The sequence below is a fragment of the Echiichthys vipera genome, assembly GCF_963691815.1.
Source record: "Echiichthys vipera genome assembly, chromosome: 6".
Taxonomy (NCBI): Eukaryota; Metazoa; Chordata; class Actinopteri; order Perciformes; family Trachinidae; genus Echiichthys; species Echiichthys vipera.
Window position 1 is genome coordinate 8,868,095 of NC_139831.1, and position 71,631 is coordinate 8,939,725.

Here is a 71,631-nt window from a genome sequence, read left to right on the forward strand (position 1 = left end):
ACTTGTTAGATGAATTCAAATTTCACATGTCAATTAAATGAGTGTTGCCCTGGTGATTAGCAGATCCCACTAATTGTTGCTCCCTCATTCCCTCCTCCTCTTTCCTCCACTTTTTTAGCCTCCTTCCCCTCCTCCTCTTGCTCTCCTGCCATTTTCCACATGGAGGAACAGAGAATGAGGCTTTGTGCCGTCGGGCCCCATGCCCCATGTCAAAGATGGCTCCTCAGCCTCTTCCCCCAGCCACGCTCCTCCTCTGAGACTTCCAGATCCCCTCTTTCAACTCTAGGGTATAAGGAGAAGATGGACATAGAGGAAAGGATGTATGTGTGTCTGAGTGTGTTAAGGGGCACTTATAGAATACACAGGCGTGAAGAATTAAGTATATAGGGTTGAGTGGATATGCATTTCATCCTGTTTGGGGCCACAGAATCAGGACGCAGGAGAAGATGCTCGGAAACATCCAGCCCTACAATCCCAATGCGCACCTCACAGACATAAGCACAGAGACAAGGCGACTCTGACACACACTCCCACACGTGCACCATGGCAGATAATTACCCCAACAGCCTCTGGAGAGCAGAACACCCATGTGGGCCCCATAACCGCTTTAGACAAGGGCCATGGCACACCCAAGAACCTCCTTCTTTGTCTATCTCCCAAGCCATGTGTTTGTTTTGCTTGACTCAATGAACTTGATCTGTGGATCTCCCCAGCATTGTGGTCCCTGTGCATCCCAGTGGTGTTGAAAAATGTCAAAGCAAACCATGAAACGCCTCTGAAAATGCAATATTCAAAGGCTGCCCTCCTTAAATGTTTTTTTTTCTCAGGTGCAGCCATCTTGTGGTATGATGTACCTTCACTTTTTTCATTGTAGAAGAGCACAAATTCACACTGAACCAAAGTAGATGTAAACATATCAAAAAAGAAGCAGAAGTATGCATTGAAGTGTAATCTGATGCACAACATTTTTCTTAAAATGTACACAATATTGAATAATATTTTCATACTTTACTGCTTTGAAACGTTTCACTCCTTGATCAAATAAACTCTTAAGGTCACGTTCAAGTAGTTGTTTGCTGCCAGCTTGGCTTGCTCACAATCTAGGAGTACAAAATCTTCATAAATGATTGCATATTAGTGAGTCACCCTTTTCATTTCCAATGTAAGTAGTTACCGCAGGTGTTGGATGAATGCATTGAAGTAAAAACCGGGCTATTTCCTGCATGTACATCAATACACCCACACACATATGCCCTGCTCTGATCACTTTGACAAGTGTGTCATGTTGGCGCTGTCTGAGAACTCTACAATATTAGGATTTTAAAACCTTTGAAAGCAAGCCAGACAGAAAACTCTCCTCCAGTCTTAAGCAGAGCTCTAATCATCCCTCATCACAATTAAACACAGCGGACAGCAGCTCCAAACACTGGGTGACATCTTAAAACTGTGTGAATGGTCGCTACCCCCAGCAGCCCCCCCATCACCTAATGTTCAACACTAACCAAGCATCACACAGACCTACATTCACAGCTACAATGGAAAACACTGCAGCAGGCCAGTGCAGCCCAGACGGTTTCGTTTGCACTTTATCAGACCATACAAAACAGCAACGCCTCATTGAGCCACAATTTGCTGCTAGTTTCCTACAAGAAGCAAAACAAAGAATGGGGCGGCCTGGCCTTCCTTTTTGTGCCAAAGCAGCGGACCAGAGGACACACACACACACGCACACGCACACGCACACACACACACACACACACACACACACACACACACACACACACACACACACACACACACACACACACACACACACACACACACACACACACACAGACACAGACACAGACACAGACACAAACACACACACACACACACACACACACACACACACACACAGTAGAGGAAGTACAGACAGAGAGAGAAAAAAGTGAGAGCACCAGAACAACACACTCTTAAACACGTCTGTCACATCCTTCAAAGCACCACGAGTAAGCTGTACAGCCTTTAACCAGCCACTCAAAGTAAAAAGCAGTGACATCAACAAACCTCTAATTGTATTCATATTAGTGCCAAAAGTATGTGTATAACAGACTTTGCATACAAAAATGCACGTTTTCACTTAAAAATGAGCAACTACTGCAATTTTGATTTCTTACATGGGCCTTGCTACAGCAGGCGCAGGAGGGAACAATGGCTTGTCCTCATGACTGGGTCACAGACATGGCAGCGTTTAAAAAACGCTTGGGGATAAAATACTTCTGTTGGGGCGATCACTCTCCTTTTCCCAACCTCTGCTTCCCCCGTCTCAGTCCCTCTTCCTCTCTTGTTGTCTCTCTCACTCTTCCTCTGCAGTTTTACAATCACGATAATTCCTGAGTGAGTAAGCGAGTGTGTTTTGTGTGCGTGAGCCAGTCAAGGCTGAAGTCCTGTTTGTGCATTTGTGTAGTCATGCGAAAGCGCGTGTGAATGAGTGTGTTGCTCGTGGATGAGTGCTGCGGCAGCGAGTGTGCTGAGGGAGACAGAAGTCTGCACAACCAGAGGGGCTTACTTCCAGTCAGGCTATCAAACAGACAAAAACCCACAGTTAGGAGTTTGGCTGTGTCTGCCCATGCACACACAGAACACAGGCAAATTAAAAGAAACCCCACAACCACTGTAATTATCCAAGGAATGAGGGAAATGCAAATAACACAATAATGTCTGAAGGATAAAGACTCCACATATCTAAATAAACAAAGGCAAAGAGTTGCTTTACAATGCATTCATAAGACCATATTCATTAGCATACAAACCGAGATCAAAAGGCTTTCTCAAGTTCAGTACATCATAGCTTTCTCCTCAAAGAATTCCTTATCAGACTACAGTCAAGTGCACCCCCCTTTACTTCCAACCACCACCAGCATTACAGGGCAATTTGAAACAGAGAAGAACAGCCCCTCTGGAGGAGAAAAACACATCGCCATGACAACACTGGAGAAGTTCAACTACTGACAGAAGGTGTGGATGATATGCCGATTGTGCCTTGTGTGTGACAGTGTGTGTTGGCCTCCCCTGTTCGTACAGGATGAGCGCGTGTTGTTTTGTCTGCCTGCGTGTGGATAAATAAATGATGGGAGTGTTGATCTTTGGGACAGGGCTAGGCCGCTGGTCTGCCCCGCTGCGGCTCTTCTGTCCTGTCAACAAGGTGAAAAAAAGGGTCTGAGATGACCACTAATTGGAAGTGGCGAGGTGATCTGATGACACTGCAGGGATACTTTGGTTTGTCACAACGTGTAAAGGCCCTCACATTTCAAGGGTGGCTGCATTCAAGGAGGAGTTAATCAATGCACAGCTTAACGCAGACGACTCAGGACAGAGCACAGGTTGCTGTCCCGGGGTAACTGAGGTTAAAATCAGCAAGACATTTTAGGAAGACATTTACTTCTCTCACTTACTTTGAAGCTATTACAACTTAGAAACTGTACCTTTAGCAATAAATCATACAAGAAACTGTACTAATAAATGATGTCAACAATGTCATCTAAAGCAGACAAGCTTGTGATTCTGATATCTTCCCTCAGCCATGACTGCTGATAGCAGACAGCCATGATAGAGAGCCTGTAAAAGAGAAGATAAAAATGCATAAGCTCGGAGCATCAATCATGGTCAGAAAAAAGTGATTCCATACGCAATCGATTTCCATGGTACCTTCACCCCCAACAGCACATATGATACTATTTCCCAACGACTTTCTTCACACTCACGAAGACATTTGATATGGAGCACAGGAAGGAGGAAAAAAGATGTGTCTGGGTACATGCCTGCATTCAAGCATGTCATATGTTGACATCTAATTCCTTTCTAAAGTAAACCGTGTCAGACATAATCTCTCTCTCTCTCTCTCTCTCTCTCTCTCTCTCTCTCTCTCTCTCTCTCTCTCTCTCTCTCTCTCTCTCTCTCGTCTCTCTCTCTCTCTCTCTCTCTCTCTCTCTCTCTCTCTCTCTCTCTCTCTCTCTCTCTCTCCTCTCTCTCTCTCTCTCTCTCTCTCTCTCTCTCTCTCTCTCTCTCTCTCTCTCTCCTCTCTCTCTCTCTCTCTCTCTCTCTCTCTCTCTCTCTCTCTCTCTCTCTCTCTCTCTCTCTCTCTCTCTCTCATCTCTCTCTCTCTCTCTCTCTCTCTCTCTCTCTCTCGCACATGCACATTAACCGCCACCCTTTATGGTGCGCTACGCTGAGTTGTAAAGTTGTGATTTACACTTGTGTACTAAAAACAGCTTGAGACAAACAAACACATTAAAATGCACAAATGCTGAGGTTTTCAAAGTGTGCCAGGATTTGGGCTAATTTATTGAGGCACCCTAAATGTAATAGTGAGTCAAAAAGTAGTTGTTTAAAGCTGCACCAAACAACTGCTTTTTTCCCTCCACATAAACTAAAAGGGGAATTCGGAGCATTAACTAGGATTCTACACATCCTTTTCTCGAACCCTCTATCATACATGAAACCTCGGGCCTCATGTATATGCTTCCAGACCACCTTTGGTGCATCCCTAAGTGAAATTAAGACCTTTAGAAACAAATTTACATTGTAAACACACCATGCAAATCTTGTTTACCATGTTGGGGGACTGCAGGCATGGTGGTTGGGTTGCAGGTCTCAGGATGGAGATCTAGGGAATCCCCCTGGACCACCACACAGTCATGGACACACACTACTCACCTGCACCCACTAACTGCATGCCCCCCTGGGAGAGAGGCCACCTCCTGACCTCCTCCAAAAGGGAGGTCAAAGGGAATTTAACACAAGGGTCCCACATTCCACCAAGGTGATAATTGATGTAGCTGCTGGCAGGGGGTCACCAGGCGCAGGGTAAACAAGCAATGACTTTCTATGTACCCCCCCTTCCCCATTCTGCTAACAGTATGCATGGCTGTGACCCGGGTAGATTATGCCATCAAGCCTGATGTGACAGCGTGTCACCCATTACAGTGAGCTGGGTCTGCTTGGTGTCTGCACCCAGGTGCTTCAGTTGACTGTGAGCCAGACAAGCCGCTTCACACTTATCTGTCAATTACAATTTAAAGACTAAAGGTTAGCTGCATTTAATAGACTGTTAGCTTAGCGGAAGGTGCACTCAGCCACAAAAGCTACGTTAAAAAAAAAAGAATAATCTGTGCTGCCTAATCACACCTTTCCAACTTCTCTAAATATCTGCAAACCTGGGAGCAGGTAAGGGCAGGGTGATGCATGGAAGTCCACGGGGTCTTGACGTCATCATGTTAATGTTATCTCAGTAAAGGCTGACTTCTTTATTCATAGTAGGTATTCAGTATCTGCCGTTCAATTCAAACTAAAATCACACGGCTTCAGCACAAAATAAAAAACACATCAATGAACCAGATCAGACCAACTGAATTCCATTTTGTATGGTATTAACCCATGACTTAAAATAGCCACCAACAAATGTTTCCTCCTGTTTGAGTAATGTTCGCTGAAAATTACCCTGGCTGCTCTAGGGAATTTCTTAGCCTTTTTTAAAGTGGACTATATATTTATGATTTACGTCTATAGTAGGAAGGTATGGGCTTGAGACTAAAGAGCCAGAGAGATGGGCTGACTGTTGTAGGTTTGGGTCTTTTCAGGGTGTTTCTTGACAATAATGAAAATACCCTTTGTTAAAAGGGTTTATCAAAAACATTAATTTCCATATTAATATGGTTCAAAGAACGTCCATGAAATTGGTATTCAACTTTATAGAATATACTGTATGTGTTGATGTCCTGTGTGTTGTTAAAGGAGGTTAGCTTAGATAAGGGGAGTGCCTGGCAGTGCGGTTATTTCCTGGTCTCTGCCCACATGTGGTCCCCCCCAGCCACACACTAAGGCTTGGGGAGGTTATAAAAGCCGAGGGGGTGATTAAGAAGCAGGAATAATGGCCTCAACAAAACTAGGAATGTGTTTAACGGCTACAACTGCTCCGGAATCGTTCTGAATCTGACTGCCGCCGTTAATATCAGGAATTATTCTGCTGCTCTTGAGCAGGGAATGTTGCATGGGTTTTAACATGATTTTCAAAGGAACTGGCCCTGGGAAAATATGAGAAGCATAGGCAGGATGTACTGTAGGTTTATGATTTATGTCTGAGGGTGACCCAGGAGGATTTAGGTTGTGTATATCTTAAGCTATGTTGACCTACCCTCGAGTTTTGTATTGTTGGAGTTGGGTGGATACCTCTAAATCCAGGATTAGAAAAGTCAAATATACAAACACATTCACCTCTCCTCTCTTTCCCACATACAGCCAAACTAGGAAGAGAGAGGGGTAAAGAGTTCCCGTTGGCTGCTACCTGCCTGCTAAGCATACCCAAACCCCAAACCCCATCACTTTCCTCATTACTGGAGCTTCATGGCTTTTTAAGGCTCTGTGCTTTATCTGGGATTTCACATTTCCCAGCCTGCCACTTGACATGGCTCACCCAGCTGCCAGCAATCAAGTAGCAGAGGGCAGCAGTGGGGCTGGCTGAGTCTTCAGGCTGCACCTTGATTTGAGAATTGCACATCATAGCCACTGGCCCCGCTAAGCTTCGGTAATTACAGGCCACACATCCCATCATGCCCCCAACCCTATTTCTACCCCACATCATACACTGACCTGGCATAATGGGTGGATGGGAAGGGGGGGCATACAGGGAGATAGAAATGGTCACGGGTCAGGGGTGGATTCTAAGAATGTGGATCTGTGCCTCAAAAGGCATAAAGCGTGTGACAGTGTAGGAAAAAGGAGTCAGAATATGCTCCATTAAGCATCCCTACTGTCAATCTTAGATTGTGGCGTGTATGAATCATCCTTCTATGTGTTTTTATATGCATTTCTGCCTGCAAGTATGTGTGCACTTGCATCTACAGTACACACATTGTATGTGTGTGTGCCTAATTGAGAGGTAAGCAAAAAAGTTGCCTTTAAAGTTGCCAATAAATATCCTGCCAGTAATGTTAAACACCTGCCCGTAAAGCCCAGAGGAATGCTAAATGAAACCAAGTTGCAGAGCCTGTCTCCTGTCTGGGGTCTCAAGTCAAGACAGCAGGATTTGTAATGGCTGTATCCAGGATTATTGAGTTCAAGCAGAACAGCCAGGAAGTAAGAAAAAAAAACATGACATGGTCAGCAACACTGCTTCTCCTCCCTCTGTGTGTGCAATGACTCATGTGTATTCCCTTTACAGTACAGAACAGTCCAGATTATCCTCCAATGCAATTGCACGTAAGAATCAATGGTACAACTTTTGGCATCAAAAACATGTCAAAACACCTCATGGCAGGATTTTTTTTTCCACCACTCTTACAGCTGAGTGATCAAAGCTCCTCATGGAGTGTTGTATAATACTAGTGGACATATGGGTGTTTCAACAAAAAGTGTTCTTTGTGCAAGGGTGAGCTAGATAAAGTAAGACAGATGATTACCACAACTCAAAACATGCACCCCTGATCTTCTCGCCCCTGTGTCACAGACCCATAAAACATTCCATACACACACACACACACACACATGACCGTGTACACCCGCACTAGTGCACGTACATTCACAACAATAAAGTGTCAGGGCAGGAAGAGGCTCTCACTGTGCTTTGGAGCCTCCAGGGGTGAAAGAGAGCATCTGACCCCAGAAGCCAAAGACGCTGCCGTTTGGCCTCATCTCTGGTTTCGATTCCCTAAACTCCTGACGCCTTCCTCCCACTGCACCTGTCGAGCACCAATAGACCCCCTGCCCAGACCCTTTCACCACAGAGAATATATGGCCCTGCTCCCTGGTCCAGTCTGGCTAATTGCTACTGGCCTCAAACTGGCCCCAAACGCGGGCGTTTAGCTGCTGTTGCCACCCTGAGGCCCAGCTCAGCAGTCCGCCCACTCTCTGATGCCCCTCCATTCCTCAACAAGGACCAGATAAGGCTGACCGAGCACAAGCATTTACTTCCAGAGTCACAGACTGCCCCATTCAACTCAGAGATTAAGCACTGCTGTCTACACGCAACCATGAATAATGAAGCTATCACTCCAGACAGGCAGGCAACAGCAGCGTGAGTTATATACACCAGTAATCCCATAGGCTGCTGCACACACGTGCCAAACGTATACAGTAGCAGCACCACTGTATAGCTCATGCATTATTTCACATTGCAGAAGACTCACTTAGAGCCAATTAAAGATCTTCAATGGCCTCAAGTTTGAGTATAAGATCGTCAACTTAGCTTTGCTATCATGTTACAATAGGACAATTCATTGATGTAAAAAGCCGAGGGGCCAAGGGGCCCAGGTGCAAAGAAGAGTTCCGGGCCCCACTACACGCTATTTACACGTCAGTTTACAGAAGTGCCTTTGGAAACTACTTCAAGTAACAATATCCTGCATACTCACAGCCTGCACAAACAGAGATGTATTGTCCTTGCATTCAGTCAACACAATATATGTGTGGAAACATATTAATATACCTAAGATGTGTTAAGGTTTCAGTTCAACTGTTATATCTAAGATGGCTATTGGCAATGTTGACTATGAGGAGAATGGTAACATGTGTCTGTGCCGGTATACTATCATGAATAATTATTATAATGTGTGTTAGGCAAACTGACGTCTCTACCTAATGTCAGTCTATAAGTCCTGGAAATCATGACAACAGGTGGTGAAGTGACCTTTGTTTCCTTTTTTGAGATAAGACATCTAAACTTAAATTATTTAACTGCAGACTCGACTTGAACTTGGAATTTAAAGTGCTGTGACCAACATTAACTTCTTTGTCCACGGGCAAAATGGATAGTGAATGTTACAACTTTACCAGCCACTCAATAGATCACTGTTTTGTTTTGTTTTTTGGGCTGATGAGTGAAGAATAATCTACCACCCATGTGCATATTTTACCAGCATTTGGTTACTGGATGGTGCTCATTTTGTACCCTAATTGTGACTTATGATGACTCGGATATGGTGTGGCCATTGTATGTTTTCAGATTTTTTAAAAACTGGCTGACCAAGCCAGGAAAAGATTGATCAGGGAAGCTACCAAGAGGCCCATGGTGACCTTGAAGGAGTTACTGGTCTTAATGGCAGAGGTTGGTCAATCTGTGAATGTGACAACAATTTCACAAGTTCTACATTTGTGTCAGGGTGGCAAGAAAGAAGCCTCTTCCAAAAAAATGTCACACTGAGTCTTGTTACCAAAGTATACCAAAAAACATTTTGAAGATTCTGTTGCCATGTGACAAAAGGTTATATGCTCAGATGAGACCAAAATTTAGCTTTTTGGGCTATGTTTGGTGGAAACCAAACACAGCAAACCAACCAAAACACAACATACCCACAGTGAAGCATGGTGATGGCAGCATTATGTTGTGGGCTTGTTTCCCTTCAGCAGGGACTAGGCAATTGGTCAGGATTGAAGGGAAAAGGGATGATGCCAAGAACACCCAAATTATTGAGGAAAACCTGCGGCCCTCTGCTAGAAACTTGAAAATGGGCCGGTGGTTCAACTTCCAGCATGACAACGAACCAAAAACAACACAGTGGCTAAAGGAGAAGAAGGCGAATGTCCTAGAATGGCCTAGTCAGAGCCCTGACATAAATCCTGTAGAATATCTGTGGATGGGCTTGAAGAGTGCAGTCCATCATTGCTCACTACAGAATTTGACTGAACTCGAAGGGTTCTGCAGGACAAAATTGGGAAATATTTCCCAATGTAGGTTCACAAAGCCGGTAAAGACGTCAAAACAGACTGATGGCTGTAATTAAAGCAAAAGGTGCCTCCACAATGTATTAATCTGGGGACCGATCACTTTTCCAACCCTGCTATTCTAGATTTTAATATTTTATAAATTTTCAGAAATTTTGAAAAAAAATAAAATTCACCTGAATGTTGTAAGGTTAACTGTGTAAATCACGCTGGAAAAATACATGTTTTTTTATTCATCATCATTTCAAGCTGTAAAACAAAAAAAGTGATTATTTCAAAAGGAAATCATGACTTTCTATAGGCAATGTATGACATATTTTCAAAAAATGTTCAAAGATGTGTTGACATTACAAGTGTGTGTAGCGTTACCTGATGGCTGAGAGGGCTTATGTTAGCCAACATTTGCCTGACACAATTTGCTCCCTCACAACTCCATAGCTAGCTAGCGTTAGCCTTATAATGACTTTATTAACAGAATAAAACATTGGCATTTTGATTGAGAATAAATTAATAAATAAATAAGCTTTTATAAGTTTTTTTGTTTGATTACGTTGAAGTCTGGCTGTTAGTATTTCACTGTAATGGAGATGGTACCCTATATTTTTTGACTGAGAAGAAATTAATAATTACATCATCTTTGTTTAATTACATATATTCCCCTGCATATGAATAATTCTAATACAAATTCAATTAATTATCACACTTTTTGAACGGGTTAGATAAATTGTATACTATAATATCATTATTAGACAGGATCTAATGTCTTTTCTCTTTATAAAGACTAAATACTGCAGGTGAGACTGCCTATTTTGGAAGTAAAAAGTGCTGAAAGTGGACTAAAATGAAGTGGCCCTAAATAAGGACTTCACTTGTGTCATATGTCTGTTTAATGGAGAGTTTAAATGTAACATTAGTGTAAGTTCAGTGTTGTATATGTATCACTATGAAGTGCAGTTGGATTATCAGTGTGGATGTACTGTATAGGCTTTACCTACTTTATAATATTATAGCATGTCTTTGTTTTATGGTTACACTATTATAGGCTAAACTCTTAATACTGTTGAACTATTATATTGGAGTTACACGCAATCTTCTAATATTTAATTGTGGAACAAAACCCTCCCACATGCTGCTTCTTCACAGCAGTAGGCTGTACCTGACGTGAGGGTGGATAATAGCAGACACCACGTGACTGCAGCACTTTCTGTCTGGACGCACGGCAGGGTCTGTCAGAGCCTCCCTGGTGAGGACGACACTCACGCACTGGACGGATAAAAATAGACGCCATTCATGTTTTGAGAGAAAAGCTACACGATACACATTCAACTTGGTAAAGTTGAAAAGCGCTGCTCGTTTTTATTAGTGTAATCATTACACATCAGTCTTAAGACAATCTGCTTATTGTATCAAAATGCGCAAAAGCGCACAGACCAGCCCCGCGCGGATTTCACTCCTCCCTCCTGCACTTGCCATTAAAGTCAAAACAAGTCTGTTCCATCACAGCACACACCTCACACCCGTCTCATAAGAGCGACGCCGACACGATTCGTTCATTCACAAGTCCTATCGCCTCTGCTATGAACTGCGTCACCGGCTTCAGAGAGGGGCAAAGTATGGCACCACATCTCAACTTGCATGAATGAAAGTGACGGAATTAAAGCACTCAGTCAGCAGGCGACTCACTCAGCCTCCAGTGCGTATGTCTGTCTCGCCTGTGTGGCGCTCTCCTGCATCCTTCAATAAGCATCACTTTGTGGAGCCGGTGCGAGGCATCCTCCTTTACAAACACCGGTCCTGGACATCCTGGACTGTCCGTCCTGCGACATATTTTTAGTTTGGACCGTTGATGTCACTTCCTGCGTGGGCAAAAGCCTGTACAAATGAGCACAAGCATGTGGAGGGGTGTTCGGGGAGCCGCTAGAGGGAATTTGCGAGGTCATAAGGCAGGCAAGTTCACAAGGTCATGCAGAAGCGAAATTTCCGGACGCAGATAAGAAGCGTTTTAGTCTTTAAAATGACACCCATCATCCCATCTGGCTCACTCCAACTGTGCCCTGTACATTTATAAAACCAGTGTCATCCACATCACCCTACCCCCCTGTGAGGCGCCGGCGAGTTTCATTTCCTGGTACGCTGTGCGCATTTACGGCCACGGTTATGCAATGATGAAGGCGGCATCATCACTTTGTCTGTTCTGACTGCATCACAACCGGTGATGATACAATCAAGCACACAAGGCTCTCCTAAAAGCTATATCACAAAGTCCTGACACCTGTTGAAGTCAAATTAGATAAAAGGTTGTTTTTTTTAATAACAAAAGAGTTGTGTAGTTTAATTCGGGTTTCTTGTTCAGTTTACAAGGAGCTCACTGCGTATTTGGATTTTTATAACTCACTGCTGTGTTAAAGCTTCAAGCTATTCATTTCTTTAAGATGTCTGTGTGTCCTATGAGAAGCATTCAAGATAACCTGAAAGAGTCATAATGAGGACATATTTCTGAATGCTTGAGGAAGACTGGTTGCTCTTGTCTGATGAGAGGCAGACACACTGAGGAGATCTGCAGGATGGGTGATGGAAGTCGGTCTGGGAGTTGACTCCTGCTAAGAGCGCTATCCTCTTTCCTCGCCTAGGTCTCTCCTCTTTACCTTTGAACCCAGGCCCAGCAGCCCATCTCTGATCTACAGAGGGTCTCCTCTTACCCCCATTCCCTTGCCGGCCCCCATGATAGATGACCATCAGCATGCCAATACTGCACAATATTTCAATTTCCTGCTCAGGAAGAGGAATTTAAAGGGTTGTGTTAAGTTCAGAGGCACAGTGTGGTGCCTCCATCTCACAACCAGCCCCCAGCCTCGTACCCAAGACCCGAGATCCAAACATTCAGCTGAGAACATTCCTGAAACCAGGTCCTCTCTGTGTCAACAAAACAACCCCTGCTGCCACCATCGTGCCTGACAGACAGCAGTGCAGAGGACACTGACAGGAGACCTAACAGCCTCTGTGTGTGCAACATTACAAAGAAAAGAGATTGTTTTATTCAGAAGGATTATCCTATCTGCACGGTTTAGCCTGTTGTGCTCATCAGTGTTGATATGACAGGCTTCAAAGGCTCGTCGATAAGGATACAACTCTGAGTTAAAAGTTTTTAAATTGGGAAACTCAAGCCACTAAATATTAAAAAAAAAAAAAAAAAATTAACATTGAAATACCGGACAATAATTTGTATTTGTTGAGTATGAAAGTTTATTCTTAGTCTTGAAACCAACCGTTTGTAGGTCACACAAGTCCTCTTACTAACTTTTGCCAAGATTTTCCATCACATGTCATGAATGCTTTTTGTTTTTGTTTTTATCTCAAATTTCTCAAAAAGCTCTGACGTACACCACTAATAAAACCTCTAATAAGTTAGAGAAGAAAATGTGTTTTTTTCTGGAATGACATGCGCTTTTTATGTTATCCTTTTTTCTTATACTGTAACACTATTCTGAAAGAAAAATGCACTGTACTGTATTGACTTTGTTATGTGGATTAGTTATATGTATACACCACGGTGATTCAAACAGGATTATGTACATTGTATCAATTGTGAGTAAGGCGGGCAGATATCATGTATGTGTAGGACTGTGTCGGTACACGCAGCCTGTATACAAGTATACATGCATATGTGTAGTGTTGTATTTTTTGATAGGAAGACGATCTCATGTGGCTCTCTTCAAAAGGTCGACGATTGGTTGGATTAGTCAGAGTGCTGTGGTAAGCTGGCGGAGAGGCTGCGAGGCAGGCAGTGCAACCTAGTGGTGGAAGAGGGGTGTGTGGTGCAGAGAGGAGTGCACTTCGGATCACACAGATACACTCAGAAATACACACTTCCTATCTTGCTCATAGACACACACCAACATGCAAACAACTACTACTAATACTTACAATCAAACCCATATGCTTTGTTAATTTGCTGCCATAGTAATTTATCTCCTTGAAACACATGCTCTTAACCTCTAACCGATGTATTTGATCCCTTGTCCTCAATACCCAATATAGTGTTCCAGGTTTAAAAATAACAGATAATTCCCTACAACCCACCCACCTACACGACTTAACGCTCTTTAGGTTTGTGTGCATTTGTTGTCAGCCCACCCTCCACCTTACACCCCCACTCCTGCTTCTGTCCTCCCACAGCCAAGCCCTGCTCTTGAACCAAATGGCACTGATGGCAACTTCAAAGTCAGAGGCTTTGTGACTACCCAACCTTCAAAAAAGGCACATCTCTTTGCCTCTCCTATGGAATATTAGGGACAACCAGACAAGCTGAGTGAGTAGTGGGGTCTACCTTTTTCCAATCACTCATCTGACCTGACACATAGCCAGGCTGTATTTGGAGTTGTTCGGCCTAGGATCGCACTTTGCCCCCCTACCCCCGCAAAAAATGACAGATTACTACAACCTTCCAGATGTGTTTTTGCAGAGATTGAGGGGGCAAAGGGAGGAGCTTTGATAAAGAGGGGGCAGGGTATTTGGGTGGGTGGAGCTGATCACCAATTTTGGAAGAAAGAGGAGTACAGTGTGAACAAGTAAAGTCCCAAAAGCAGGGTTTAGTAGGGGCCCAGCTCTAACAGATCCACGGCCCATTTTTCCTTGAGGGGGATTAATAATGAATTAAGGCACTCCCACCCCCCCTTCTAAAAAGATATTCATGCATGCTAATGCATCCATTATTTATAGTGTGCATAGAGGCTGGCTAGTGGTGGCCACATGCAAGTGGGAGGGATGTGAGGATGAAGTGAGGAGGTGGGGGTCTCTTCCCCCCGAATGAAGCTTCGAGGCTCTGGAAGCAACATCCGCCCATTGTGGCTGGGCTGGAGCTGGGTGGGGAAGGGATGGGGAGTGGATATGGACAAGCACAAGGAGGTGGGGTATGAGGGGGCCTCGCTGCCAGACAGGCAGCTCGTGCATAGGGAGAGGGCCGCCAAGTGTTGTGGGGGGAGGGGTGGATTAAACAAATAAATACATGATAAGAAATAATCATGCCAGGGAGGGAGGGCGCGATGGAGACAAAGAGGCTAAGAGTGACGAGGCGGGGAGGTTATTTAATTCAGACAGGATTTACTGTCTGGACGGACCCAGGCTTGACCAAAAGCGATGTGGAAGAGATGACAACTTTTTAGGATGTTCTTTTATATTTGACTGTTTGGTTTGTTAGTTCGTACAGATAATACTGTCAGAGAGAAGCTAGCTAAAGCTTTTCCACTTTGTCAGGATATCAGGAAATGTAATGAACTAGATGAATCTCATTGAGCTCTTCTTGTGATTTGAATCACAGGTCTAGCACATACAGTAATAAAGTAAGGTAGCAGTGGGCGATAATTGAATAAAGCATTACAGAAGTTGATGCAGTGAAAGCAAAAGTTGAAATGTAGAAATGTGAAATAGAGGGACAGTGTGAAGGTGAGAGATAGAGGAAGAGTGAGAAGAGGCTGTGCTCTTTTCAAGTGCGCAGCATGCCAGGTATGTGGTGATGCAGTAAAAAAAAGGAGTGGGGTGAGTAGAGTGATAAGATAAAGCAAAAGCACGAGCCAGATGAGCTTTCTACCCTACTGATCCCCATATTAGCATAGATACAGTCATCAGCATAGCAGGGGTCTGGTTTTGGAGGTGACACGAGGGCGACACCACCCCAACTCATCTCCATAGATATGACTGGGGCCATGCAGGTAAATCATACATCAGGCTTATCTAAGATATGTCTGCAGTGTCATTCTGCCAACAAGCTGCCACCTTAAATTTCAGTAATCCTTGTAAAGATGCATTCCTAATACTACTTTGGTTGTCCCCAAAACGCAGAAATTAAACACAACTTTCAAATCCTGGTGAGGCTCCTTTGAGCTCAGTGTTTTTGTCTTGCATGAATACGCATCTGCTGGAGATGTGGATATCTGGGGTAAGAGGTTATCACTGTGGCTTTGCAAGACCTGTTTCAATAGGATTGCCCTCTCATTTCAAAGTGTTGGTCTTGAATTGTACCCATGACATGCTAGTGAAGCAAATCCCCTGGTATGATGCCGTTATGAATGGTCGTGCCATAAATGCAGCAAATATTGTTACATGAACTGTATGAATCAGGAACAACGCAGGTAACAGCCAGACATCCATTAATGGCACACATGCAACATGTTTCTTAACAAGTAGCAGGGGAGGCAAGACCTCCCAGAAGTGACAATCTGCATTGTGCAAACATTGCAACCTTTGTTCCCACAAAAAACACAAGGTGAGGCACTTAAGTGTTTTTTAATACCGAAACCTCAACCACACACAGGAAAATCCATAAACATTGGAATGATGTCAAAACAACATTGTGGGGTTTGACGGTTTTAATTTTCCACTGCTCAAAGTAAAAATGGCTCCTGCAACATTTCCTGCACCCCGTGATTTTTATGACAAATACAACAGCAGCTTAATTATACATGCGACCACCGCCATAAAAGCAAAACCATTAACTACCATCTTGTTAACACAGAGGACCTGCTTTGAAAGTGCTAGAGTCGCATTTCAAAATCTTTTCACTCAGCGCCTGTCTGTTGTGGCAGATTGGCACCATTTACAGGAAATGTAAAAATGAACGTGGCAGTGCTTACGCGCCTCATGCACCTTATGCGCCGCATGCATGGGTATCTGGTTTGAGTGAACAGGGTAGTGACCAGTGATGGTAATTTGAATACCATCTGGACACAGAAATATCAAAAGAGAAAAAACTAGGACACAGATACTTTGACTGACTGAGTTCATTCTACAGCTGCATGGATGCAGGAAGAAAGGTGGCTCCTGGTGTCCCTGACCTACCCCAGTGTGTCCGAGGAGAAAGCTTTGGAGTTTCCAAATAAGAGTGAACTTCCAACCTCTTCCTTTGGTTAAGTTTCAAAGGCTTCCTGGTTTTCCGTTACTGACCAAACACGCCCCAGCTGTACACAAAGTGGCCACTCTCAATGAGACCCTATGGAGGCAGAGGGAGATCAGACACCCTGTGACGTAACCAAACATCCCAGTTAGAAGCAAAGTGAACAGAGGGGATTCCATTGATGTTATTGCTTACTTAAACAGGTCAACGTTCACTCATGGCAAGTGTGATATTACAGAAAGTAATATCATACTTGTGAGCATTGGTTCAAACACAGAGGCCTCTACAAAGAGAATGCAGAGTTTGTCACTGTCATCAAGTGGATCGGTCATCTGAATATTTCATACTCAGTCCTTTAATCTACCTTATCCTTTAAACAGCCATATGGACTTCATAGAATGTGTCAATCTCCTGAGTGATAGAATGTAAAAACCCACAGAGCACCATCCTAAAGGCAATCCCATCAAGCAGCATTCACTAAGAGAGCTATAGCCCTATGTTAAGCAAATGGGCAGAGAAACGGTGACCCACTAAATCCATTATTTCTCCTCCTATATCCATTGTCTTAAATCCTGCCTTATGTGCCTGAAGTGCCTTTAAAGACATGTTAAGAGAAAAGAGCTCCCTGCCTTGGAATGAGCTAACTTAATTATCATAGCAACTGGCAGTGCTCTTTAACATGTCAATGGTACTTGGCCTGCATGCATAATTTTGCTGTGTTATTGTGGTGGCCTCTGCGTTTTTCACTGACAAAAACCCAAACCACAGGCACGGGGGCCTATTGTCATGGGCACATCCATCTGGATCAAGGCCATTAGAGGATATTTGCACTTCCTCTGTGGCTCCTGGCTCTTTTTGACATGCGGCAGAAGGAGCCGGCATCACCCACCAGTGCAGGGCCAATTGAGGTGCAGATTGACCAGAGGGACAGTGAAGAAGGGCAGCCAGCAGGGCAGCGTTCCTGTCAAATCCAGTGATGGACACCCACGTGGGGGCTGGTAGTTGGCCTGCGGTTTCTGAGGTCCTATAGCAATTGATGGGACATGACGAGGCAGGCGCCCTGGTTCCGTTCTTTTGTCCCTACGGATGGTGTAGGGTGTATCAGAGTGTCAGAGGCTCTTGGCTACAGCACACTTCTGGTGTCAACTGCCTGCCATATACAACTGCCCCTTTGCCTGCCTCCACATATACAGATAAGAAAAAAGATGTCAAGTGGCTGTGACGTACAGGTATACTGTGCCTTAGAAAAGAGGGAAAAAAGGTAATTTTCTCTCTTTTATGTTCAACCTCAATACATGAATAAAACATGAACGCATAGAAACTATATGCTGTGAACAGAGCACAAACAATCTGAACACAAATGGATAAGTGAGGCCCTTTGAAGCGATGGAAAACATGCTGATATGGCACACAGATAGGCCTGATGCGGTTAACACCACAGCATTTACAGGGACCTTGACTGTTCCTTCATATATGTGCGTGTGTGTGTGGCATGTACTGTATGTGTATACAGGTGAGGCGATTTACAGTAGAAGCATAGATCTCTATACATATATGGGGAAACAGCTCTCAGAGACATATCAAATAGAACCAATTCAGATCCAACAAATAAACACCTTAGCTGTCAATCTATATATCCCCTCATGTAACCTATATGCTTGTCTGCATATGGAGCTCCTCTGAGCTGTGTTGGAATGCTGACAGCACTGAGATATGAATCTTGATTTGATTACGAGTCAGAGTTGAGGTTCGAAACCCTGGAGTCAATATCAGTTCGGCCGGGTGGGCAGGGAGACTGTTCCGAAGGAGGTGAGGTGGAGGGGAAGGGGCAGAGTGGGATGGTAAGGGGGGTTACCTGTGGCCCTGGCTCCAACTGGGAGTAATTTGGAACAGACTGCTCCCAATGTGTTCATTAGGTTGTGATTGGGCTGAGCGCAGGTGGGGAGGGCCTGCCCTGCCTGACGCTGAATAGTCCTGATTGTGCCCAGCATAAAACGCCATCTGTTTCAATGAGGGAATGAGAGAGAGAGAGAGAGAGAGAGAGAGAGAGAGAGAGAGAGAGAGAGAGAGAGAGAGAGAGAGAGAGAGAGAGAGAGAGAGAGAGAGAGAGAGAGAGAGAGAGAGAGAGAGAGAGAGAGAGAGAGAGAGAGAGAGAGAGAGAGGGAGGGAGGAGGCATGAAGGAGGAGGGAGTTACCGGTGAAAAGTCATGTTTTATGATGTCTGGACAATTTAGTGTACTAACAAGGGGACAAATATTAAGGGGAGGAAAAAGTAATGTACAGTGACGGGAAACTCTCTTGTTTGTCTTAAATTCACAGCGAGTAAAATAAAAAAACTCGGCCATTCCTCTGTGCAAAAAACATTTAAGTCCATAAAGTCAATTAATGACTGGGTGTAAAAATGATTGCCATATAGGCAAACTTTGTGTAAGAACACAAATAGTGACTTATTCGAAACAAGAGGTAAAATCGCGTCCATTTCCAGCTTAAATAGCAGGTTTCAGTCTAGCTGTGGCTTGCCACTGTGAGCAGACAGCTGAAGAGACAAGGGAGATGGGGCAGCAGAGTTTATTTATGGGCCTTCTGCTTCAAAGCTGGGATGTTTTTGGTTAATCCTGTACTCATAACAAAAACAGACTCACAAATGTTAATCTTTGTGTTTACATGCACATTTACACTGACTACTTTTCTGTAGACACATTACCCAAAATCACATCCATAAGTCTCATGTGGGTAAGAACACAGCAGACAAAAATATATTTTTACTCGGTCAGTCAGCCTGTCTTTCTGTCCTGTTTTTTTTTTTCTGTCAATGCAAGGTCCTGGGAAGAAAAAGAAGAGAGCAGAGGAGAAGAAGGCCACTGTTTGCTGCTCGACTTTTGAAGCGTCTTTATCTGGCTTGGCAGCGTGGTCCTGCGTGTCCAAGCCTCGTCGTGCTTTTCATCCTTTGTGCTGTCCAAGGTGTGTCCAATGCACTGGGGCTTTGTGTGGGGAGGGAGACGACACATCACATTCTGTCTTCTGTCCCGAGCTGGGGGATGGGGGGATTCAAGGGGAGGGGGGGGGCTGTACAACAGAGGGGGGACAAAAAGCAAACTTATAGAGGGCCACGGCTCTTCAAAGCCACGATGTACAAAGGCTTATAAAGCGTTACTTCATGTAGAGTTGTGCCAGATGTAATTGCAGGGTTCCTGGAGATAGAGAATCACATGTGATGCTTAGCCCCGCCCCTGACACCATGAATGGGCTGTGAAGCTCTACAACTGCAATGGGGGGTGGGCAGAAAAGTTTGCTTCACTTTGATGCACAATAAACAAGTGAGTAAATAAGTTACCTTAAAAGTTGTAAATTGTAATTGTAAATCTGCTATTTGCCACCTCGGAAAGGGTAATTTCATGCGCAAAAACTTGATGGATTCAGGAAGACTGGCTTTCCCCATTAAAAATCAAGAAGGGTGGAATCTGCACAGGGCGACAAGTGATACCCTTCCCCTTTTTTCGCTCCACCATCAGCTTCATGGCATAGACTCGTTCGAGTGTGAACACTGACTTCTACAGAAAATTACATTGATTCATTGTTAATAAGCCCAGAGGTTGGCAGTGTGAGCGCGGTGCATGGCAAATATAGGTAGCCTGTAGTTTTCCTGATCAACCTGACTAGTCCTCATCTGTTTCCTGTGACCTCCTGCTGAGATGGTACGGGTGTCGAGTGTGCATTGTTAAATATGTTCTAGGGCACAAACGCTGCCACTGACAGGTACATTTACAACACATGCTCCCTGTTCAATGTACGCCTGTGTGTGTGTGTGTGTGTGTGTGTGTGTGTGTGTGTGTGTGTGTGTGTGTGTCTGAATATGTGCATGTGTTTGTCTGACTGACAGTTCATGGTGATGGGTGTGGAGGAAAGGGTGGTGCCATCACTTTAGGCCTGCAGATGGAGTTCCCAAAGGAGGGACACGCCCCGGTGTTTTTCAAAACAGAGACGAAGGCAAAGATGGCAGCAGATCCATCTTTGCATCTTAAAGGTTCAGCAGATTCTCTCTATAGCCAGAGAACAGTAAGGTCTTGTTCTCTCTTCATGTGTCAAGTCCAAAGGCCTCCTGCTAGTGCTGGGGAAAATGGTGGCATCTGTATCCACAAGGTCAAGGCTTAGATGTCTTGCACAAAGATTTTCTTTACCAGGCTTCAATTTTAATTATAATAGAGTGAACTAAATCATGTCGAGCTTCATCAAAGTGACAAAGTTAGCACAATAATAGCATGTAAATGCATCTCATCTTTGGAGGATGGGTTTATTCAGCGACCTGTACTTGTTTTATAAACTTCTTTCTCGCTACAGTGGATCAGAACTTAAGTTTACTTTATGTTTTCATCCCAGTAAAAAGGCCAGTTTTTGCTCTGTACTAGCAGAATTAAAATGGCTGTTCATGGCTGAGGGAAACCTTGCTCATGATCAGAGTGGAAATGAAGGATCTTGTGTATATACAAGTGATATTAAAATGGCACCTGGCAGAGCAGGAGCGTTAAAGCCTCAGCCAGTGTACCTTTGCATATCAATAAGACGGTGCTCCCTAAAATGAAATAATTCAACCACACATATTTGACAACAAGAATTATTTTTGATGTAGCAGCCACAACTTGCATCCAAAGCTAGCACACATGAAATAACCAAAAAAAAAAAAAATCAAATGCAATCAGAACTGTAAGAGCATCCAAATATGTTGGATTGTTTTTGTCACGGCTGGTCTATAGCAATGGAAAAAGACACTAAGAGGCTAAGGAGACTCTCAACTGTGACACGTTTGTAAATCCTTACTGAAGTCTGTTGTGTTTTATTCTATCTATTAAACAAAAAGACTGACAAGTCATTGCTGTAGTGGAATAATTGAAGCAAGATTTGACAGTCAACAGATATCGACACTCTACTCACTCTCTTTAGTCTGCATCCAACCATACAAGTGAACAGGTAAATAATGTGAAACCATACCCATGTGCCAATTACTGGAAATGATAAAAGAATGTACACAGCCTAAACAAATATTAAACAAAACAGGCTAAATACACAGCTCATACAGCTGCCATTAGCACAGACGGCAGTGAATAACAGTAAATGTTAAATGCAAATACAGAAAACATATTGTAATTCACAAAAGACAATGCCGCTAAACAATGGTATAGTGGAGGTATACTCATGTATACGGAGTATACCCACCTCTTTGTCTGCTTCACAGTAAACCCACCTATCAGCCAAAAAGCTATTTCGATATATATAGTAGACTCTACTCACTTCCTCCACATTAACCTTACCATCTCCTTTATAGTACACCCACCTCATCAACTACCACTTAATCACTGCCGCTATAGAATAGACATACGTCGGTGCCTAAGTGTGCGGCACTCATTTGGTGATTCACCACTACAACGTGTGTTCAGATGAAACTTTTGGATGTATGCTGGCCAGTATCTCTCCACATGTACACACCATTCTCAGGTCACAGAACAAAGCACAAGGGTCAGAGAGCAGGTGTCAAGGGTCACAGCATCCCAAGGGGACCTTGAGTCTCATCCCAAAACCTCTAACATTTTTCAAAGCCCTCCTGCAGCCCAGGTCCTCATCAACGAGTGCCCCTGATGGCCCCGTGCGCATAAGCACTACCCCAAACTCCTCTCTGGTGGGTGAAGGGGGACCTGAGTGCATCACCTGGAGCCTCCAGTACGTGACGAACAGGCTCGGCCTGTATAAAACCAGCCTGAGACCCGGTAGGGGGGGCAGTAATGATGCTGAGGGGGCAAAAACACATACAGGGAGCAGATTTCATTTTCTCCATATTTCACAAAGGCTTTCCGCATGTCCTTGTTGGACTCAAAGCTTAGCCAGAAAGGGTTTCACCCCATGAGAGATAATTACCCATAACCCACATGGCCCTGTTAGCTTAGGTTCATATACACATTCAACACTCCAATATTCTATCACCTATGGTCTACTCAAGCAGAGCCCCAATAAAACATTTCAGTTTACTTTGAGTTAGAGAGTGATCTTCCCTTACGTTTCCAAAGTTCAACCACCACCAGCTTTGAGAGAGAGGACAACGAAGGTTGATTATTTAAAAAAGATAGGGATACTACTCATACTAATCCTGCATTCATTTCATTTGTCTATCAAAGTGCCCATTGGGCCTTGATAAAGTGATGTGGTTAAAGTCGTTGATGCAGCAAATCTAACCCCCCAAACACTGGTCTACAACATCTTACATAGGAAAAGACACTCCGGGGCCCACTGTGTCACATGCAAGAGGCTGAGAAAAAATTAAGGTGCTCTATCTCTCAGCAGATTATACTTTATCCGAGATGAAGGGTTGAAAAAGAGCGCGTGTAGTTCAGTCAAACTAGCTAAACGGGTGAGAATTAAGATGTTGTAGTGTGGGATGAGGCAGTTATGCATACATAACATGTAGAGGCTGGGACCCCCTACTGTGGAGAGGCACGACAAAGCCTCTCAAACAGCAATACCTCTGGGACAGCTAATGATTAATTAGCTTGTGTCATTAAGTGAGGCAAATGTCACCCGAGCTTCCTGGGGAAGCTGTCACACCATGTGTAGGCTACTCACAAGTTTCCCCCTCAGGTGTTGGGTGGGGGGCGGGGAGTGTGGGTGGTGTAGTGAACCGTTACTAGGCAAATCCTGACATCTAGTGGTCTAACGTAAAACTGCATCCATTACAGGTTTCCACATTAACAGCAAAGTCTATCACGAAAACTTTTTTTCCTTTGTCTTGAGCAATGTATCTTAATACTACAAACAAACTGTAACCTTGTAAAGATTGAAATCATGCCAACATTTAGCACATTAGGCCATCGACAAAGAGGTTATCCAGATTCAGCTTTGGGATTACTCCCTGAGCTCTGATCCCTGATCACTAAATTGGGTGAGGTGACCTCTGACCCTTAGGTGTCATTCACCTCACTGATTGTGGCACTGACGTCAAAATTAAACAGCTGATGCTTCATCACACCAGAGTTTCTGAGGAGGTGTCAGCTGGCACACAGGCTTGCTTGGCATGCATTTTTTATAATTGCAAGACCTGGCACCACACAAACATTTTAGATATTGCTTGCCCAACCTTTTATTAAATTCCTGAAGTACATTTTTTTTTAAATAAAATGCAAAGTGATTTTAAACGTAAAAGCAGACAATTAAAATGTTCTTACCAAAAATCCGAGATGCCAGCTGGGACGACCTTCTCACCGCTTGGACCTAATCCAGACACGAAATGAAGGTACGAATCAAGTTACTTACTACTTGTTTTATATTTTCTCCATCAGCTACTACTGACTGTTCACAGCACGCATGCTCAGATTTGATTTCTCTCTCTCCATCTCAGGATCAGTTAGTCTATGAAGGCCAGCACTGAATACTGGCCTGCTTTAAGATCAGACCAAGAACAAGTGAGAAGGCCCCTCTCTTCACCAGGGAGTGGCAACGCAACGTAGAGGGGCTTAACACGCTCACAAACGCACACACATACACACCTCACATCTGTGTTTATTCACATCCGTAAGCGTATGGGCACACACACACACACAATCTGCCTCACCCTCACATAGACTTACGCATACAAAAGCACACCTGTCAGGGCCTTTCCACTGTGTGAGCAAAAGCAAAGAAGTCTGGCCCCCCCTCTGTCTCTCTGTATGTGGTATCCCATGTCTGTTATATTAAAGCAAATCCATTCAGTTCCCACTTTCTCATCTGAAATAATGGCATGAGCAATTTTCACATTTAGGCAAGCAAGGACACATGCAGTCTCTCTCTCTCTGTCTCTCTCTCTCTCTCTCTGCTTAATGAATGGAATCGGATTCGGGCCCCTGCGGCTGTGGTTTAATCTGCCTTTGAAGATTTCTACAATTTCCAGATAAAAAAATAAACCTGAACGTTCTTCCGCAGTTGTATTCTTTTGCAAAATAAGACATCTACTCATACTTATACATTTGCTCATATCTACAAGTGCATGTCATTTCTGTGTTATTTACCAAAGCTAAAAGGCCCTGAGGCCTTGCATGGAGCCTCCAGATTGTGCCAGTCTACTGGTGTGTGACGTCCATTTGAAGGAGGAATCTGTCCAATAGAATGATTGAATTAAAGTGCACTTTGGTCCGGAGTGCTCTCTCTTCGCCACTTTGCACCATAACATGTCTTGTCCTAAAATAATTAGATTGAGGCCTTGGGTGGTGGAGTGGCCGGATCCTCAATGGTCAAAAGGAGGAATGGTTTGGCTTTGAATGGAAGCCTCCAATCCTAAAAAACACTTTATTTCTTTACACTTGAGGTTTGTTGTCTTTTGTGACTATTATCCCCATTCACCATTTGCTTTCATGCAGCTGTGCCCCTCTTAAAAAAGTCTTTGTGCTGGCACCATGAATACAGGGAATGTGTCCATGGCAGGTAGCCCTTATTGCAAGTTAATCTCCTGAAAGAGCCTCATACAAGTACTTTTAAATTCTCCCCGAGCCACAGAGGGCTCATCATCAATCGAGCACTTCTCCCCTTTGTGGGGCTGATGAGTGTGGTGCCCGGCCGGTGACAATGGCTGCCAAGTGTGGCAAAGTAATCACCTTCTGGGGAAAACACTAGTAATTACTTCTAAACTGTTTGGGCTTCGGAGACAACTGCTATTGTGTAATAAAATGAAAGGCTCCCTTTAGAGAGCAGTGCTGTGACGGTCTCAATCTCTTTGTCATCTATTTGTTTGCAGAGATTTCTTTCTGCAGTTGCCCACTACAACCATGCTTTATCAAATATGTGTGTGTGTGTGTGTGTGTGTGTGTGTGTACTTTAGTTTACATGTGTCCACATGCCTTATCCACTTCAATCCCTGTATTCCTGACCAGAGAAAGAACATATCGACATTCATCACGCATACAAACAGATACGCTGCAAGTGTAATGTTGCCTCCTTTTCTGAATAATCTTTTTAATTCTGTGAACTGAGCACATTCCTGCATTCAACCAGACCTGTATTTATCCTCTATTGGCCACTGAACAAGAGCAACAGAAGAATGTCTCAGATAATGATGAGATAAAAGATAATACTGTATTTGATGAGTAACAATAGATCTCATTTCAGTAACTACATGACATGTCCATTTTAACTCCATACAGATGGGAACATTAAGAGCAGGAAGAGTAGAATAATATATATGAACTCTGAAATAGCCTTCAAAGTGACAAGTTTCAAAATGAATTTCATAAATGTTTATTCTTCTCGCTGAATTATTAAAATGTTATGTGTTGTAGAAATACCTTAAAAACATTAGAAGGATGCATTATACAAGATACAAATGTCTTTTTTCAGCAACAATAATGCAACTCTATCACCACTCTAATGGCTCTAATCACCATAATGTTTATTTGAAACTGCCATAGCTACAAATGCCATTGTATATTCTGGAAGGCTGCTAATTCTGTTTCCACAAGAGTTATAGTAAAAGACTTACCAGGCCCAGAACTGGTAGATCAGCAGTGCAGCTTAGATAAACTCCCAGTCCCACAGTATCCCAACACTGAAAATGACCACAACATTTATACATCAAGGTGCATGTAGTACAGCAACTTTAGTTTCATTTCTTTATTTATAAGCTACAATGCACATTAATCAACATTACTGCTTTAGCCAGCTGGCTAATTTTTAAACTGTAGTTCTTCGGTGAAATGTTTCGAGACAGGAGCAATAGGAAAGAGCAGGACAATAGTACAGGTTAAAATGTACATACAGGACCACAGAAAGACACCAACAGCAGCAAAATAAGTATTCTCAAGACATGCAGAGAAACAGGACACATTAGTACAGTAAAACATAAGAATATCCACATTCAGTACATGTAGCCATGCATGCAAGCAACACAAAGCAACCAAACACAGAGTAGCAATTTTGACACATTTGACACAGCCTATTTAAAGGTTTTGGTTTGCTGGCACAGCCCTGTCTGATATTGTCTGATACACTCTAGATCCACAACACAAAATATCAAAATTCTTTTTGAATTGCAATATGTAATAGAACATTTTATTTCAGTTTTATTAACCTTGAAGAAGAAGAATTACTTTATTTATCCCGCAACGGGGAAATAGAATTTTTTCACTCTTATTATTACTCATCATGTTACACACACAGGCCCGAAATACACACATGCACAGACAGGACCTATACATGCAATTAAGGAGAGATGTTAGAGCGAGGGTGCTGCCAGTGACCGGCGCCCTGAGCAGTTGGAGGTTGGGTGCCTTGATCAACAGCACTTCGGCAGTGCCCAGGAGATGAACTGGCACCTCTCCAGCAACCAGTCCACGCTCCATAAATGGTCGACATAGGGACTTGAACCAGCGACCCTACGGTTCCCAGCCAAGTCACCTATGGACTGAGCTACTGCCGCCCACTACCTTAATTTCTACAGTTGATTCTAAGCATTACGAAATTTATTATGTGCGTGTACGCAGGGTTGATGTTGAGCAGTTGGCTATGATGCCATAATTTTTCTCTTTCAGACATTATAAGTTCAAAGTAGCCTATATATTTAATGTTGATTTCAATATAAATTATTGGCCTTGTCTGTATCTAACTATTTACTGCTAATCAGAGATCTATTGCATCAGTAAGGGAAATTGTTGCAAATGACTGTTACTAAGACATAATCTTTGTAAACTCTAAAACCATTCCCATGAAAACAAGAAAATGGTTCTAATGTCATAAGACCTTAATATTCCTTACAACCTCTTTAATGTCAAATATCAAACACTTCACACTATATTCACATTTTTTATATGTCTGTGAAGCAGAGGATATCGGTAAAAAAAAGAAAATAAATAGCATTTCAAAACAATCCTGGTCTAAAGTAAAGTAAAAGTAAAGTAGCTTTCATTTCACTGATGAAGGTAGACTTTCACGACACCACCTTCACTTATCTCAGCTTCACTATTAGCTCATCTCGTCAGTTCGGCATGGTTGTGTGTGACTGGAAAGGTACTCATGCTCTCCGAAAAAATCAATCAATCTTGTAAGGCAGGGCATTTTGTGTTGAAATTTATGAAATTAATTCTAAATCATGGTTAACAAAGGGAAAAAATAAAAGATTCTTACTCAAGATACAAAGGATAAGCAATGTGTTGTATGTTCTCCTGCTCAAAATACACACCGCACATTACACACTGTACTGTTACTTCCCCAAGTGTCTGGATAATTTTTTATCTCCTGTTGGATTTGACGTATTCCTGTTAAAATCAGAATCAGAATCGAAATGATGGACAATGTAACTGTTTAAATGAAAGAGTGACACAGGTATGTGCAAAGGTTTACAGTTTAACGATTAAAGGGATATGTAATGTACAGAGATAAAACTCCAAAAAGAGAGTGTTAATGTAACGCATAGACCAATAATGTAACAAGACATTAATCTAACGTATTTTGGAGTCTACGGGGGCTACAAGAGTCTGTGTCTTCTGTGCCATGGTAATGCGGCCAAATGCAGATGGAAAGAAAATGTTTTTGGGGGTGTGAGGTTTTGGTTCTGATGGACCGCAGCCTCCTGTCAGAGAGGGGTGTGGTTCAAAGAGTTTGTGTCCAAGGAGGGAGGGGTCGGGTACAATCTTTCCTGCATGCCTCTGGGTCCTGGAGGCATACAGGTCCTGGAGGGATGACAGAATCAGACAGGCAGCCAATCACCTTCTCCGCAGCGTGAATGATATGCTGCAGACCGCCCTTGTCCTCGGCTATGGCAGCAGCATACCAGATAGTGATGGAGGATGTGAGGATGGACTCACTGATGGCAGTGTAGAAGTGGACCATCTTTGGCAGATCGAACCATCCTTTGCTGTGCTTTTTTCAGGTCCCGGGTAACGGTGGAGCCTAGGAAGCAGAAGGACTCCACAGTGTTGACACAGGGTGATGGAAGCAGGTGGGGCTGTGTTCTTCCTAAAATCCACAACCATCTCCACTGTCTTTAAAGTGTTGAGTTCAATCTCCTGGAAATTAGCTGGACCATGAGTGCGGTCTCCTGCACAAACTTCAGGAGAGCAGAGGGGGAATAATGCAGCCTTGAGGGAGATTGATACTGATGGCCCAGAGTCAGATATGTGTTTCCTTGCCTCATGTGCTGCCTCCTCCCAGACAAAGAGTCTGTGTTCCACATGCAGGTGGAGTCAGGCGCGGTGAAGTCCACAGACAGAATCCTGGCGGAGGTTCATGAGGAGTCCACGGGGTCGGAGGCTGAAATGGAGGACTGTGTAGTCCAGGGACCTATTGGTGCTGTAAGTAAGCTGCAGGGGGTCAAGGAGTGGATCGGTGAGAGTTTTGAGGTGGGACAACAGTAGAATCAATGTTTGGGTTACGTTTGCTCTTATTTTTACTGTCATATTGTTTTTTATGTTGTGCCTTGGTCTAGAAACAATGGCTGATAATCATGCATATAGCCCTTATTACCTGCAATAAGGTGTTGTTATCTGGGTATATGGTATTATCTGGGTATACGGTGGTGGTTTTCCTGACTGTTTATGCCAAAAGCTGCATTGTTGACATAAGCCGAGCAGGACAAAGTTACTGTAAAAGGGAATGAGAATCCATCACTGGTGGCAGTAGCTCATAGGAGCTCGGAGGCTGAAGGGTGCTATTTACAGTATGTCACAGCCCTTTGTTCTGACACCTCTCCATTATTGCATCTGAGTCTTGTATGTGCATTTGAGTGTACTTTCCCTGTGTGCAATTTAACAACAACAGTGTATAGAGAGTGTAAAAAAGGAATTTCATTTTTGAGGGATTGATTGATTGATTGATGAAGTAGGCCTCCTTTCTTTCACTCAGGCTTAATTTAACAAAACCTTTCTTGTTTTGACCAGCAGAGGGCAGAATACATTAAAACAAGCTGACAGAAAGAACAATCAACAAACAGTTGACTGAGGAACATTTAGCAGGTGTAAAGACCCAGATATATTTCCTTAGAAGCAGACCACCAGCCATATTCTTCTTCTTACATTAAAAACTGCATCAAAACAAACAAAACATACTTAAAATGAGTGATATGTTACCAAACATGGCCTATAATTCCACATCCAGCAAACATGGAGCAACATTATGTTCCTGGCCACAAACGTCGTGGGCCAGTAGCCTACATTGCCAGATGCTAGCCCTTGTATTCCCCATGCCTTATTTCCATTTGGTGCTGGCGACCATAAATGTTAGTGTTAGAAGCAGGTGAAAACATTTTTATTTCCCTTTTTATTTAATTGTTTGTGTTATGTCACGGCTGTGAAACTATTAGCTTGTATGCCTATTTCTACTTCTTCCTAGAGGCCATAACTTACAAAATGCTGGAATTCAAAATGGCTGACATGATAGTAAACAAACCACAGTAGGTTCCTAACGTGCAGTGGACACGTTAGGCAAAGTTAGGAATAATGCTAATGCTAATAATGCTCAGTCCCGTTTCTGGACACTCGGCAAATGTAAGTTCAGTGTCTCTGTCATCTCCAGCTGAGAAAAACATATCTGGCTTTTAGCAGTTGTGTGTACCGAACAGTGCCACTGTGCAATGAACCAGGCAGCAAACGCACAGTGAGTGGAGAAAGAAACACCTGAGTAAATACCTAACTGTTTGTTACTTACATACTTTTCTCAGGTGCAGGTGTTTTTTAGGCAGCTGCCAGCTTGCATCCAGGGCAGCCAAATACCTTTTCTAAAATAAGTCTTGGGCTACACGGTGTAGTGGTTAGCACTGTCACAGCGAGAAGGTTCCAGGTTCGCATCCCTGCCTGGGCCTTTCTGTGGGGAGTTTGCATGTTCTCCTCGTGTCTGCGTGGGTTTCCTCCAGGTTCTCCGGTTTCCTCCCACAATCCAAAGACATGCATGTGTTAGGTTATTTGATGACTCTAAAATTGCCCGTAGGTGTGAATGGTTGTCTGTCTCTGTTCGTCTCTATGTGTCCTGTGATAGACTGGCGTCCTGTCCAGGGTGTACCCCGCCTCACGCCCGATGTCAGCTGGGATCGGCTCCAGCGACCCCGAGATAAGCGGCTGAAGATGAATGAATGAATGAAAATAAGACTTTATTAATCCCTAAGCAAATTCTTGTTACAGATTACTCCAATAACAATATACGATAACAATAACAAAATCAGATAATAATCTAAGAAAAAAATAACATTAGATAAAAATGTGATAAGATAAGAGCATCAAAAAGGTGAAATATAAAAATAAAGAGTCTTAGTGCAAACTATATAACATGATGTAATAGAGATATATTGCATATGATAATGAACATAATATCGCCCATGGTATTGAAATTGCAAAATATTGCACATTATTATCCTCAGTCAGGTGTGTCAGCTTTCCTTCCTGCAGGAAGTGGCCACAGGTCATCAAACTGTAGAACTCCTCCCCTTCCTGCAGGAACATAATAGATCAGTAAACAGGAACAAGATTCACACAGTACATAGTGAAAAATAGAAAATAAAACAACTGAAATGTACAGGAGCAAAAAAACACAGGGGCTTGTCAGTTGGCCCTCCTGATTGTAAAATATTAATTTAAAATATAAACAAGGTAGTGCAAAAAGTATGACACAGCTAAAGAAATGACAGACTTAATCAAGTATTAAAATATGAATGGTGGATCAATTATGACAAAGAATAATTATGATGTTGCATTGTTTAACTGTTAGGCTAGCTGGTTTTGACCCAAAAGCAGACCAGGTGAGAAGCGGATTCAATGATCAGGTTTATTTTCAGTTAGTCAGGAAGAGTCAAAGCTCCGAAGGCACAAAATCCAAACTAAGGTTTTAAATAAACAAAGTCCAACAAGTGTCCAGGGAACAGAGGCAGAGCAATCCACAGAGCAATCAGGTAACAAAGGGTAAACCTCTTTCTGGCAGTGCAAAAAATCAAAACTAACAGAGTGAATCCAAAACAGGCAGAGTAATCCAAACAACAGAGAAAATCCAAGACAGGCAGTGTGGCATACAATCTTGCAAAACAATCTGACAAAGGACACTGAGAAGGCTGAACTTAAATAGGGAGACAGAGACCAATCATTGGGCAGGAGAATACAAGGTAACAAGCAAACTAATTGGCAGGACAGATGTGGACAATAAGTGGCCGAAAAACAGGGGGAGTGGCGTCACAGCCACAAACACAAAAGCACATGGTCTGCAAACAAAGGCATGGCCAACAGTACACAAACAGACCAGCAGAGTGCACCGGACCCAAAACCCTGACATTAACTGGATCAACACAACTCTGTAGAATACTTTGTAAGACTTTGTAAACTATTCCAAAAGGACCTAAGATCTAATATAATATCTGTCTCCACACCAGCGTGAGTTGTATCTTTTCTGCTTCATAGTGGCCAAAAAAATCTGCAAAAATGTGATCATGTGATTGAAATTGTGTCAACTCATACGGTCTCTTAAGACCTAAAATAAGTCCTTCAAAAATATAATGGAGGATAAACAGCCAGAGAGAGAGAAACTGATTTATCTGAAGCAAATGGAAATGATGTCAGTGCTCCCAGGTTTATGTTTAAATGAAATGATTAAGGGCAATATAAAGTTTCTTTTTTCCATTCCATTGCATTTATAGACTCTTACTGTATGATGATTTGACAAATCAATGACAATAAAGTCCCTATTAACCCCAGACTAAATGAACTGTATTATATACTGTAATCAGTATATGGAGAAGCATCATATCAATACTACTACCCTGATTAAATTAATCTATGCAGCTTTGTAGTAGATTTAGGGGTTTTGGAGGTAAAGCCATTACAATACAGACTAATTGTTCAGTACAAAATGCTGTAACTTGTTTTTGTACCCTGTGAGTCACTGAATATTATTCATTCATTCATTCATCTTCAAGTCCCTGTCAGGGTCGCAGGGCGCTGGAGCAGATCCCAGCTGACATTGGGCATGAGGCGGGGTACACCCTGGACAGGACGCCAGTCTATTGCAGGGCACATAGAGACGAACAGAGACAGACAACCATTCACACCTACAGAGTCATCAATTACACATGCAATTACACATGCTTTGAACACATGATTTGGACCAGGGACCTTCTCGCTGTGAGGCGACAGTGCTAACCACCACACCACCGTGTAGCCCTCACTGAATATTATGCAGGTGTTAAATAAAGAATCCCTTAAATCAGGCACTCTGAAGCTGTGCGCCACTGGTGGGAGGGATGGGTGCCGCATCCAAAAGCCACTCATTAAAACTCTACCTGCACATTGTTCTGAGTGTCAGCAGAACTGTTGTCAAGACCACATGAGTTCGGAGCCAGTCCAGCATATTCAAGACTCAAATTGGCAATAACTTCAACCTAAACTTTCAACTTTATTATAAATAGACAAAGAGATAGACAGCAGAGACCAAAAGATTGAATAATTTGAATATTTGTGTTGTGAGCTTACAGAGCTACTCCTTTCTCCCAATTGTGTGTTTGATTTTATTGGCCCATAGGTGTCAGTGAGTGACAGTGAATGAGAGAGAAACCGCATGACAGAGCTAAATACAGAGAGATGGTCACCTGACGCCACTGCGAACATATATTAACAGTCTAATATTCCCATGAGGCAGCAGCCCTGTGGGTCTCCTTTTGAACCACAGTCCATTCAACAAGGACAGGAAACGTCTCCCCACCCCTTTGCAGTAACCAGCATTTCATTTGCAATCTAAATCTAAAACACAGAGTGCTTGAGCATCACATCAAAGCGCTTTTTGATAGCTCCCTATGAGCAAAGACTTGAAATAAAATGGCTAATTACGAGCATTGATTGGTAGGCCACAGAGCAAGACTCATTAATCGGATTGCGCAATGTAGTTTTTGTTATCCGTGCATCTTAATGACATCTTTTTGTTGAAGCAATTTTTATGTTTCCAGCTATACAAAAATAGTGTCTTTTTACAAATATGTACATTATACAAGCATTCAAAGGGGAGAGGTTGATGTGTTTTGATGAAAACTGAACTATCCACACATTCATCAACACTAATTGTCAGAAGCTCCATGTAAATACATTTCATCTCAGTATAATGGTGTTCCTTTTATCTACTCTGTTATATTTAGACCTAATCAAGCTCTAATTTTCAGCTTTGTAGTGTCAGAGGTTGAATATGCTGTTCTTGTCCTTTTGACATCGGTAAATAAATACGTTAAAGTTAAGTTTAAGTGCCTGTTCTTTATGCCAAGTGTTTCTTAAAAGGTTGGTGTATTGCTATCAAGTCTATACAGATCAGACGGAGCTGCAGCCACGTATAACATGTAGTTTAAGATCAAATATGAATTATCCCCTGGTGCTTTGGGATGGTTCCTGTAACACTATAGATCAGGTACACCAGTGCAAAACTAAAACAAGTAGGGCATTTTTTTTCATTTACCTTATTTTTTATGAAATTTCAGGAGAATGGGGTGGGGCGGGGTGTCTCTGAATTTGAAGACAACATTCGAAAAAGAAAGAAAATGGAAATTTGAACAGCTACAACTCCTGGCGACAAATGTTAATGAAGAACCAGAACAGGACCAGCCGTAGTTAGACCATGAGGTGAGATTGCTTTGCCAATTATATCTAGCTATAATATTACCAACAGATTATATGGGCAAATGCAAAGTGTGGTGTTTCAGGACTCTTTCTGTTGGAAGGCTTTAACAATGGTTTTGGGCGGTAGTAGCTCGGTCCATAGGTGACTGGGCAGGGAACCGGAGGGTTGCTGGTTTGAGTCCCTGTGTGGACCATGAATGGAGTGTGGACTGGTGGCTGGAGAGGTGCCAATTCATCTCCTGGGCACTGCCGAGGTGCTGTTGAGCAAGGCACCGAACCTCCAACTGCTCGGGGCGCCGGTCACTGGCAGCCCCGAGCTCTGACATCTCTCCATTGGTTGCATGTATACAGGTCCTGTCTGTGCATGTGTGTGTGTATTTCGGGCCTGTGTGTGTGTAAAATGAAAAATAATAGAGTGAAATTGAATTTCCCCATTCGCGGGACTAATACAGGAATTCTTCTTCTTTGTTTTATATTTTTGATAGTTTTTCACCAGATGTATGTTACAAAATGCTGATACTCAACAGTATAACTCCAAACCTCTATAATGCCTGTTGCTCTGCAGAGATGCCTGGTGCTTTGCAGAGACTCCTGCAGCACTGGAGGTCTGCTTGAGTCGCTCTCGACCATGACAGCCATCTAATTATGTGAAAATCACAAACAACCACCTGATTGAATCACTTGTTACTAAGGAGATCTGTGAGACTGTCTGAGACACATAGGCGAAATTCAAATTCAGCCTTTTTATTGTGGGGAACTAAAGACTAAATGAAATGCATCTCTTGTGAACTTGTTTCTATGATGATCTATAAATGTGACTGTTACATGTCAGTGGTTACAAATAATAGCCATAGTATGAACAAGGTTATAGCCTATGTTCAACCCATGATTTCTTCTTGTTGTGTCTATATTGCACCATGTATAAAGTAAAAAGTGTCAGACTATCGTGAAATGCACTTGCACATTTACAACAAAAGGGAAAAGGCGGGTGGGAGGGTGTCGGTGACAAGCGCCAGCGGGGGAGATTTCGGTGCAGGTGTCCTTGTGTGCTTTTTTTTTTCCTCTCCTGACATCTCGCAGACAAGACCCGACTGTAAGTAGCCTAAGCCTGTTGAGGAGGAATCCGAGCTGATAAAATAATAAATGTCTCATTTGCCATAAAATCCGAAAGGAGCAGCGAAGGGACAGATATGCTCGTCTGGATGAGAGACCCCCGCTGGGTGAAGACACGCAGCGTATGTTAGCTGAGCCGTGAAAGCTCGCTGCCATTGACTGGAGCTGAGGCTGCAACGGGAGCGAAGGGATGAAAACCGAGCGCAGGAGAGAGTGAGCATCCCCGCGCAAAGCGTCGCATCACAGAGACAAACTGATCATTTGAAGGTATTATACATCATTTACAGATTAGGAAGCCGACATATTTGCCACTGTCTGGACGTTGTCTATCGATGCTGACAGGCTGAACGGCGGCATTTATGGTCGCCAGGCAAATTCCATTTTTCACCCTGCAGATGTGGGCTGCAAGAAGAATAAGGGCCGTTCGGTGGGTGAATGGATTCATCAGTGGTCACGATGAACAGCAAATCGGTGCTGATGATCTCCTGCATTACAGGCTATTCGTGGATGAGTCTACTGGACTGTTTTCACATATAGACTAATGGATGATGTGGCATGTTTAGGTGAGATGCATTTAGGAATAATGAGAGCAGCATGTTGAATTGTACACCTGAAATCAACTGAATAAGGAGGAGCAGCTACCACAGTTTATTGTTCTCGCACCCTGAAAAACAAACCCAACGTGAGCTGTTTTTCGAGATGGGACTAACCTGACATTGGGTCAACAGTCTACTGGATGTGAGACCACACATGCAAACAATGACAAGCTCTCAGGTGCCCGATATGGGCACAAATTTCACTGATGTTCCCTGGGAGCCTGGTTTCTCTGGTTCCACTCAAAACCTGTTCTGGTCCTCCACTGTTAACAGTGTGGTGAAGATGTTGCTCATATCTCTCATTGTGTGTGTGTCCTTGTTTGGGAATGTGGTGGTTCTGCTTGTGTTCCAGAGGAAGCCTCAGCTTCTTCATGTGGCCAACCGCTTCGTCCTCAACCTCCTCCTGGCAGACCTTCTCCAGACTATATTAGTCATGCCCTTTGCAATTGCAGCCACCGTGCCAGGTGTGTGGCCCCTGGATGCCCGACTGTGCCAGGCTCTGGTGGTGCTCATGCACCTTTTTGCATTTGCCGGGGTCAACACAATTATAGTTGTCTCTGTGGATCGCTACCTGGCTATCATTCACCCACTGTCCTATCCCACTCGCATGACCCCTCACCTGGGCACTAACCTGATCATTTGCACCTGGGTGTTCAGTTTCCTGCAGAGTACGCCTCCCCTGTACGGCTGGGGGGCCATTGACTTTGACCGCCATCACAATGTGTGCTCAGTGGTGTGGTCCTCTAGCCTGTCCTACTCTGCTGTGGTGTCCGTCTTCTCCTTCTGGCTGCCTGTGCTCATCATGCTCGGATGTTACTGGATGGTGTTCAGAGCAGCTCGGAGGCAAAACGCACTTGTGCACCCCATACAATCACAATCCTACTCCCAGCCCTGCCCACAGGACTTCCAGGGACCAAGCAGTCCACAGCGGCAGCCCCAGCCCCAGCCCGAGCAGGGCAGTTCACCCGATGGTCCAAACAGGGGGTACCCTGTTCGAGTTAGGCACAGACGCTTCCACTACCACTGCAAGGCAGCTCGGGTAGTTTTTGTGATTATGTCCTCATATATCCTCAGCATGGGGCCTTACAGTATACTAAATACTATATCTATGAGTGCCAGAGCAGCTGTACCCCCCTGGCTGTCCTCCCTTGCCCTTGTGCTCTTCTTTTTGCAGTGCTGCCTCCACCCGTACATTTATGGTTACATGCACCGCAGTGTGAGGAAGGAATTCCTAGCCCTGCTCTGTGGCCTGTTCTGCAAACAGGGCCGTCCCAGCCAGAGCTCTGCCGTAGAGAGCTGCTTCACAACTACAGAGGGACGTTTCGGTACCCAGACTCACCTGCCCAGCCTGACTGCTCGAGTCTTCCCCCTGCGGACTTGGGAAGAGTGCACAACATCCTCCTCTCCCACAATTGAGAGGAAGTCAAGGGACAGCCGTAAAGAGACCACCTCTACCAGCATCAGCTCAGAGAGGGAGCTCACAGTGCACAGCAAACAAAGCACATAAATTGCCTTGAGGATTCAGTGGATAAACCAAGCGTGTTCACACATAAGCTAATATGCCTTCATAACAACAGGATCATTCATTCTGAAGTTGCTGGCATTAGAAATAGTGGTATTACCTAGTTGATCAACAACATAGTGATATTTTGCTATTTCCCATAAGACTCATTTAATGATGGCCTTGAGGTTGAAGAAATGGCTTGGTCAATTCATCATTTCATTAGGAATGTATAACAGTGTGAAAGAAGCGTTAATAACTTTTATTTGATTCCATTTGGTCAAATTTTGACACATTTTTTGAGGGTTTTGTAAATGCAGTTTTAATAGTGTCAGATAAGTCACAGTGTGCAGCTATTATTTATGTATATATTTTTAATGTTTTTCTCTCTACAACCATAGTTTGTTTTTTAAATATGTGCAATGATTGTACCAGCTACTGTTACATAAAATGGGCCTTTTAAATCAATCAAAATGTACCTTTGCCTGCAGGTCTGTTATAAATGTTTTGGGTTTTTTCATACTAAACTTGCTCTGTGGAGATAGAAATTGTTAATTTGGATCAAAGTGGTTGGTGTCTTGACCACTTTGCCTTAACTATAGGCCACAGATTATCTCTGATTTTGACTTTTCGACTTTATCTCCTTTAAAGTTTTTCTGTGCTGTATTCTCTGTGATCACAGGATATACTTTCCTTGTGTTAATGCAAGCAAGCCTTGCCTGTAACTTATGAACTCAGGGTATGCTTGCGGAACAACACCCATCTCTGTTCTTGAAACTTGTAGAGCAAGTTGACTTATGTGTGTGTTTACGTAAGCAGTTACTGTTTATTGTCTCAAAGCGCCTTTTGAGAAGGATAGCAGATTAGTGGTTTATCGAAATGTGATTCCCTATCCCTGATGGGATGGCCACGTTGTTTCTTATTGTCTTAGCCTCCTTGTTTCCTTTAACTCTAGCTCAAACAAGGTGGACATTTTGTGTCTTACTGCAGTGTGCCACTGTACATTTGGACTCAGTATTTGCTGCCTTTGTAATATCAGCCTCTCTTTGAGGAAGCACAATATTTTTGTTGAAAAAAATACAGAGCATAGAGAGCAGGGTGTGATAACTACGATGACTCTGGTGGGCTCGCTGCACCGGTTATTTAACGTAGGCTGCATGCCGTAAGATCTTATGTAACAGATTTCTTATATTCCACTGAATACATGTAGATTTGTAAAGATACCTCCTGATACAGTATTTATAATAGAACCACCTGTGTGCTTAAAGATGACGAGTACTTATGTGTTAGATGATTGCAATGACTCATCTCATAGAAAGGCAACCCATGATATGTCGCCAAACGATGAGGTGTGTTACGTCTCCAGTTTGTCAAGTTCTTGTAACCTTTTATGGAAAGAGAAAAAAAAATAGCTGAATGGGTGGGCCAGGGTGCTCCCAGGGTGTTGTCATTGTTATTAGACTGTGATGGTTTTCTAGGAAACAATTTGCAACTTATGGGACCTTACTGGTGTGGTGTGGATTTGAGCCTTTGTTTATTGAAAAGGTCAGTGTAGAAATCCATAATACAGTATTATAAATGACAATCAAACTTGTATAATAAGTTTGTCAAAGTGTTGCTCTGTAAAAGACAAATGGGTAGTGTGTAATAAAGTGTATCATCACACAAGAGAAAATAATGTTTAAAGTGCTTTAAGTGATTTCTATTGTGCTTTTGTATCATTTCTGGTTTCATTATCCAGCATCAAAAGTGGTCTGTTGTTTATTAAAGGTGAACTTATTGTAATGTGTGTTTTATATTCAACTCAACACATTTTCATTTCAAACACTTGCTAGAGACCAAGTTGACCACAGGTGTGCACGAGCCATTTAGATATAATGGCGTTTAAAACACCAAGTGTGTAGCCAGGTCTTTTCAGGCATTTGACAAAAGGCAAAGCAACAATCTGTAGAACAAGTGATTGAGTCATGAGGGAAGGACAGCCCAGAAGCTTTAGATTAGATGTAAGACATTGATGAACAATCAGCTGAAAATTTCAAAATGCGCTTGTTCCTGTCCTTGTGTAACCAAGTGTCCACACATGCAAAGACTATTATATACAATATTTTGAACACTAAATCCCATAGACTTGTCCAGACACAAAAGGGAACGTGGTCAATCATGTTTAAAATGTTCATGTATGCGTTATTATGGCTCAAAGAAAAAAAAAAAAACATGTGGCCTTCATTTTGAATTAATTGCATTTATTTTGTAAAAATGTTATCACCTTGGGTGATGCCTCCACACTGCACGAAGCAAAATGCAGCAGTGTTTTATGTAGTTACAGTTCAGCAAACTGCTTATTAAAGTCTTAGAGGGTGCATCTGGATGGTGTATATGTACTTATCAGTAAATCTGTGGGCTGCATTATGCTAACTAGTAAAGGATCTCTCTGGTGGCCAAACAAATCAGGCATGTCATTGAAAGATCGTCCTTCATGTGAAACATGTTCTTCTCAACCAAATGTACCCTTTGTTTATATGCAAACTTAAATGTAGCCATCAAAAACAAGAGAATGGACATGTATCATAGCAATGTCAGTGTTTTATATCATTTCTGAACTACAATACAGGCTGATATTTAAGAATGTATAGCCCCATCTCCACCTTAAGAAAGAAACTCCTACAGATGATTTGATTATGATGACAATCTTTAAGTAGCATTCTCTGGCTCACTCTCTCTATACATTATATATACACACATTTTTTTCAGCATTACAATACAGGTAATGAAAAACAAAACATTTAGCAGGAAACAGAAAAGAAAAATACAGAACATTTTACCTTCTTTAGAAAATTACAAAAAGAAACATTTCATCTTCTTGTTAAACCCAACAAAACCCACTGCTAGATAGATCATTGGAACCCACACTGATTTTCAAGGTGCAGCTTAAAATATTACTGGTCAACAGTGAAGACAAAATTATATATATTTAGAAAAGAAAACAATAGCAACATAAGTTTAAAGCACAAAAGAGGACGGCTGTGCTCTCCAGGGCTTTTCTATGATAAGTGATGGTTTCAGTTCAGGGCCATTCAGACCACTTTATCACCCATTCAGCACTGGGGAGGCCAGTACTGCGACAGGAAGGAGTCAGTCTTTCCCTCAGTCCTCTAGTCTACCTTGACCACACTGTAGATCTTATTTACAAACCAGAAGCAGGCGAAGAAGCCAATTGTACCTAAGAAGAAAAGACAGGTTAGAGGAATGATTTGATAAATGTTATTACAAAAGATAAAAAGTACACGAAAACCTAATTTAAACATCCAAGAGGGATTGGCTGCCTTCGGGAATCTGTTTGGTACAAATATGAGTAAAGCACAAAATATATAAAAGGCAACAAGGTCTTGAAATTAATGTATTTCAGGAGCACAGACAAAAAAAGAAGCCTCAAATCATACACCCCGCTTGCTGTCGCAGCAAAACTGAATACTATCCACAAAAAGCTTTAAAAGTAACTTGATAGTTGGGATTGCAATCTCCACAAGACAGCAAAAACACCAAAACTTCATTTTGTCAGGGAGAGAGAGAGCATAAACTCCCCCAATGTTGAGAAACCAGATTGGTCAAAATCCTGGATCAGTTCATGTGGGTGTAAAAGTCCTATGTGCCAGCTCAACAGGGGCCACGCAGCCCAATCCCGAATTAAATTATGATCAAAGTTGGGACGAGGTGAAAAAGAAAAAATTTAAAGATGGGGAATGAGAGAGATTAGGATTATTTACATAAAAACTTGAAGCAAGGAGGGAAACTGATCATCTTTTCCTTGAATCCTTGGATTATTTCTTAGTGATAATCTTGACATCACGTCCCCTTACTACTTACAGCTCATGAGATAGTGTCAAGCAGGGCTACGGGCTAATTTTTATCTGGCCTAATGCAGTACAACACTGGATAAAAATGTCATCATCTGCAATTATAGTGAGCAGCATATTTCTGGGTGAAGGGAATTTAGGCTGTATATTATCCTTTTTCCACACACATCCTAGGCTCATGTGAGTGGGTGTGCAAGAAAGCTGGACAGGGCCGGAGAGTGCTGTTACCATGTCAACATGTGTCAATCTTTGTCTCTTAACATGGAGACAAAAGCGGCAACAACCCTCTGTTCATCCTAGCTTTGTGATAATGTGTGTGTTCGATAAATCTGCACAACCTCAGTCACACGGCTTGATTTCAAGTGCAAGCACAGAGAAATTGTCTTTGCAGCTGTGGTCAGGAATCCTGAGTGCATATAGACTTATTATCATCCATGGCGAGGAGTAAAAGTAGTGCCTGAATCTTTTGATCTCCAGAAAAAAGCGACAAATAGAAAAGAAACTCCCTGATAAAACTAGGCTCTGACTTATCAAACAGCAAACCACAGACGGTCATGTTGACCCAAATAAGTCCGCACAACTAGATCTGACCCAGAGGGACTTTGAACATTCTCAGCTAATTTCCCGTAGTCTCTCTGATTTTCATTAAACTTTTAACAAAAATGGCAGTTCAAATGGGGCCCTGGCAAATAAATGCCCTTTACCTTAATTTGACACAGTGATTCAGTACTGCCAGTATAAAAATAAAAAGGCCAAGGCTTGGACTTAACTAAATGACAAGAAAATAAATTGTAATGAAGACTTGATAGACATCTATTGCACAGATGCTGGAATGTAAACTTCACTAGTTTTATTAACTTGTTTCTGAATCTAATTGTATTTTCATTTTTTTTATAATAACCATCTTATTTTGTCTTCTGTTATAAATCTCAAAGTCATTTGTTGATCAAATGTAATTGTATTTATTATATTTACATTATTTAAATATATACAGTATATGTATTACCATATTTATTTTATTCATTAATCACATTTATTTGTTTTCAGTTGCTTTATATTTAAAGTTAAAGAAAACCCACTGTTAACGACTTTTGTTTTTAGTAGTTTGATAATGTTTGATGATGTTTCCAACGTCACTGAGTAATCATTGATAACCTGATTACGTTATCACGTTCAATAACCGTGATCTCAATATTGACTTATTTTTCCCATAATTGAGCACCCCTAACGGCAGTGTTTATTATATATATTACATCCAACCTATTTCTTCTCTATGGCATTCTCACCTAGCCTGAAACTGGATGAATCTGCCAAGCTCATGTTTCATTTGCTCTGGCACATAAATCTGGCCCTGCTCCCATTCAGACAGATTTTCTGGCAGCTTGTGATCTGATGCATCAATCACAACCGTTAATCTCATGTGGAGCCGGTTTAAGACGATGACTGACAGGCGCACGAAACTCAGATCAAACTTTAAAACTAGCATTGGGATTGCTGAGATTGTTTGTAGGTCAGGTTTCGTTGCTCTGATTGGTCGTCTGTATATCCAATTGCATTTTTCTCTGTACCATTAACAACGCCCCTTCAAAAGTCTAATATTAGTCTAATACGCATTTGCAATTAGTCTGGTGATGCAAGGCTATCTTTCTTTTCCAACTTAAGAGACCTGGCAGCCAGCATATAAATGGCTGTTTTGAAACCAAAACAAGGTTGCACAGCTGATGGCTGATCCTTGCCGACCCAAACAACTGACTAAACTACAGCCAACATGTTCTTCATCACAGAAATATTGCACAATAGTGTGACGACTACCTTTTGTTTGATGTCATATGAACAGGATGGAGGTCCTGAAACCTCCCAAGACAGTTGGACTCTGAGCAAACAATATACACATTCACACCTACAAACTACACACACCTTTCTGCCGTAACACACTATTAAGAGTTTACCCACTGGACATAAAATGAAAGTGAAACTTTTTTGAATATAATGGACATAGATGATCATTTGTTGTTTTTATACAAAGTGATCTCACCAATAAAATAAACCGATTACTGTATGATATCTAGGTATCATTGAAATGTGTCGGGAAATCATTGTGGCTGCTCACATGTCACTTATCTCAAAGCCTCACCTGTGAAGAGGAAGAAGATGAGGACCATAATCATAGTGTATCCAAAGTAGAGGATGGTGCTGGCAGCTCCAATTATTTGCAGCTTTGAGAAGAAGTAATGCACGGCGTAGACAAACAGATAGACCGCTGTGAAACCGCTGGTCAGGAAGGAACGCCACCACCAGTGATAGTCCTGGACACACATTACAAAAGATCTGTTAGTAAATGTCACCTGAAATTACACTATCCAAATATTGCATTAACATAACATGTAGCCAGGGGCTGTGCAATTGAACAACTATTAGACAACTAATATATTCAAAGGCAAGATTTAGAGGAGGACACTTTTTTACACAGGTAGGACTATGATATGACAGTTATAGCGTGTGCTGCTAAAAGTGAATTCATTTTTAAGTTGAAGTAATTATTTTCTGATGAATGAGAAAAACCAATCCGAACAATCAGGTACCTCAGCACATAGGTGGAAGTAGCAGAGCAGAATTGTGGCCTCAGAGCATGTGATGAGTAGAATAATGAAAACCAGGAACAGGAACCCAAACATGTAGTACATCTGATGAGACCTATAGGAATAGGGAAACATGTAACAAACACCTTCACTCCTTCTTGCTGTAAAGAGTGCAAACTGTTCAAAACAGGAATTGTAGACCAATCAGGAAAGACATCGTCTTCTTACCAAATGCTGTTGAGAATGAAGAAGAGTTGGATGAAGATGCAGCCAAAGGGCAGGATGCCCCCCATTACAATACCAGGAATAGGCTTAGTAAAGAATGACTGCTCAGGAATCTGACGGGGGATTTGGTTTGTTCTCACTGGTTGCTCAATTGCCTGCACAGGACCAGACAAAGACAAAGGAATTTATTACAAACTCTCTAACATAAACACGTCATCTACATCAAATCATTTTATATACAAATTGAAAAACTATGAGGCCTAACATACCGCTTTCTTGAATCCAAAGTAGGCACCAATGAAGGTGAGGGGCACAGAGATTCCAAACCACAGTGCTAAAATGGCCACCAGAGTGCCAAAGGGGATTGCTGCTGAGGAACCCTCCACCCAAAGGATAAGGTTCATCAAGAAGAAGTCTGCAAAGACGATACTAGGGAAATACCAGAGAAAGACAATACATGTGAGGCTCACATGAGAATTTACAGTGTTAACATGTCACTAGAGCTCTCCAGGGCAGAAACAAAGTACAATCGTGAAACTTATTTAAGAAAAACCTGCTTAGCAAGTTTTACCCTGGACACAAGAGTGCTGTCAGCAAGACGTTTGTCTTCCACTTTTCACCTCCGAAAGCTGAGAGCAGAAAGAGAAATGGATGAGGATCTCACGATGAGAGACATCACACTGACTGTGACAACTCTTAAGACTTTGATACAACGTTTTTACTGGACTCTTACTTTTGTAAAGGCGTGCAGACACGTAGCCAGCAGGTGTGCCCAACAGAACCCAGAGGACCACAGAACATGTCATGAGAGCCCCTCTGTTGGCCGGTGACAGGAAACCCAGACAAGCCAGGACTATAATGGAAAAAACAGTCAACAATGCGCACATTCAGACAATACAGCCCCATTGCAAATTAAGTGTGTTAAAGGTAACAAAGACTGCTTTCAATGTTACTTCTATCCGCTGCACTTGACGATGTATATTATTGGTTGATAATGGACATCAATATATTTCACAGGATCCAACTGATGGCCCTTCAGCCTTGTTCTGAACAAGCAAAATAAAACTCTGCTAAGGGAATTAAACAGAGTATGTATTGGGAGGTAATTCAAGTAAAAACTCAGCTGGTTGTCTAGAAAGGCCCACATAATGTCTTGTACACTGGTCCTTACAGAGAGTGATGAAGGTCATGATGAAGATCTGGGTGCCCTGTCCAAGGAACACAGACAGCAACATGCCTTTCCTGGGAGGACGGAAAACATCCCCGTGCACCTGCTTCCACCCCGACTCCTCCTGTGCGTCCTCCTGAGGATGGAGGCAGAAAGCAACACAGCAACGATCACAATCAAGAAAGCACTCCACATTTGCAAATGATAAAAGTTAAAGATTAAACCACCACCAAGCCGTAAATACTACCTCACCTGTTTGCAAGGAAAAGATGAAGACAGAGAAAAACTTTGTTTACAAAAAGCTGTAAAATATGGTGTGAACAACTCCAGTCAATACATTGGTGTAAGCCCCTTTCTTGAAAGTTGCACATTAAAAAGTATCCACACCATATTTTACATTCTGCTCTACTGTGATGGTTTGCTGTAATCACACCCAACACCTGATTTAATAACCAAAGGTTTTGTTCAAAACAGCTTTCAATAAGCTTACGTAGTGTACAGAGGGCTTTTCCTTGGACGGTGGAATCTTTATCAAGTCTGCCTGTGAAATAACAAAATATTTATATTTCTGGGTACTGTGCGCACAGTGTGCTGGCCGGTATTTTACACTTTACAATTACATCATTAGCCATGTAACTGTGACAAAGATGACCAGTAAACACACACTTGCTGCCAGGTGAACATTTGTGAGTTAAAGGTTTCAGCTAAACTCTAATAATTTCATTATCCACTGTGGGATAATCAAAAAACATACAACCACAGACATTAACTGACATGTTAAATCCCAATAACATAGCCGTCCAACTAAAAACAAGGCTGCTATTCAAGGTCCCTGAAAAACTGTTAACTTGAATGTAACAGGTTTTCACCAACATGGTAACATCTACTTTGAATAGTTCATTTGCATGGTGGCAAAATGTTTCCCTGCAGGCACAAACAAGGTAAGAACGTAGGACATTCGTGTTCATATGTCTGTTTTGGTTCATTTCTAACAAATGCTTCTTCAAGAACTCTTCACATGTATGTTAGTGCACATCTAGATCAGTTCCAACAGAAAGAAAGCTCTACAGTGCCTTTACCTGGTCCACCTGGTTGTATCTGGCAATGTCCTTGTGCAGGGTTCTCAGCATGATCATGGCAACCATACCCGACAGGAAGAGGACAATGACCAAGGAGTTCATGATGCTAAATCAAACAAACAAGACAAACCATAGCATCAACTAACAAGCACAAAGACCCATAAAGTTAAAGGGAGAGAGTGTTTCTGTGTTGCACAATGTGACAAATATCTTCATACCTAAACCACTGGATGTTGGTGTGAGGCATGGAGACCAGGATGTAGTCCCACCTAGAGGCCCACTTGATAGAATTGTTTTCCTGTAAACGGAAATAAAATTACTGTAGCAAAACATTCTGTATTCCTCATTCTCATTGTAACATAGAAAGTGTTATATATTAGTTATCCACAAGTAATTATATAATACAGTTGGTCATATTACTATGACCTTGGGAGGTCTACCTCAAATGTGACCGAGTAGGTGTACACTATCGACACATCATTATCAAACTCCCCAGGGACTTCCATTGGGTTGCCTCCGTCACAGCTTGGGTTTTTCTCATCTGCATGTTTGATACTGTTGTGCACAAAACACACTTCATGTTAGATTATTTATAAATCTAGAGTTGTTTTTGAATAGGGATCCGTCATTCAGATGCAACATGCTAAGGTAGATCAGATCCAATTCCAAACATGTTGACATATCAGTCTACTACCAACCACAATTACCTCTTTGGCTCGAGAGTGGCAGCGACCAGCCGAGCCCCCCTCCATCCTTCTGATGCCCCACTGTGGTAAGTGAGCTTGATGTCCACGTGGTTGAACACATAAAATGTGTTCTTCTTGTTGAACTCAGCCTGAAAAACAAAATCATATTCATTACTAAGTACTCAGATTCCTCAGGATAAGCTTTGAAAACAAACAGCTGTATGTTGTTGAGTATCTTATATACTGTAATTGTCTTCAAACAATTTTATAACATGACTTCCAACTTCATCTCTATTATATGTATGACAGTTGTACTAGTCTGGATCTGTGTGGCCCAGGCCAATCAATTCTGATATGGTTTTTGGTTATATTACTGCTAATTATATAAAAAAGACTGTTACGTAATGTATCTGCAAGGATTATCAAGTATTGTTGATTCACTTTAAATGGCACAGTTAATTGTAAATTAAAAACCACATCTGTATTTGAACACAATAATGTAATATGCTCTATAAATACTGACTAAAACAAGCCAAATTCTAAATATTATTATTTAAACAAGAAGTAATTACACTTAATCATTATTTGTAGATGTGAAAAAGCTGAATTAGTACATGTTTCTGGGATACTCCTGACAGAAACAAAGCATCCATGGCAACAAGCAGATGGCCAATTGGGTTAAATGTAATGTGGTAGGTGGAGAACGCATTCAAAGACAGAAATAACAACTCACATTGATAACACAAGCATCTTTAGCTCGGCCATCTGTGGTAACAAGGCAACCAATGGGGAAGCCTGGGTTGCAGTACTTTTGGCCATCTTCTACATCATAGCACCATGTCACCGGCATGTTGTCAATGATCCTGGAATAAAAATAATTGTCTTTGTAACTTACTGACAGTAATTATCTTTCATCGTCCATCTATCAAACAAAACATTCCAACTAACCAGTGGTGCTGGTAGTTCAACTGCATTCCCATCTTCAGGAAATCCAGTTTGGTGGCATCCTCCTGGCTGCCTTTCTTGTAGGATTTTGTGCACACCGCCTTGCATTTAACATCTTGTTTGAAGCTAACCTGTAAAAGACAAATGAGAGTCGGGTTACAAGAATGAACTATATTGAAGAGAATGGGAAAATAAAGAAGCAACACCATAAACACCATGCGGGTTTAGATTTTCTGGTTAATACCCACCTTGTATGGTGAAGACTCAATTCGTTCACCAAACAGCACCTGTCCGAGGTTCTCAGAAGGCCTTATTTCCTTTGCATCCTTGCAAAAGTCGAACCTTTGTAACACATTTTAAAAGGTAGTCAAACACAATGAGAAGATGTTATTCATCTGAAAAACATATTCAAACATGATACAAATGGTATCAAGGAGAGACGAAACGCTACTTACACATCATACTCATAAGGCAGGACAGACTCCACTGAGTCCAAGCGGTTGACAAACAACTGAATCACTGTCTGTAGAGAAGCAAAGATGATTTATTTATCTTAAATGATGTTCAAGTAATCTATACCCTCAGACTGGAACAGGTTACATAATGCCCTAAAACTCAATGGACTGGTTTGCATGAGTCATTTTCAATCAATTGTAAAGCATCTGAAATCAGAAACGTTGACTTGCCACTGCTTTTTAGATAAATGACTTTATTCAGACTACATCTTTTGTTTGTGTTTGTTGTGACTGCTGTAATGTGATGTATTAAGGTGTTAGTCCTAGTTGTCTGGAAGTTGTAACTGCTGCCTATCTTTGACAGATTTCCATTAAAAAATATACTCTTAATCTGTTTTGTTTTTTACAAAAACTACTGCAGACTAGGGGGCAATCAAGATAAGTACAATGATGACCATTATCTCTCACAATGCATTATTTGAATCAGTGTAAAAGTGCTTACAGTCTCATGGTAGACTGATGAAAGCCCCAACACCTCAGTAAGTTTATATATCCCATTAGCAATGACAGCGTGTACCAGCAAATCAGTTAGCAATGCATTAACGTTTGAATAGTGTGCCAGTGCTCCGGATCCGGGTAATAGCCGGGGCCTAAGGAGAGGGTAGGCTAGCTAGCAATAATGACGAAAATAGCCAGTAGAAATGAATGTGACAGTTCCAACTACGGAAGAAAACACACTTACTTATGTTACATTCAAGAATTAAGAGTCTTGTTAATTTTAAACATACCTGGCAATCTTCACCGCCATTGCCGTCTTCACAAAAACTCACTGGGGCTAAACCCGGAAGATAAAACGCCGAGCACAAACAGAAATATGAGACTAGCGAATAAATCAACACAAAACTAAAGTGTATCCGCCTCTTCATTTTATCGCGGACACGGTTCTTCTACGATGTTGTATACTTGAGTCAAAGGAGACGTTTCCTTCTTCTGAGAAAAGGGGATGTATACTAGCTATACTTGGATCACTACGTCTTTCTACTCGGGACGCAGTAACTGAGCTGACCTGTCTGGATCAACGGCATTGGTGACGTTCAACGCAAGGCTAATGGAAAGAGGCTGGGACACCAACAGAAAAGTGTATGAGCCGTGGGGTGTGACGCACGGGAAATGCGCTCAAAATAAAGTGATGGTTTCACCTAGGTCTGACTTTTTATACAGTCTATGGGTCTGAATGAAGTCTTAATCACTCATCCCCATGTTTTATGATAGTTTGTTTTGTTCTTCCTCAAATTATACGCAAAAGATTCAACATTAATTTCTGGGTGGCGGTGAAAAACTGGTTGACAATTTCTGGACCGAGCTTTATAGTTGCAATATCTTAAATTAATACATTGAATTGTTGATGAAATTATTCTTGGCACCCAGAGGGGGGATTCAGACGAAAATTACATGGTGAATGTGGTGATAATAGTGGGGAATGTTGTTATTCATAAAAACAGATATTTAAAAACATTCCCTCACGTCCTTGTATTTAAAAGAGAATTTCACACCTATAAGAAATCCCTTGATAAAATGACAAGGAAGAAATAAACAGTTTAAAAAATATATATTATACTGAAATATAGGTTATATAATGTGTTCTGAGCGATGACACGATTCCTGTTTATACAATTAACTGTGGTATTTTAATGCAATGTTACAAGGAAACACTTCTTACATATATTTGTGATTTTCCTGTGTTTTGTTTGTTTTTATTTGTTTTTGTTTGTTTGTTTGTTGTTTTTGTTTGTTGCTTAACTTCCTTCTGTCTTATGTATCAACATGCAAGCATGTAATAAGAATGGATTCGCTGGTTTAACTGTACTACATGCAATGTACTGAATTTTAAATTATTGAATTAAAAATAAATCAATACATAAGATTTAAAAAAATGTTACTGCACGTGTCATACCCATACCCCAAAGCACAGAATTTTCTTCTTTTTTTGGTGTCCCAGCCTCCTGCCATTAGCACACAAAGATACGCGGAAGCCACGAAACATTGCCGGAAGTTAAACAATTTTACTTTCAACATAAAAACAGAATAGTCAACTTGTTTGGTATGTAGGGTTTATACATTCGTAGCTCATACTGATACTTCCATGGTACATTTTTATAGGCTGTTTTTGTATGAATACGATACCAAACTATTTCAAACAAGTAACCACTACATTGTCAATGGTTTTACGTTGAAAGGAGAAACATCGGATGTCACATTTCGTTCAAAACCGCATTGACACCGTGGAAGTAACACTGACGTTGCTTGTCGGTCGACTCCCCCCAAAACATCCTGTTTTCTTTAAACGAACATTAACGTTACTGTGTTTTATATTCTTGTTAGAAAAAAAGAAAGGATGTATAGTGAAATGCTAAGAAGAAAGTAAGAGACAAATAAAGGAGTTATTAAAATGCGATTAATGTTTTAATAACGTCTCATGTTGTATATGAATAAACTGCATTGGTAAAAGTTAAACTACCCAACAGTAGCCAATAGTTCATATAAGCTCCACCCAGTATCTATATGCTGCTTACAGTGCATTAGTATGATGATACAAACTAAATCTAATAATGTAACACTATAAAAAACTGTTTTGTTAGGGGGAAAAAAGCATTTATAAAGCCTTTAAAATACAAAAACACTTGCTACTGCTACATTTCAACCATAAATCGTGATTGCATTTGTTTACGGCAGTTAAAATAGGAATGCTAAATATGAAATGGGGAATTAGGATCAATGCACGAGTGATATTTTTTAATGTTTATATATTTTTTTAGTCTCATGTACCCCCTGCATTACTCCAAAGTACCCCCAGGGGTACATGTACCCCCATTTGAGAAAGACTGGAGTAGATGATTGTTTTGGATTGGTTCATGTCAGCTACAGCCCTGACTCCACTTCAGATAGTTTTTTTTTTTTTTAATGTTACTGTGATTCGCGGTCTTGACCTGTAGGCGGCAGTGTTGCGTGTCGGTGCGTCCGGTCCGCCGGAAACACAAAAAGAAGTCAACGGGCTAGAAGAAGAAGAACTGTTACGCACCGTAGTTTATACAGAGCCGCGACACAGTATATTCCGGTAACAGTTGGCGCTGTGCTGGTATACTTAATATAAGTTACATAGCAGTATTGGTTTTTATGTTTTGAAGGTAGCGTTTTGGCTTTTGTAACGCCTAAGTTCAGTTAGTAGCTCACACACTTAGCTACCGTTAGCCGAGTAACGTCCGTCGCCATTTTGCGCATTCAACAGCAAGGCTTTCGCCAGTAGCAAGGTAACGTTTACCACCACATACATGTACATTACCGACGGCAAACACAGCGTTGCATGTCTGTGTTTCCAAATGCTTAAAGCTCCAATGACTATGTACTACTTTTTATTATCGCAGGTGGTGTGTTTTGTAGCATGGCGGAAGCAGACCGACCAGGGAAGCTCTTCATCGGTGGACTAAACACCGAGACCACCGAGAAGGCCCTGGAGCAGTACTTCAGCAAATATGGCAGGATTGTCGAAGGTGTGAGCGAAACTTAACTCTGTAACTCTACTGATAAAATATCCAGTGCTGTTTCAGTTATTTTTAAATGTGCCTTGTTTTACTGATTCGCGCTTTTAATGCACACCAGTGGGTGTGTCCAAACCCGGCCTGTCTGCATTTTCACATTTTTGGGATTTTTGCAAATTGAGGCACATTTCGTAGTAATGCATCTGTGAACTTATTGGTATTTTTATATATACTTTTCGATATTCAAACAATCACAACGTTTTCATTATTTAATACAGTACCCAGTCCCTTTTTAGTCCTCTTCATGTCAGCAAATGACCTTAAGTGCAGTATCGTCCTGCAACAGGAAATCTAATCTTAAACTGAGACACATGGGTTAAACCAAAAACAACACTCTCAGTTACAGTTAGCAAATTGGTGATGGTGAGAGCACGCTTTTGTCCAACTAAAGCTGTTGCAAGATAGATAATCGTGCCTTTGTTAGACAATAATGTAATCAGCTCAAACTATTAGTCACGAAGCACAAGCTCTCCTCTCACTCTGTTTCCTCATTTCAGTTCTGTTGATGAAAGACCGTGAAACAAGCAAATCAAGAGGCTTCGCTTTTGTTACTTTTGAAAGTCCAGCTGATGCAAAGGATGCTGCACGTGAAATGAATGGAAAGGTAAGAACAGTCTTTGATCAGCTGTAATCTAAAAGAAAAAAAATCTCTTTGAAGTTTTAATTATAATTGTATGTCTTCTACCAGTCTCTTGATGGCAAACCTATCAAAGTGGAGCAAGCAACCAAGCCTCAGTTTGAGAGTGGTGTCAGACGAGGACCTCCGGTCATGCACTCTCGCAGTCGGGGTCCACCCAGAGGCCCACGTGGTTCCAGGGGAGGTCCTGGTGGTATGAGGGGCCCGCCATCCAGGGGTAAATTACTTTTTCATTATAGTTTGTATAATAAAAGAATGGGATTTATCAATTAATGCAATTTTTGTAATGCATCTTTGGAGCTTAGCATGTTAACATTTGCATTCCCTGTCTGTGTAAAGACTACTATGATAATTCAGGGAATGTAGAACCCTTCTTTAAAGGGATGTCACCCAGAGGCCCTCCGATGAAAAGAGGACCCCCTGTTCGTAACGGAGGTCCCCCACCCAAGAGATCTGCCCCATCCGGTCCCATGAGCAGAAGTAAGTGTTCTGGCTGTGTAGACTTCCACATATTTTATAGTCTGCAATTTTCACTTATCACCCATCTTTCCTTCAAGTGCCCAGATGGGCTGCATGCTTCTCGTGGTTGTTTAGTGATTAATGAGCCAGTTTGTCATTACTTTGTGTGTTCCAGCTCCCATGTCAAGGGACAGGGATCCCTATGGTCCACCCCCTCCACGTAGAGACTCCATGTCCAGGAGAGATGATTATCCATCACCAAGAGATGACCATTACAACTCCAAAGATAGGTGGGACACTTCACATTTAATTAATTCATATCTTATGCTGCTTAAATCTTCATATGTTACTATTCTCTTACTTTATATACTTAATCAGCTGAGACTGAGTTGTCCTTTTATCTGAGAAGATAAAACTCCACTAACATATTTTAAGTTACTGTAGTGTAATACAACATTTTAAAGAAAACACTTGGGCAAAAAGCATATACAATATAAAACTTATCAACTGGCTACAGCTTGACAGTTAATTGTGATATGTTTCACAGCTACTCCAGTCGGGATTACAATTCCAGAGATTCAAGGGACTATGGACCTCCTCAAAGAGATTACTCATACAGAGAATACTCCAATTCTAGTTCCAGAGATGATTATGGCTCAATGTCCAGAGGATACAGGTATGACTATGGGTTGATACCGAAGGTTGAAGACTGAGACACTATTTTACCTGGTCCTTATAACAACTGTTCCTATTTTTTAGTGACCGTGATGGTTACGGGGGAGGCCGGGAACCCAGAAGCTATGCGGACCGTTCAAGTGGTGGCTCCTACAGAGATTCATATGATGGTTACGGTAAGACATGACTCCATTAGTGTAATGACAACAGATAATCACTGTAGCACAAAGAGGAGCTGCACAAATCACCAACCAAATCACACCATTGACTACCACAGTCTCCAGCTACAAGATGCTGCAGTTCTGCCCCTCCCCAGAGGAAACAGCATTTCAGTCAGCCTCTTTAAGCTTTTTTTCTTTCCCTTTGCCGCACTCCTGAGCTGATATCCAAATTGTTTTCATGCTATTTGAAATATATCACCATTGGCATCTCAACTGAAAAACAATCCTATTCCAAAGCCGTTTCCACATACGGTCCATGTTATCACTGCATTTGACAAAACAATCAGCGTTTGAGGCAATATCATGCAGCAATAACGCAGAATATTTAATGAGAGTTTGCAACCATAAGGAACCCCCCCAAAAAAATCCTTGGATACATCCGTTGACCACTCGGTATGTGTTGCCTATTAAAGCACTCGTTCAAGGAGTAACATGCAAAAAAAACATCAAGACAACTGAACACCTCGTCCTTCCCTACAGTTCTAACACTTGGAGCTCTAAAAGGAAAAATGGCTTCTCAAATCAATGGCATGCTGAAATGGGTGACAATGCCCATTTATTCCCTATGCTTGGATATAGTACTGCCCATACCAACTAAATATCCATGTTAAACTTAAAAGCAGAGAGAGAGGAGGAACATTGGATAACAATGAAATGACAGGTGTGAGGGAAGATAGTTTCACTCTCCTAGCCATGATGCATAAAAGTCCTTAAATAATTTACCAAAGGTTCCACATGCTGGTATTTCTCAGGGTATTGGGGTACAAAACAGTTCAACAGACATTAAAGGGGGATAGGACACAGGTGGGTTCTATCATGGGGAAGAGTGTCCTGAATTCTGAACCACTTACATGTAGGGGGAGCAAGTGGCTACCTACCTCCAATGCATCCCCTGTTTAATGTCACCCTGTTGTTGGTGAGCTCTTTTGTTGCTCAATACCCTGCCATGTCGAAACAGTAAATTATTTTTAAAAAATTGCATTTTGGCTATGAGTGCGACTATCTTCCAACACACTTAAACTTCAGATCAATAACACGATGGGACATTTTAACATGTCATCCATTAAATTAAGTTTATTTTATTCTCTTTAGGCAGAGAATGAATTCTATTGGCAAAAAATGAGCACTTGACCGTGCAAGAAAATGTATAAATTGAATCTTGCCAATTACCTGACCCATTGACCCTGCAGGTAACTCTCGCAGCGCCCCAACTTCACGGGGCCCCCCACCATCCTATGGTGGGAGCAGTGGAAGCAGTCGTTATGATGACTATGGCAGCGGTTCCCGGGATGGCTATGGCAGTCGTGACAGTTACCCCAGCAGTCGAAGTGACTATCCACCTAGCCGCGGTGAGCGAATGGGCAGGCAGGAGAGGGGCCCAGCTCCCCCTGTTGAGAGAGGCTACCCTCCTCGTGATTCGTACAGCAGCTCAAGTCGTGGAGGGCCACGTGGTGGTCGTGGTGGCCGCGGTGGCAATCGACCCGATAGAGGGATGGCTCGCAGCAGATACTGAACTGGACTTGGAAATCCCATTAAAGCAAACTGGTCAAAACACAAGTGATTTGGAAGAAGACAAACTAGCCATGTCTAAATCTTTGGAATATGAAGCTTAGCTTTGAAGTGTATCTTGACTTTCACAGTTTTTTTTTTTTTATGTGTAAAAACTTCTTGTTCCTTTTTTAGTATTTCTCTTGCTCATGTAACAGTACAGTTACCAAGTGAGTGTTAGTTTTTGTACGTTCAGTGCTGTTGGAATCTGCAATGCCCTATCAGTTTGGCTTTCCTACTCTAATAAAGCTTTAATTGTACCTTGACCACTGCTCATCGATATTCAAAACAAGACCAGAGACCGCAATATATGAATGTTAGGTTGCAACATGATCTCCTTTACAACGTTCTCTGCAAAGCATAGGTGAGTCTCTGCTCATGCTTTAGAAACAGTCGAGTGACATGAGTTCCTTCTTATCACAAATGTGCCATCAACTGGACGCTACTGTTTTCAAGGGGTAGGCAAATGTTACTGTCAAAATGTTCCAGTGTAGTTTCCTTGGAAATGGATCCATCACCCTAGAGCCATTTGATGGCATGCAACGACAAAACCAAAGGCAACAACAACCAAATGCAACTCGACTGGTAGTCAACAGCTGGTAAGCAAAGCAAACCTCATTGTTTCTCATCTGTAAATGAGTTTCTCATTGTCCTGTATTGCAATCTCCCCTCAAAGGGTGATACTCAAGACAACTTTTGCCTCAGAGGACAAAAGAAAAAAACGAGGTCAACTGAAAGCCCTTTCATTGTAGTCCGTTTTCATCAGCTAACATTGTCAAAGTGCAGCAACATCCCAAGAAGTTTCGTCCCTTTTCTGCAAGGAAAGTTTAACTGCCACTTTGCCAACTGAGCTGTCAAAAATGGCCCTTTTTTGCCTAACCAATTGCCTAACCTCAGTATCATGATTGGAAACAGTGCATTTTTTATATCGTAAGTAAAGATGTCTTAGTATTCGTAAGAACTTTCTTTGATGAAAATTAAGCCATTTTTTTAAATTAAGAGCCGTTTTTCTCAGTATCAAAACCTTTTCCACAAGCATGCCAATCCAAACAATGGAGACCTCTGGAAGAACGCCATCGTCCTAACTGCCAAACCGGAAACAATCGCTGAAGCAAATTCACACTCGGACCAAGGACTATGAACTAATTTTCAGATGTCTTCATGAATACATGAACAGGAGAAGGGCAACATGTTAATTTTATGTTCTCATTGCAGGATGAACGCTCCTACAAGGCAACGGCCCTTGCAACTTTACCTGAATTGTGTCCTTACCTGAATTGTGAAGTTGGACCAATGGATCCACAGTGCACCAGTGCCGGTATGTCGACCTAGCTAATTGTATTACATCAACAATGTTGAGAAAATGTACTTTTGAAATGTTACAAATAGAGTGGATTTATATTGCTGTTAAATAAAATTATGTAATTGATTGCAATGTCTTTCAGATGCTGACAGGCTTCTGCCGAGAGTGCTGGTTGGATCTTCACGTGGAAATATTGCCAGCGGAAAGTGGGAAGAACACAGGCCAAGGATTTGCTCAAATTCAAGTGTCTGCTTTCAATAAAGACTTTAAAATTGCCTTTGTTCAGTCAATTTTGTCTTGTCATGAAAGAAGAACGCAACAGGCACAAGTCTCCCCTGAATTGGTTACTATAGTTATTCATAAATGGGGATGTGAGGGGTTTGTGGTACCAGTTTATAACAAGTTTAGTTATGACCATTGTAACTGGTGATAAATAAGCATTAAACTGACCAGCTCTTACCTAAATGAAGATCTATTGAGCCAATCTCAAACAACATCTACAGTCTACATGAATTGGTTGTCATGGCAATAGTCAGAAAACTCCAGCATGACCCAGTTTGCATCTTAATCAAACTTAGGAACTATACTGAAGATGCTTTGTTCTTCAACTCTATTATTATTATTATTATGAATATTAGCAGATTACGAACATGTCAGGCCTATCGATCACATCTTGACGCTTCCTCTTGCTAAAACACGCTGACGCAGTCGCATAACACTTCCCTGGTGGTGTTCACTGAACACTGCTGCGTCTTTGTACCAATACTCGGGTAAGTGCCCTCTGCCTGCATGCGCTACCCTGCAGAGGAAACGACTCCTGTCTATTGTTGAGGTGCCTATTTGCCAGTAGGGGTGATCTTCAGTTTCACGTGAAGAAACATCGTCGTCCTTCCCCCCACCGCCTCTTTTTTTAACTTCTAGCAGAAGTGCGGATGTGAGTTGCATATTGATACGGAACAGGCCGCCAGTTTCTTTTTTTTTCTATATTCAGCAATGCGTGCTTAGGCAATGATCGATTTCGTGGAGCTATGAATCCCGAGGAGCAGACTGTAACGTGGTTAATATCACTAGGAGTGCTCAGCTCGCCTAAAAAGAACATAGCGGACCCGGAGGAGTTTTTGAAAACATCACTGAAGGATGGGGTCGTCCTGTGCAAACTCACGGAGCGGCTCATACCTGGCTTCACTCCCAAGGTGAGTTGTTGATTTAAGTTAACTTGAGTCAACAAATGGCAAATGATCGACGGCTCCCGGGGAAAGGGAAGGGAGGGGTTTGATGAAAACGACACCGTCAACTTCTCCCTGCAGCAGGCCCTTTTTCATGTGTTGTAGCTCGCACTCGAGCCGGGAAGTTTTAATAGCAGACCGTGCGTTTTGGTGCGGTGCATTCAACTCCAGCTGCGTCTGTTTAGTTTTTTAAGATGTGAGATTTTGATTTGGGGTTTCCTGTGAAGCGAGCGAGAAATGTTCCGCATTCTTGACATGAGTGAGTCGGTGTGAACACCCACCAAAACAGGGCAAACATCGGCTTGGAAAGAGTGCATGAGGCGTTTGGACACAGACGATGTTGGGGAGGGATTGCGCAAAGGGGGATTACGCAGAAGGCAGTTTTTCATCTATTTACAAAAGTACGTGATAAACCGACGTTAATAACACGCTTTGCGTAGTTGTTGAGGTGACAAAGTTGTTACTGACAAATAACAGTTGCAAAGACAGGTCGTCACTTCCTCCTGAAAGGCTTTTCCCGGTGCGACCTCCCCCTTTGAAGGAAAAAAAAATGAATAAAACCGGAAGTAGTAATACAATAGAGGAGTTAATTAAATGCATTTGTTTTATTGCACAATCAAAAAGGCATACATCATATTCAAGACAATACCAGCTATATACAATATAAACAACCGGGTGAGACATCAATAATATACACATACAAATAAATTACTAGACAAAGCTAAATAATAATAAATATAAATTAAATATTAAAATAAAAAATACGAGAAAAAGTACAAGAGACCCGTCAGGAAATAAGGTACGTATATAATACAATAGAGGAATAGTAGTGAACTTGCCTAATTAGTTTCTCTTTCTGTTGGTTGTCATTTGTTTTATTGCACAATCAAAACGGCATACATTATATTCAAATCACATTAACAACCGAGCGAGTGATATCAATAGTATACACATACAAATAAAATAAATAAATTACTTGACAAAGATAAATAATAATAAATATAAATTAAATATTAAAATAAAAAATACAAGAAAAAGTACAAGAGACCAGTCAGGAAATAAGGTACATATATAATACAATAGAGAAATAGTAGTGAACTTGCCTAATTGGTTTCTCTTTCTGTGTGTTGTCATAAATTGCTCCCTATAAAAAGAACAGAGGTCTCAACTTTAACGTTACTTAGCGTCACTTTCCTTTCCGAGCGTTCGTCACTAAGAGCTTTTATTTTGAAAGTTTGAAAAGTGAGCGGATGTTTTGCTTAAATCCGGCTACTTTGACGCTTCTGTGGCGTTAAATGGTTATGTGTGCATGAAGGAGACGCAGGGAGAATCCACAGTTATTTGTGTTAACTGTAGGTTATCGCTACAACAATGTTACTTTATGCGCTTTTATGTGTATAACTGAAATGACAGTCACGTCGGGGTTAGATGAGCGCTAGTGTCAGATGTTTGCCTGCCATAACTAAGCCGTGGTTTGTGTTTATATATGTATTTCGTGTGTGTGTGTGTGTGCTCAGTATTGCCAGGATCCTAGAACTGAAGCCGACTGCATTACCAACATCAGGGAGTTTTTAAAAGGATGCTCGTCCTTGAAAGTGGAGGTAAGTTTGCTGTGTGTGTGTGTGTGTGTGTGTGTGTGTGTGTGTGTGTGTGTGTGTGTGTGTGTGTGTGTGTGTGTGTGTGTGTGTGTGTGTGTGTGTGTGTGTGTGTGTGTGTGTGTGTGTGTGTGTGTGTGTGTGTGTGTGTGTGTGTGTGTGTGTGTGTGTGTGTGTGTGTGTGTGTGTGTGTGTGTGTGTGTGTGTGTGTGTCCCCAGTTTGACATGACCTGGCCTCTCTCTTTCATGATCTCTTTAATAGTCCTCTGAGCCCACTGCCGTTCACAGACATAAGACTTAAACACACTGTTGCTGGTGTTGCTGTGATCTTCTTACCCTGCTGGCATATGTTTCCCTCTCACCTCCATGCTGTCAGTCACTTCCACCAGACAGGAAGGGAACTATTCTGACTAGTTGTTTTTAAATGACCACAACTTAGTATTCAACAGTGTTTACTTCCTTTTTTTTTAAATTCACTTTCTCTTTTAAACTGCAGGGACATTGATATTTGTTTACTGCCTCAGGTTAAAGTTGGCCCAGTCGCAACCTGGTCAGTTGCTTACATGAACTGATGTCTTCCTAGGCAAATAACCAAATCCAGTTGCTTTTGACTGAAATTGCTTTGGGGATAACGATGACCTGGACAAATGAGAATATTCACAGGCCCCTCAGGTTAAAGCAATCCTCTGGGCATACACTGCAGGCCCCTATCGCTAAAAAGATCTCCTAATATTGGAAACGGGCAGATCATTCACAGATGTTGGGAGTTTTCCCCGTCTGTACCAGTCTTTTGTGTGACTGCCACACTGGACAGTAATTTCTCCCTCAGGTTTATAAATAATCCTTTCTGGTCTTGAGTCACATCAGTTGGTTTCTTTAAACAGCTAATTGAGTCAGCAAGCTTGGCTCACTGCAAAATCAAGTGGTTTAGTAGAACTGCCCAGCTGGCTTGTTATGTCTGGGAGGACCCATTTGCTTTTATCCACCAACCATGCCTTAGCCCATAATTAGACCTTTTGGTCCAGCCTGTAGCTCAAGCAGAGGAGTTTTTGGAGAGCCTCTGTCAAATGTATCGGTCATAGGATGTCTGTAGCGGGCCCTACCCATCCTTTGGTCAGTGATGTGATCATGTATAGAGAACTTTTTCTCTCTTTCTCGCCATGGCAAATAGTGCCTGTTTGTGCTGTGACTGCACAAAGAGAGCAGTCATACTGCTTTCACTTCTGCCCTGAGATGCAGAAAGAGGAAGCACCCATTTACTGCTCCATGCAACAGATTTATATGCTGTGTTATAAACTGCATGCGAAGATTTATTTGTTCTGATTTTATACACTACTACAGTCATCTACTACAGAGTTGCATAACATGACTCATTGAAACTACTGGCTTTAACCATCATCATGATGTCAATACTGGCAACAGTTATTACTGATCAATACTGTGATGTAAGACCTATGTACTCCATTTTGTTTTATCGATGCAAATGACGTTTCATTTTTTAAAAAGTATATCCTACGTTTGAAACCAGAGCAAGAAAATCATTATGTGTAAAAGTTTGCTCTGGCTCTTTTTTACGCGATGGACAGTAAATCTAGGTGGTCATGTCGACCCTAAGGCTGATCCTATACCTAGAGATGTCGAGGTCACACTTGATTATTTCAGGATGAGGTTATACACAACTCATGACCAAGGCTGTACTACTCAAACTCTATATTTAAGATGTTTTATTTAAAATGTGAAACCTAACCCACTGGAGGAAAGAAGATAGCTGTGTGTGTGTGTGTGTGTGTGTGTGTGTGTGTGTGTGTGTGTGTGTGTGTGTGTGTGTGTGTGTGTGTGTGTGTGTGTGTGTGTGTGTGTGTGTGTGTGTGTGTGTGTGTGTGTGTGTGTGTGTGTGTGTGTGTGTGTGTGTGTGTGTGTGTGTGTGTGTGTGTGTGTGTGTGTGTGTGTGTGTGTGTGTGTGTGTGTGTGTGTGTGTGTGTGTGTGTGTGTGTGTGTGTGTGTTGCACAGAGAATTGCAAATGAGTCTGTCTCTGCCTGTTTTATTACAAAAAGCTAAGTCATAAAATATGGGTCATGCTCAACATGTCAGTTTATATCTGTCTAGTTATAGGCTTATTCAGATCCCTGTGTGTGTGTGTGTGTGTGTGTGTGTGTGTGTGTGTGTGTTTCATTGTGTGAGAGTCGCCTAGAATGAATGCATTTCTCTGTCTGTGTACACTTAGTGAGCCTCTCTGCTCACATCGGTGCCATCAGTAGATCTAATTTTGACTTTCTTTTCGTCCACATCTGATGGATTCCAGCCTGTGTGAACAGATGTTTTGGGGTGTTTTTGGTCTGATGCCATCTTCTGTTCCTTTTCCATCCAGGGGTTTGAACCAGAGTGCTTATACACTGGCGAGAATTTTGGCAAGGTGCTGACCACTTTGCTGGCAGTCAACTTTGCCACACAAGGTAAGATTTTTGCCGTGTCTCTTCCTATCTCAGGTCCCTTATATTGGGTACATCTTGATAAAAATATGTCTTCCCTGAAAGTAAAGAATTAAATAATAGTGAATTGTAGTATTAGGTCTCACATTACAGTATCATGTGACGTGTGAAAAGAAATAATGAACTCAGTGAAAGTCTGTATATTACACTAGATACGGCACAAAATGCTTCCTCAGTGTTTATTCCTCCCCTGCCACTTGGTGCAAACATTCCAGTCATCAAGCTTGAGTGGTGAACAACGGCACCTATACCGTGGCTACATATTAGCAGGGGATGCTTTGTCCAAATGTATGTGCTATGATGTTGGTCTTTGTCATTTTTCACACTTACTGTCCTTGCAGCCATTGAAAATCGTGTTGCGTGTTATCCAAAGGCAGCTGGCATGGCAGTGTGTGTTTGTGTCATGCTGGGTGCCATATTTACTCATGTGCATCCACCGATACACCCTTAATAATACCCTCTTTTGTGTGTTCCATGTTTTGTTTTTGCATTTAAATTAAGATCAGAATGAAGCAAAATGCATAATGTGACGGAATAAGAGTCGTTTTAGAGAGACACTTACGCCCCCATCTCTAGTTCATTTCTTCATTATGGACGCAGCATAAAATGGTTTGCAGCCCCGCAGCAGTTTGGGACTAATTACTTCACATGAGAGTCCTTGTTTGGGGACACTGAAGAGGTAATATCAGTCTCCCTCTAGTTTCCAACTCACTGCTGCTAGAGAATTATTTAGTCAGCGTTTTTAGATCAGTCAGCCACCACTGCATGCTTTACGATAAATGCATAATGTTCCAGGCAATTTGAGGACATGTGTTTGTGTCATCCCTGTATATAATCAGGGTAGCAGGATTGTGCCTAAATGGCATTGAAGATGAAGCATGATATGAGAGCTGCGCTAAAGATTATTTTCATTTCTAGTTCACTAGTATACAAATATTATTATTATATAGATAATTATTAAAACTAACCTTCACAGTTTGCCAGTCCCTAAGGTGGTACATTGCTTGTTAAATTTGACTAGTAGTACAAAACACAAATATTCAATTTTTCAAGATTCAAGATTCAAGAAGCTTTATTTATCCCGAGGGAACTTATTATTTTAAACTATTTCAATGATGTACAACCGACAAAGGCACTAAATCCTCACATTTTAGAAGCTAGTACTAACTCATATTTGTCATGTTTGCTTGATAAATGACTTCAATTATCTAAGCTGTTTTTGACCCAACTTGGGCTGTCAAAGTTAACGCAATAGTAACAAAATAACGTATTCCTCCTATTGCCACCTTTTTTTTTACTTTTGCAAAAAAAAGCAAGCATACATTTGCATAAAGCAAGCATATTTGTACACTCCCATGTTGATAGGAGTATTGCTAACTTGAAAAATATCCCTTTTAAGGTACATTTATAACAAATAATAAATGTGTGATTAATTCGCAATTTGATTCGCGGTTAACTACGAACAATCATGCGATAATTCGTGATTAAATATTTGAATCGATTGACAGGCCTAGTTTAACCACTACATGATATTATCTTTGTTTGGTGACATGTTGCTAAGATTTTGTTAATCCATGATTAATCTCTCGAGTGCACTTAAATGAAAGGGAGGACGGATGTGCTGCGGTGTGAGATATAGACCAGAAGCCTCTGTCAGTACTCTGGCTCTACTTGTTATACAAATCTTTTATATAGACTGGCTTTGCCCAGCAGCTGTTCTCCCATCTTCAAAAAGTTAACTTGATTTAAAGTGGTTAGTCACAAGTAAGTTGATATTACCCAGCATAAGAGGCCTCTGTGTTTTTACTCGTGAACTCACACTGTCCTTGATTTACGCGTTTCTGTGCTCAGAGTTTACGTTTGTCTCGGGGAAATGCTTTTGATCATAGCCTGCATACAAATATAACTGATATAAAGATAATGCAGAACAAAGCCGACAGAAGGGCTTGTAAGGCTTCTCTGTGTGTGTTGGGAGTGGCATGTGAGATCCGTGAGCCCCACCTGCAGTACATGTAGACGATCCCGCTGCCTTCAGTGTTCTTTTCATCATATCAGTTAGGCCTCCCTGACGTCTCAGCATATGGAAAACCGTGGGGGATTCTCCTCTCTTTTTCCATCTTGACATACATTACATATGTTCCAGATGATCTGCTAACACGATTACACGAAACATGTTTCCATAAGACGTTTTACTGCCTATAAATGAAAATCCTTTAAAGCATATGTCAGTTTTATAGGCTCCGAGCTGAACACGTTATTGGATATTAATTAAAGTTTACTAACACTTAATTGTGCACTCTTTATTTTTTTTTATTCTTGTTTGATTTGCATGATTAGACAGTGGACTTGGCGAGCATCCAGTTGGCATTTGATAGAGAGTCCTTAGTGAGTGTGTTTCTGCTTGTTAGCATGTAAGAGCTTTCCGGGCTGCCATGTGTCACTTTTCAAGTGAGTACTGGCAACAAAATTGATGCATCTGTCAGTGCACGTCAAGTACTGCACTAACACTGCAGGGCAGCTGGTAGCTACTGACCCTAAATCACTGTGCCTCTGCTGCAGCGGCACAGTGATGACACAGTAGAAAGGTTGAGTGTCGGGAACATAACTTTTGATTTTTTTTCTTTTCACTCAACTGCACTTCAGTTAGTCAGAATGAACTTATTTGCTGAACAACCACAAAGGCAGAATAAAGTGATCCCTGAGAAGTATTTTTATTATCTAAAGACTGCACGCTGCCCTCCTTCATGCAACTGCTCTATCTCATTTAGTAGCAGCGTGCCAGTATTGGTTAAATCGGATGATTCCATCAGGCGCTATAATTGTGCAGCCCGTGTGTGTCTACTAACCTGGGGCTGTGCAGAGCTATGGACCATACTCGCATGAATTATCATCGAGATGTCAGCCCCAAGTATGTGCACCTGCGTCAACTGTCGTGTGCGCGTGTGTGTGCGCGTGCGTGTGTGCGTGTGCATGTGCGTGCGTGCGTGCTTTCAAAGTGAAGTTGTTCACCTGATGGGGTCAGGGAGTCATACGTTCACACATCAATTAGGCCTGCATGATATGAGGACAATGTGGGATAACATTGTTGAACAGCACAATCATGAAATTACTTGCGATAAGTAAATGGATATTCATTTGTACTCAGTTCTGCCGTTATGCTAAATTCCGTATACTGCTAAAAAACAACAAATTGCTTGTTGTATTATTAAGACTGAAATTATTTCCAACATCTCTATTGACCAAATTGAGCTTTGAACTAAACACAAAAGGCACCATTTAAAAAAATACATTTTCTTTCTGTGTTTTCTTTTTTTTGGACAGCTTATGGTACTGTTTTCTCTTTCAATTAACTCCAATAATCCCTGTGTTTCCATATCAGAATCAGGTTTATTGCCAGACAATTTTCATTGCAAGGAATTTGACTTGATTTGACAGTGCCTACATAAATATAAACATGAACACAAGCAAGACTAAACATATGGCATTGAATTATATACATGAAATATAAGTGACTGTATTTGTATGACCAGTGCAGGTGGTAATGTGCAAGTTAAGGTGTCCAGTGAAAAAAAAAAAAAAAAGGGAGGGGGGGGGGGGGTGTTAATATAACATCTGTGATTTGGGTACGTTAATATAACGTATGAGTTCCAGATGTCGTTAATATAACGAATGAAAATGAATATTGCGATTAAAATAAAAAACAACCTTTATTGTGCAGCCCTAACATCAATGTAACCAAAATAAGAAGAGGCTCCATATTTCCTCTGTGTCCATAGACTGTGGTGCTGAGAGGTCATGTTCACAGTCTGGGGGCCACTCTCCTAGTCAGACGACATCTTCACACACGCTCTCCTCCGCCAAATCCAAAGGCTCTCTGCGTAGACAATCCAAATCAGTGGTAACATATCTTTTGTCTATGTTTATGTGTCTATGTATTTATGTATCTACAATCTTTTTGTTGTCTACTCACTTCACATACTTGAAACTGGTTCGCCCCAATTTGACTTTCTACATCTTCACGTTTTGTTTAAATTGAATTTATCACATCCTTCAGTTGTCTCCTTGTTGCCGACTGTTTCTCTAACAGGAGATGTCTGAGAACGGTGGAGGTGGGCAGCTGTTGGTAAAGGCCCGCTTCAACTTCAAGCAGAACAATGAGGATGAGCTGTCGTTCAATAAAGGTGACTTGATCCATGTGATGCGCCAGGAGGAGGGAGGATGGTGGGAGGGCTCCCTCAACGGCAAGACAGGCTGGTTCCCCAGCAACTACGTCCGGGAGATCAAACCCTGCGGTGAGTTGGGCCACAGAAATCAGGATCATGAATTCCTGAGCATGATGGTGATGTAACTTTCAAAATGAATTTATTGGCGAAAATGTTGTATAATTTGCCAAATGTAAATTAACTAAACTTGCTTTGTAATTTGCAACACCTTATTTTGAATATTGTAATGATGCTGTAATGCAGTGTGTGATGATGCAGTGGCATCTTTTGTTTTAAGAAAGTGATGAAAAATGTTGCAAAATAGCACTAGCCTGACATCATTGCAAAGCTTTATCAACCGTGCAGAGCAAAATGCTTCTGGAAGCAATAGACCTACAACCAATCAGAGCCGAGAAGGGTGACCTACAAATTAGTTTCTTAAATTTCAGCTAAACACTACACTAAAATGCGTTTCTGAAAACAAAACACTCATATTTGACATTATTTGTGTTCCAGCACTTTCTTATATCAACACTGAATCAAATGAGTTGAAATGCGGAGGTTTCAGCAGTTTTAAGTTTTTTTTCTTACAAGTTGAAACAGATTTCCCGATAAGAAACAGTTTTTTCTTCAGTTGTGTGTTTAAATTCATATCATTATAATTGTCTGGGTATTCAGTATACATGTTTTTTTCAGTAACACTTTATAATAAGGGAAGTAATGCTTAACTCATACATGACTCATGATATTTTACGTTAATGCATGAATTAATGAAGGATTTATCCTGGATTTCTGTTTCTCACCATTAATTAATGACCAAGTCACTATGACTTATTGATAAGTTTACACATAAATTATCAGTTAAGAAACGTTAATTCAAAGTTACTCCGTACCTTAATTTATATGCGACCAAATTAGTTGAATTCATTTCTTTTCACTTGCCTAAAAGTTTATTTCAGGAGTCAGGACCAGGCGTGATAATATACCAATGGTATTTTTGACTCATTTACAACAAAGTGGATGAAATAGAGTTTATTGTTTATTTGAAGCAACTGTGAATTATCATTCCTTAACTGATAATCTATTAAGTGTGAACTAATCTAACTAATCAAAGTCATAATGGCGTGATCATTTCTCCATGATGGGCAACAGGAATTCATTTTAAATCCTTTATTAATTCATGAATGAAATCATCACAAGTCGTCTTAGTTAAGCGTTACTCAAGTATATGATATGCACTCTTATTATTAAGTGTTACTTTTTTGTAATATTTGTGATGATTTTTCTGAATTATCTCTCCAATCAATTGTTACTTCTTTCCTCTACAGAGAAGCCAGTGTCTCCTAAAGGAACTCAGCTGACCAAGAACTACTACAGTGTGGTGAGTCACACACACACACACACACACACACACACACACACACACACACACACACACACACACACACACACAAAATATAGAATATTTGAAATGATTAATCATCAATATTTCAGCTCGTACTGACTAATGTCATCAGTGTTGGCTTGTCTTTGTTTATTTTTAAAGTTCTCCAATATTCACTTCCCCATTATACGGAGCCACTTTATTTTCTCACGTTTTTAAGTGAACTAAAATAGCCAGAGTACTCATGAAGTATCGTGGACTGATAAAGACCAAACCCATCCAGATTTTCCTGATTTATTAACCAGTTTTACCTGAACATTTTACTTTCAGGAAATACTGTGCTTTTCTGCAATCTGCCAACATTAAGTGTTCTACTGATTGTGCTGCTTTTTACAGGTGGTACAGGACATCTTGGACCACGAGAGAGAATTTGTCAAAGAATTACAAACCGTGCTGAGCTGTTATCTACGACCCCTGCAAGCCAGCGATAAGTAAGAGCAACGATAAGTGGATGTGACGGATCCCTTAATTGAGTTAATGTTTTCAGAAATACGTCAACATTTTTGATGATAAAGCTTACTGTACTTTCATGTTTAACTGTCTTTCAACGTGCATGCTGTAGGACAGCCGTTATTGTCTCCGCTTATGCGACATGTGTGTACATTCAGGTTGAGCAGTGCAGACAGCGCCACCCTGTGTGGAAACCTGGAGGAGATACTTACCTTCCAGCAGGGGCTATGTGTGGCTTTGGAGGACTGTACCAAGTAAGTCATGCTCGACACGACTTCCATGAGAACTTTTATAGTTTGATCACTTATATTCAATTAACTCATCTCAGCAGTGCAATGCTTGGACTGCAGTGTACACCCTGCTGTTTTTGTATTGGTAGACATGAACAAATGCCTTTAGAAGACCACTCTAGTAGCTCATTTACTACACTTCACACGTGCTTATGCTTTACAGGACACTCACCAAGTGTCTATATATTTAGATGGTAAGGTATGCTACGGTGTGAAAATGGACTGTAGCAATGTACAGTTCTTTAAATATGGTATGGAGCTTACATTTGTTTCGATTTCAAATTAAGAAATCGGAAGATATTAGGATTTTGTGGTGCTCTGTTAATCTGATGAGGAATCAGTTGAGTTTCAAAGACCTGTGTTCTGCCAGGATTCAAAACTACAAGAACAGTCTTGTATTCTACCTGTCAGCAAAAACGTCTTTGATCACTCATCACTGCAAATTATTTCTTTTTATCTTTTTTTATATCTGTCTTCTTTTTCCAACCCCTTTCTTCATTCTTTTCACCTCTCTAACCTTCTCTTTGTCTCTTTGACTTGCTCTCGCAGAGTCCCAGAGGGTCAGCAGCGAGTGTCAGGCTGCTATTTAAACCTGATGTGTCAGATCAAGACTCTGTACCTGGCTTACTGTTGCAGTCATCCTTCAGCTGTGTGCATCCTCACTGACCACAGGTCAGCCCCTGCACACACAACATTAACCCAATTAATTTCCCCAACAAAGAAAAGTCTGAAGCATGAAGATATGTTGAGAATTAGGATGAATAGTACAAATGTATTCCCCTGCTGTCACATGACAACCATGTTAAGTCATTTAGCCTAATACACGTTGGAGTTTTGAGGCCTTTGATTGACTTTAATGTGCCACATGGTGGAAAACTCACTCAAGTGATGAAGGTTACATCTTCACAGTAGTTAACAGGGTTTTTCCAGAACAGAAACAACATCCTTCAAATTATGATACATACCAGCAGGGGTCACAAGATGGATTTAAGGGGTCATAATAATAATAATAATAATAAAAGTAAGATCATTTCAAAGCTAGTAAATAAGAAAAAAGCAAAAACTAGTCAGCCACATAAATCATCTATGTTTCTCAGACAATTCTCTTATCTAAGTTCTTGTGAAATAATGTACAGTTTTACCACTTTCTGCCACTAAAAATTATTCAAATGAAATGGTTTATTAATCACTTTTTGGTTGAGCCGCTCAAAACTAATGCAAAAAGGTTGAAAACCATTAATATAACCTTAGACTTTGCTTACTTACCCTTCTCACAGTAAATAGTTTCCCTTTTGAAAAAAGTTGAAATTGTTGTGCGATTGCTGTAACTGCGTTGTGTCGTTTTCTGTTGAATAGCTGTAGTTCAGCTTTGTGCCACCAGGTGTCGCACTTCCCATCTCTAAATGAGGCTAAACTGAGTTTGAGTCCCCCTGTGCTGGAAGTTTACTTCAGCACAGTTTTTTTTTATATATATATAAAAATCATTCTCATTGAGTGGGACGTACTGTTATGAATCTCTATTTGCATCTATCACTGTTAAATAGCAAAATTAAGTTTAATTCAATCTCGAGTAATGTAGTGGTTTGTCAGATTCTACATCTAGATATAGCTATACACATATACATACATATAGCTGCAGATAGATTGAATTACACACAGGAAGTCAACTGTTGACAGGATACATAGAGTTGTGGTTAATGTTGACAGGCAAGCGAGATACGTTTTCACAGTGAGCGCACTTGCATTTCAGTTGCAGGAGCCTTTTTTTCTGTGACATTCACATTTAGTCAGTGTCGCTACATGATACCGAAATAATGAATCATGGAAACTCATGAATGGTGTTACTTTCAAAGCACGTTTTCAAGTTGGCAGTAAAGTGAGCATGTTGCAGTGAAGAGGAAAAGTGCAAAAAACATTATGACCTAATTTTATCATTACAGCTGCTTGTGAACCTATTTTCACACACAACACAGGTGTTATATACTGTGTGCTTTTATCACTGTGGTTTTTCCAGCAATTAAACTGTGACATTTTAAGAATTATTTTCTATTTTGGGAGTACAAATGTATTTCTGTTTATTTGTGTTGTAATCTTTAACTTAATGTGATGAAATTAGCTAATTGTATTTTGCAGTAGCATTAATGAGTTTAGGCTGCCATTAAGTTCTCATCATAAGAAATCTACATCTTTGAAATGTCCTTCAAGAAGCTTTGTTTATCCCGAGGGAAATCATTGAAAAGAAATATAACATATAACCTTGACCTACACAGTCAGGGTGCTACATAGAAATAATCTGAAAACTTGAAGGGTGCATAAAAACTGTTTGTTTGTGTGCATTTAACAGCGAGGAACTGGACAAGTTCATGGAAAGTCAGGGAGCCAGTGCTCCAGGCATCCTGACCCTGACCACCAGTCTCAGTAAGCCCTTCATGAGGCTCGACAAATATCCCACGCTGCTGCAGGAGTTGGAGAGACATGTGGAGGTACAGGAGAAAATAAACATAATATGTTAATGTACACTGAACTTGTGTATTATTAAACATGTTTCTTTAACACATAATGATTTGAAAATATTGTATTTAAATCTGTACTGTATATTATGTAGCCACATTTTAGACAGCTATATCCAAATTAAGTTGATGTTTTTTGTGCCAAATAACTAAACCTTCACTGATGTCTGACATTTGTGTGAATGGAAAGTTTAAAAACCCTTTTGTGGGGCGGCTGGTGGCTGAGTGGTTAGAGCAGTCGCCCCATCTAAAGAGGCTGAAGGTCCTCGAGGCAGCGGCTGTGGGTTCGACTCCGACCTGCCGATCTTTGCTGCATGTCTCCCCCTCTCTCTCTCTCTCTCACCCCGTTTCCTGTCTGTCCTATATAATAAAGGCTTGAAAAACGGCCCAAAATGTTTTTCTTTAAAAAACCCTTTTGTCTTTATCTCTTCCAATCTCTGACTTCCTTTGTTTATCGCAGTTTACCTAGTATGTGCACTTGGCGTGCTTTAACATTCCGATGATTTGATTCAGGCTTTGATCTGATGTGTTATTTATATCCACCACAGGACGCTCACCCAGATTACGCTGACATTGTGAAGGCAACAGCAGTATTTAGGAGCCTAGTGGTAAGTCTG

At 41.5% G+C, this 71,631-nt stretch overlaps 4 protein-coding genes across 8 annotated transcripts in view; 3 read left to right on the forward strand and 1 right to left on the reverse strand.

Annotated features, from left to right (window-relative positions):
• Positions 1 to 36,039: 36,039 nt before the first annotated feature.
• gpr101 (G protein-coupled receptor 101) lies at positions 36,040 to 37,383 on the forward strand (the record flags this gene model as incomplete). The annotated part of the gene is made up of 1 exon (XM_083915665.1): positions 36,040 to 37,383. One exon carries the CDS (start codon positions 36,040 to 36,042, stop codon positions 37,381 to 37,383), a length of 1,344 nt encoding a protein of 447 aa, XP_083771791.1.
• Positions 37,384 to 39,945: 2,562 nt separating this feature from the next.
• Positions 39,946 to 49,420, reverse strand: tm9sf5 (transmembrane 9 superfamily protein member 5). Of its 2 annotated transcripts, XM_083915773.1 has the most exons (18): positions 49,157 to 49,420; positions 48,369 to 48,436; positions 48,162 to 48,255; positions 47,917 to 48,044; positions 47,702 to 47,831; positions 46,990 to 47,117; positions 46,723 to 46,837; positions 46,501 to 46,580; positions 46,283 to 46,388; positions 45,694 to 45,744; positions 45,207 to 45,339; positions 44,769 to 44,888; positions 44,607 to 44,664; positions 44,305 to 44,464; positions 44,039 to 44,190; positions 43,814 to 43,925; positions 43,366 to 43,537; positions 39,946 to 40,597 (listed from the first exon to the last, which is right to left on the reverse strand). In XM_083915773.1, the coding sequence occupies exons 1-18, from the start codon at positions 49,292 to 49,294 to the stop codon at positions 40,530 to 40,532; spliced, it is 2,013 nt and encodes a 670-aa protein (XP_083771899.1). In that variant the 5' UTR covers positions 49,295 to 49,420; the 3' UTR covers positions 39,946 to 40,529. The 2 variants fall into 2 exon arrangements, with proteins under 2 accessions (XP_083771899.1, XP_083771900.1); XM_083915774.1 differs by lacking the exon at positions 45,694 to 45,744.
• Positions 49,421 to 51,416: 1,996 nt separating this feature from the next.
• Positions 51,417 to 55,770, forward strand: rbmx (RNA binding motif protein X-linked). Of its 4 annotated transcripts, none has more exons than XM_083914996.1 (9): positions 51,417 to 51,676; positions 51,791 to 51,916; positions 52,462 to 52,568; positions 52,653 to 52,818; positions 52,941 to 53,081; positions 53,236 to 53,350; positions 53,608 to 53,736; positions 53,820 to 53,911; positions 55,147 to 55,770. In XM_083914996.1, exons 2-9 carry the CDS (start codon positions 51,808 to 51,810, stop codon positions 55,467 to 55,469), a joined length of 1,182 nt encoding a protein of 393 aa, XP_083771122.1. In that variant the 5' UTR covers positions 51,417 to 51,676; positions 51,791 to 51,807; the 3' UTR covers positions 55,470 to 55,770. The 4 variants fall into 4 exon arrangements, with proteins under 4 accessions (XP_083771122.1, XP_083771123.1, XP_083771124.1 ...); XM_083914997.1 differs by having other exon boundaries at positions 52,959 to 53,081; XM_083914998.1 differs by having other exon boundaries at positions 52,968 to 53,081.
• A 1,824-nt stretch (positions 55,771 to 57,594) lies between these two features.
• The window catches only part of arhgef6 (Rac/Cdc42 guanine nucleotide exchange factor (GEF) 6), a 25,757-nt gene continuing 11,720 nt past the window's right edge, over positions 57,595 to 71,631 (forward strand). Inside the window, exons 1-11 of the mRNA XM_083915195.1 lie at positions 57,595 to 58,000; positions 59,551 to 59,634; positions 61,998 to 62,082; positions 65,895 to 66,016; positions 66,206 to 66,410; positions 67,649 to 67,701; positions 68,101 to 68,195; positions 68,373 to 68,468; positions 69,054 to 69,176; positions 70,849 to 70,987; positions 71,563 to 71,622. Of these exons, the coding sequence (XP_083771321.1) occupies positions 57,836 to 58,000; positions 59,551 to 59,634; positions 61,998 to 62,082; positions 65,895 to 66,016; positions 66,206 to 66,410; positions 67,649 to 67,701; positions 68,101 to 68,195; positions 68,373 to 68,468; positions 69,054 to 69,176; positions 70,849 to 70,987; positions 71,563 to 71,622 (1,227 nt within the window). The 5' untranslated portion in view covers positions 57,595 to 57,835. The remainder of the gene's footprint in view (positions 58,001 to 59,550; positions 59,635 to 61,997; positions 62,083 to 65,894; positions 66,017 to 66,205; positions 66,411 to 67,648; positions 67,702 to 68,100; positions 68,196 to 68,372; positions 68,469 to 69,053; positions 69,177 to 70,848; positions 70,988 to 71,562; positions 71,623 to 71,631) is intronic.

What these genes read in the sequence shown, in the direction of transcription:
- tm9sf5 (XM_083915773.1), bottom strand. Translation starts at nt 49,294, where the DNA reads ATGAAGAGGCGGATACACTTTAGTTTTGTGTTGATTTATTCGCTAGTC. An exon ending in ACCAACATCCAGTGGTTTAG is followed by an intron (nt 46,389 to 46,500) that starts GTATGAAGATAT and finishes TGTTTGATTTAG; the next exon opens with CATCATGAACTCCTTGGTCA. An exon ending in ACAGCACTCTTGTGTCCAGG is followed by an intron (nt 44,465 to 44,606) that starts GTAAAACTTGCT and finishes GTATTTCCCTAG; the next exon opens with TATCGTCTTTGCAGACTTCT.
- rbmx (XM_083914996.1), top strand. Translation starts at nt 51,808, where the DNA reads ATGGCGGAAGCAGACCGACCAGGGAAGCTCTTCATCGGTGGACTAAAC. An exon ending in GAGGGGCCCGCCATCCAGGG is followed by an intron (nt 52,819 to 52,940) that starts GTAAATTACTTT and finishes GTCTGTGTAAAG; the next exon opens with ACTACTATGATAATTCAGGG. An exon ending in ATCCGGTCCCATGAGCAGAA is followed by an intron (nt 53,082 to 53,235) that starts GTAAGTGTTCTG and finishes TGTGTGTTCCAG; the next exon opens with CTCCCATGTCAAGGGACAGG.